Source organism: Lissotriton helveticus, chromosome 8, assembly GCF_964261635.1.
Source record: "Lissotriton helveticus chromosome 8, aLisHel1.1, whole genome shotgun sequence".
NCBI lineage: Eukaryota > Metazoa > Chordata > Amphibia > Caudata > Salamandridae > Lissotriton > Lissotriton helveticus.
In genome coordinates this window covers 1348622285-1348694373 of record NC_136069.1, presented here as the reverse complement: position 1 = coordinate 1348694373, position 72089 = coordinate 1348622285, and positions in this window count along the sequence as shown.

Genomic DNA, 72089 nt, shown 5'->3' with positions numbered 1-72089 from the left:
GCCAGTTTCCAGTCCTCGTGAAAACAACGAATATTAGGCCTATGTAAACCTACGTTGCCACATTTTACGGTGTGCACGTTAACTCATTGAATTGTCCCCGTTTCTAGGCCTCAAAAGGGCCCGGACACCAGATTCAGCTCCTGTCTCCTGAACCCTCTCCGAGGAGCGATACAGCCCCCACCTGCATCCCTGACCCTTCGCTTACTTTCTGCCTCGCAGTGCCCGGCCCAGCCTGGCTCTGCCTCCCAGTCTGCCAAGAGTATGTTATGATTCTAGTTATCAGTCCAGCCCTCCTTCTCTGCATTCCTAAGATATTGAATCGCATCAATAGTTTCCGTCATGGTCTAGCCTTTATGTCTCCATGTAAGAGAAATACTGTATTAATATTCATAGAATATTCCTCGCACACGCAATACATGTAGAATTATGCATGCATCAGTCCTAATGTCTAGTAGCCTTTGCCCTGATAACTTTTGGATTCTATCAACATGTACTCCAAACATCAGATACTAGATATGATATAGGTACAAGTCGTTCTGACACTGCAGACTTTAGTCTCCTCTTCTAGCGCAGAAGTCATAGCCCCAGTTCTCCCTGGTAACACGTCATTGCCCGTTTGCGCGCACCACTAGGTTAGAGGTCCCAGCTGCTCAGGTAGCCCCCTCCATGTTTCCGCCCCGTTTATGACACTTCTGTTACGTTTTACATCACATGTCTATGTATACGCCCTGTACACGCCTTCTTGTTACATCATTTTGCCCTTATCTTTCGCGACTGCTACGAGTCACGCCTACTGCTACGCCCACTGTATTGAATGTAATGCAATTGTTTTGATATATATACTATGAACTGTTACAAAAAGTTGCCCAGATTCCCTTGTCCCTTCCCCGGCAGCTGCCATCCCGTACTATTGCAGGCTGTCCTGTTCCTGTCCTTTATGCCTGATTAAAGCCTGTAGACTCAAGATACCTCGAATCCTGACTCTTATTTATTGAGCTATCTGTTTCATTCATTGTATTAAAAAATAGAACCGGTAATTAATTATTTATTTACCACACCTTGCTCACTTTGCCACTGGAGTCAAGCAAGCCCAGCTGAAGACGGCTGTAATGCCAGAAACCGGTCCTGGGAAGCTTGATTCCGGTCCAGGGAAGACATGGCTTGGCAGTTCGGGCTGGACTGTTCCCATGAGGCACAGGGTCAGACTGATTTGCATATGGCCATGTCTGAGCTGGGGTGGCGGAGTGAGCTAAAGAACGGTGCTGGATTAAACCCAGCTCAGTTGACTGGGGGTGAGTGTTTGTATTGTCAACGCTCCGTCCATCACCACCTTTGGTTTTTCTTTGTTCGCCCTAAGTTAGCAGGGTATGCTCAGACGTGAGTCCCTTGCTCACTTTGCCACTGGAGTCAAGCAAGCCCAGCTGAAGACGGTTGTAATGCCAGAAACCGGTCCTGGGAAGCTTGATTCCGGTCCAGGGAAGACATGGCTTGGCAGTTCGGGCTGGACTGTTCCCATGAGGCACAGGGTCAGACTGATTTGCATATGGCCATGTCTGAGCTGGGGTGGCGGAGTGAGCTAAAGAACGGTGCTGGATTAAACCCAGATCAGTTGACTGGGGGTGAGTGTTTGTATTGTCAATGCTCCGTCCATCACAACCTTTGGTTTTTCTTTGTTCGCCCTAAGTTGGCAGGGTATGCTCAGACATGAGTCCCTTGCTCACTTTGCCACTGGAGTCAAGCAAGCCCGGCTGAAGACGGCTGTAAGGCCAGAAACCGGTCCTGGCAAGCTTGATTCTGGTCCAGGGAAGACATGGCTTGTCAGTTCGGGCTGGACTGTTCCCATGAGGCACAGGGTCAGACTGATTTGCATATGGCCATGTCTGAACTGGGGTGGCGGAGTGAGCTAAAGAAAGGTGATGGATTAAACCCAGATCAGTTGACTGGGGGTTAGTGTTTGTATTGTCAACGCTCTGTCCATCACCACCTTTGTTTTTTCTTTGTTCGCCCTAAGTTGGCAGGGTATGCTCAGACGTGAGTCCCTTGCTCACTTTGCCACTGGAGTCAAGCAAGCCCCGCTGAAGACGGCTGTAATGCCAGAAACCGGTCCTGGGAAGCTTGATTCCGGTCCAGGGAAGACATGGCTTGGCAGTTCGGGCTGGACTGTTCCCATGAGGCACAGGGTCAGACTGATTTGCATATGGCCATGTCTGAACTGGGGTGGCGGCGTGAGCTAAAGAACGGTGATGGATTAAACCCAGATCAGTTGACTGGGGGTGAGTGTTTGTATTGTCAACGCTCCGTCCATCACCACCTTTGGTTTTTCTTTGTTCGCTCTAAGTTGGCAGGGTATGCTCAGATGTGAGTCCCTTGCTCACTTTGCCACTGGAGTCAAGCAAGCCCGGCTGAAGACGGCTGTAATGCCAGAATCCGGTCCTGGGAAGCTTGATTCCAGTCCAGGGAAGACATGGCTTGGCAGTTCGGGCTGGACTGTTCCCATGAGGCACAGGGTCAGACTGATTTGCATATGGCCATGTCTTAACTGGTGTGGCGGAGTGAGCTAAAGAACGGTGATGGATTAAACCCAGATCAGTTGACTGGGGGTGAGTGTTTGTATTGTCAACGCTCCGTCCATCACCACCTTTGGTTTTTCTTTGTTCGCCCTAAGTTAGCAGGGTATGCTCAGACGTGAGTCCCTTGCTCACTTTGCCACTGGAGTCAAGAAAGCCCAGCTGAAGACGGTTGTAATGCCAGAAACCGGTCCTGGGAAGCTTGATTCCGGTCCAGGGAAGACATGGCTTGGTAGTTCGGGCTGGACTGTTCCCATGAGGCACAGGGTTAGACTGATTTGCATATGGCCATGTCTGAGCTGGGGTGGCGGAGTGAGCTAAAGAACGGTGATGGATTAAACCCAGATCAGTTGACTGGGGGTGAGTGTTTGTATTGTCAACGCTCCGTCCATCACCACCTTTGGTTTTTCTTTGTTCGCCCTAAGTTGGCAGGGTATGCTCAGACGTGAGTCCCTTGCTCACTTTGCCACTGGAGTCAAGCAAGCCCGGCTGAAGACGGCTGTAATGCCAGAAACCGGTCCTGGGAAGCTTGATTCCGGTCCAGGGAAGACATGGCTTGGTAGTTCGGGCTGGACTGTTCCCATGAGGCACAGGGTCAGACTGATTTGCATATGGCCATGTCTTAACTGGGGTGGCGGAGTGAGCTAAAGAACGGTGATGGATTAAACCCAGATCAGTTGACTGGGGGTGAGTGTTTGTATTGTCAACGCTCCGTCCATCACCACCTTTGGTTTTTCTTTGTTCGCCCTAAGTTAGCAGGGTATGCTCAGACGTGAGTCCCTTGCTCACTTTGCCACTGGAGTCAAGAAAGCCCAGCTGAAGACGGTTGTAATGCCAGAAACCGGTCCTGGGAAGCTTGATTCCGGTCCAGGGAAGACATGGCTTGGTAGTTCGGGCTGGACTGTTCCCATGAGGCACAGGGTTAGACTGATTTGCATATGGCCATGTCTGAGCTGGGGTGGCGGAGTGAGCTAAAGAACGGTGATGGATTAAACCCAGATCAGTTGACTGGGGGTGAGTGTTTGTATTGTCAACGCTCCGTCCATCACCACCTTTGGGTTTTCTTTGTTCGCCCTAAGTTGGCAGGGTATGCTCAGACGTGAGTCCCTTGCTCACTTTGCCACTGGAGTCAAGCAAGCCCGGCTGAAGACGGCTGTAAGGCCAGAAACCGGTCCTGGCAAGCTTGATTCTGGTCCAGGGAAGACATGGCTTGGCAGTTCGGGCTGGACTGTTCCCATGAGGCACAGGGTCAGACTGATTTGCATATGGCCATGTCTGAAGTGGGGTGGCGGAGTGAGCTAAAGAAAGGTGATGGATTAAACCCAGATCAGTTGACTGGGGGTTAGTGTTTGTATTGTCAACGCTCTGTCCATCACCACCTTTGTTTTTTCTTTGTTCGCCCTAAGTTGGCAGGGTATGCTCAGACGTGAGTCCCTTGCTCACTTTGCCACTGGAGTCAAGCAAGCCCGGCTGAAGACGCTGTAATGCCAGAAACCGGTCCTGGGAAGCTTGATTCCGGTCCAGGGAAGACATGGCTTGGCAGTTCGGGCTGGACTGTTCCCATGAGGCACAGGGTCAGACTGATTTGCATATGGCCATGTCTGAACTTGGATGGCGGAGTGAGCTAAAGAATGGTGATGGATTAAACCCAGATCAGTTGACTGGGGATGAGTGTTTGTATTGTCAACGCTCCGTCCATCACCACCTTTGGTTTTTCTTTGTTTGCCCTGAGTTGGCAGGGTATGCTCAGACGTGAGTCCCTTGCTGACTTTGCCACTGGAGTCAAGCAAGCCCGGCTGAAGACGGCTGTAATGCCAGAAACCGGTCCTGGGAAGCTCGATTCCGGTCCAGGGAAGACATGGCTTGGCAGTTCGGGCTGGACTGTTCCCATGAGGCACAGGGTCAGACTGATTTACATATGGCCATGTCTGAACTGGGGTGGCGGAGTGAGCTAAAGAACGGTGATGGATTAAACCCAGATCAGTTGACTGGGGGTGAGTGTTTGTATTGTCAACGCTCCGTCCATCACCACCTTTGGTTTTTCTTTGTTCGCCCTAAGTTGGCAGGGTATGCTCAGACGTGAGTCCCTTGCTCACTTTGCCACTGGAGTCAAGCAAGCCCGGCTGAAGACGGCTGTAATGCCAGAAACCGGTCCTGGGAAGCTTGATTCCGGTCCAGGGAAGACATGGCTTGGCAGTTCGGGCTGGACTGTTCCCATGAGGCACAGGGTCAGACTGATTTGCATATGGCCATGTCTGAACTGGGGTGGCGGCGTGAGCTAAAGAACGGTGATGGATTAAACCCAGATCAGTTGACTGGGGGTGAGTGTTTGTATTGTCAACGCTCCGTCCATCACCACCTTTGGTTTTTCTTTGTTCGCTCTAAGTTGGCAGGGTATGCTCAGATGTGAGTCCCTTGCTCACTTTGCCACTGGAGTCAAGCAAGCCCGGCTGAAGACGGCTGTAATGCCAGAATCCGGTCCTGGGAAGCTTGATTCCAGTCCAGGGAAGACATGGCTTGGCAGTTCGGGCTGGACTGTTCCCATGAGGCACAGGGTCAGACTGATTTGCATATGGCCATGTCTTAACTGGGGTGGCGGAGTGAGCTAAAGAACGGTGCTGGATTAAACCCAGATCAGTTGACTGGGGGTGAGTGTTTGTATTGTCAACGCTCCGTCCATCACAACCTTTGGTTTTTCTTTGTTCGCCCTAAGTTGGCAGGGTATGCTCAGACGTGAGTCCCTTGCTCACTTTGCCACTGGAGTCAAGCAAGCCCGGCTGAAGACGGCTGTAAGGCCAGAAACCGGTCCGGGGAAGCTTGATTCCGGTCCAGGGAAGACATTGCTTGGCAGTTCGGGCTGGACTGTTCCCATGAGGCACAGGGTCAGACTGATTTGCATATGGCCATGTCTGAACTGGGGTGGCGGAGTGAGCTAAAGAACGGTGATGGATTAAACCCAGATCAGTTGACTGGGGGTGAGTGTTTGTATTGTCAACGCTCCGTCCATCACCACCTTTGGTTTTTCTTTGTTCGCCCTAAGTTGGCAGGGTATGCTCAGACGTGAGTCCCTTGCTCACTTTGCCACTGGAGTCAAGCAAGCCCGGCTGAAGACGGCTGTAATGCCAGAAACCGGTCCTGGGAAGCTTGATTCCGGTCCAGGGAAGACATGGCTTGGTAGTTCGGGCTGGGCTGTTCCCATGAGGCACAGGGTCAGACTGATTTGCATATGGCCATGTCTGAACTGGGATGGCGGAGTGAGCTAGAGAATGGTGATGGATTAAACCCAGATCAGTTGACTGGGGGTGAGTGTTTGTATTGTCAACGCTCCGTCCATCACCACCTTTGGTTTTTCTTTGTTCGCCCTAAGTTAGCAGGGTATGCTCAGACGTGAGTCCCTTGCTCACTTTGCCACTGGAGTCAAGCAAGCCCAGCTGAAGACGGTTGTAATGCCAGAAACCGGTCCTGGGAAACTTGATTCCGGTCCAGGGAAGACATGGCTTGGCAGTTCGGGCTGGACTGTTCCCATGAGGCACAGGGTCAGACTGATTTGCATATGGCCATGTCTGAGCTGGGGTGGCGGAGTGAGCTAAAGAACGGTGCTGGATTAAACCCAGATCAGTTGACTGGGGGTGAGTGTTTGTATTGTCAATGCTCCGTCCATCACAACCTTTGGTTTTTCTTTGTTCGCCCTAAGTTGGCAGGGTATGCTCAGACATGAGTCCCTTGCTCACTTTGCCACTGGAGTCAAGCAAGCCCGGCTGAAGACGGCTGTAAGGCCAGAAACCGGTCCTGGCAAGCTTGATTCTGGTCCAGGGAAGACATGGCTTGTCAGTTCGGGCTGGACTGTTCCCATGAGGCACAGGGTCAGACTGATTTGCATATGGCCATGTCTGAACTGGGGTGGCGGAGTGAGCTAAAGAAAGGTGATGGATTAAACCCAGATCAGTTGACTGGGGGTTAGTGTTTGTATTGTCAACGCTCTGTCCATCACCACCTTTGTTTTTTCTTTGTTCGCCCTAAGTTGGCAGGGTATGCTCAGACGTGAGTCCCTTGCTCACTTTGCCACTGGAGTCAAGCAAGCCCCGCTGAAGACGGCTGTAATGCCAGAAACCGGTCCTGGGAAGCTTGATTCCGGTCCAGGGAAGACATGGCTTGGCAGTTCGGGCTGGACTGTTCCCATGAGGCACAGGGTCAGACTGATTTGCATATGGCCATGTCTGAACTGGGGTGGCGGCGTGAGCTAAAGAACGGTGATGGATTAAACCCAGATCAGTTGACTGGGGGTGAGTGTTTGTATTGTCAACGCTCCGTCCATCACCACCTTTGGTTTTTCTTTGTTCGCTCTAAGTTGGCAGGGTATGCTCAGATGTGAGTCCCTTGCTCACTTTGCCACTGGAGTCAAGCAAGCCCGGCTGAAGACGGCTGTAATGCCAGAATCCGGTCCTGGGAAGCTTGATTCCAGTCCAGGGAAGACATGGCTTGGCAGTTCGGGCTGGACTGTTCCCATGAGGCACAGGGTCAGACTGATTTGCATATGGCCATGTCTTAACTGGGGTGGCGGAGTGAGCTAAAGAACGGTGATGGATTAAACCCAGATCAGTTGACTGGGGGTGAGTGTTTGTATTGTCAACGCTCCGTCCATCACCACCTTTGGTTTTTCTTTGTTCGCCCTAAGTTAGCAGGGTATGCTCAGACGTGAGTCCCTTGCTCACTTTGCCACTGGAGTCAAGAAAGCCCAGCTGAAGACGGTTGTAATGCCAGAAACCGGTCCTGGGAAGCTTGATTCCGGTCCAGGGAAGAAATGGCTTGGTAGTTCGGGCTGGACTGTTCCCATGAGGCACAGGGTTAGACTGATTTGCATATGGCCATGTCTGAACTTGGATGGCGGAGTGAGCTAAAGAATGGTGATGGATTAAACCCAGATCAGTTGACTGGGGATGAGTGTTTGTATTGTCAACGCTCCGTCCATCACCACCTTTGGTTTTTCTTTGTTTGCCCTGAGTTGGCAGGGTATGCTCAGACGTGAGTCCCTTGCTGACTTTGCCACTGGAGTCAAGCAAGCCCGGCTGAAGACGGCTGTAATGCCAGAAACCGGTCCTGGGAAGCTTGATTCCGGTCCAGGGAAGACATGGCTTGGCAGTTCGGGCTGGACTGTTCCCATGAGGCACAGGGTCAGACTGATTTGCATATGGCCATGTCTGAACTGGGGTGGCGGCGTGAGCTAAAGAACGGTGATGGATTAAACCCAGATCAGTTGACTGGGGGTGAGTGTTTGTATTGTCAACGCTCCGTCCATCACCACCTTTGGTTTTTCTTTGTTCGCTCTAAGTTGGCAGGGTATGCTCAGATGTGAGTCCCTTGCTCACTTTGCCACTGGAGTCAAGCAAGCCCGGCTGAAGACGGCTGTAATGCCAGAATCCGGTCCTGGGAAGCTTGATTCCAGTCCAGGGAAGACATGGCTTGGCAGTTCGGGCTGGACTGTTCCCATGAGGCACAGGGTCAGACTGATTTGCATATGGCCATGTCTTAACTGGGGTGGCGGAGTGAGCTAAAGAACGGTGCTGGATTAAACCCAGATCAGTTGACTGGGGGTGAGTGTTTGTATTGTCAACGCTCCGTCCATCACAATCTTTGGTTTTTCTTTGTTCGCCCTAAGTTGGCAGGGTATGCTCAGACTTGAGTCCCTTGCTCACTTTGCCACTGGAGTCAAGCAAGCCCGGCCGAAGACGGCTGTAAGGCCAGAAACCGGTCAGGGGAAGCTTGATTCCGGTCCAGGGAAGACATTGCTTGGCAGTTCGGGCTGGACTGTTCCCATGAGGCACAGGGTCAGACTGATTTGCATATGGCCATGTCTGAACTGGGGTGGCGGAGTGAGCTAAAGAACGGTGATGGATTAAACCCAGATCAGTTGACTGGGGGTGAGTGTTTGTATTGTCAACGCTCCGTCCATCACCACCTTTGGTTTTTCTTTGTTCGCCCTAAGTTGGCAGGGTATGCTCAGACGTGAGTCCCTTGCTCACTTTGCCACTGGAGTCAAGCAAGCCCAGCTGAAGACGGCTGTAATGCCAGAAACCGGTCCTGGGAAGCTTGATTCCGGTCCAGGGAAGACATGGCTTGGTAGTTCGGGCTGGACTGTTCCCATGAGGCACAGGGTCAGACTGATTTGCATATGGCCATGTCTGAACTGGGATGGCGGAGTGAGCTAGAGAATGGTGATGGATTAAACCCAGATCAGTTGACTGGGGGTGAGTGTTTGTATTGTCAACGCTCCGTCCATCACCACCTTTGGTTTTTCTTTGTTCGCCCTAAGTTAGGAGGGTATGCTCAGACGTGAGTCCCTTGCTCACTTTGCCACTGGAGTCAAGCAAGCCCAGCTGAAGACGGCTGTAATGCCAGAAACCGGTCCTGGGAAGCTTGATTCCGGTCCAGGGAAGACATGGCTTGGCAGTTCGGGCTGGACTGTTCCCATGAGGCACAGGGTCAGACTGATTTGCATATGGCCATGTCTGAGCTGGGGTGGCGGAGTGAGCTAAAGAACGGTGCTGGATTAAACCCAGATCAGTTGACTGGGGGTGAGTGTTTGTATTGTCAACGCTCCGTCCATCACCACTTTTGGTTTTTCTTTGTTCGCCCTAAATTGGCAGGGTATGCTCAGACGTGAGTCCCTTGCTCACTTTGTCACTGGAGTCAAGCAAGCCCGGCTGAAGACGGCTGTAATGCCAGAAACCGGTCCTGGGAAGCTTGATTCCGGTCCAGGGAAGACATTGCTTGGCAGTTCGGGCTGGACTGTTCCCATGAGGCACAGGGTCAGACTGATTTGCATATGGCCATGTCTGAACTGGGGTGGCAGAGTGAGCTAAAGAACGGTGATGGATTAAACCCAGATCAGTTGACTGGGGGTGAGTGTTTGTATTGTCAACGCTCCGTCCATCACCACCTTTGGTTTTTCTTTGTTCGCCCTAAGTTGGCAGGGTATGCTCAGACATGAGTCCCTTGCTCACTTTGCAACTGGAGTCAAGCAAGCTCGGCTGAAGACGGCTGTAGTGCCAGAAACCGGTCCTGGCAAGCTTGATTCTGGTCCAGGGAAGACATGGCTTGGCAGTTCGGGCTGGACTCTTTCCCATGAGGCACAGGGTCAGACTGATTTGCATATGGCCATGTCTGAACTGGGGTGGCGGAGTGAGCTAAAGAAAGGTGATGGATTAAACCCAGATCAGTTGACTGGGGGTTAGTGTTTGTATTGTCAACGCTCTGTCCATCACCACCTTTGTTTTTTCTTTGTTCGCCCTAAGTTGGCAGGGTATGCTCAGACGTGAGTCCCTTGCTCACTTTGCCACTGGAGTCAAGCAAGCCCGGCTGAAGACGGCTGTAATGCCAGAAACCGGTCCTGGGAAGCTTGATTCCAGTCCAGGGAAGACATGGCTTGGCAGTTAGGGGTGGACTGTTCCCATGAGGCACAGGGTCAGACTGATTTGCATATGGCCATGTCTGAACTGGGGTGGCAGAGTGCGATAAAGAACGGTGATGGATTAAACCCAGATCAGTTGACTGGGGGTGAGTGTTTGTATTGTCAACGCTCCGTCCATCACCACCTTTGGTTTTTCTTTGTTCGCCCTAAGTTAGCAGGGTATGCTCAGACGTGAGTCCCTTGCTTACTTTGCCACTGGAGTCAAGCAAGCCCGGCTGAAGACGGCTGTAATGCCAGAAACTGGTACTGGGAAGCTTGATTCCGGTCCAGGGAAGAAATGTCTTGGCAGTTCGGGCTGGACTGTTCCCATGAGGCACAGGGTCAGACTGATTTGCATATGGCCATGTCTGAACTGGGGTGGCGGAGTGAGCTAAAGAACGGTGATGGATTAAACCCAGATCAGTTGACTGGGGGTGAGTGTTTGTATTGTCAACGCTCCGTCCATCACCACCATTGGTTTTTCGTTGTTTTTTTATCTAACACGTATTTCACCTATAGCTGCCAAGTTTCCTATGTTCATGTGATGTGCTACGTCAGTCCAGGTTTTCCTATCAGAATTCTGGGTCAAGTAGTCCCATTTATTAATATAAGACCACAAGTCCCAGAATTCAAAGAAAAAACCTGGACGTGGACCTGGGAAACTTAGCAGGGCTGCTTTAAAGTTTATCATGCCAGTGCGGTCGCTTCTCCAGTTAGTTGATACTGATCTGGGTGCTCAAAGGTTGTAGGAAATTAGTAGTAGTAAAGTCATCAAATAGGCTAATTAGTCCACAGTCTTAAGATTTTTAAAAACTTGAGAAATCTGCTTCATGCTGGTGATCCCAGTGCATCATAAGTTTGACGTGCTTACTTGTCCCTGCAGAGGGTATGACTTAACGGCAAGAGCGGGCGACTTTGAACGTATTCTGTGCACTTTATGATCTGCATGGTACTTGTTCTTTGCAGCTGGCACATTAACCCTCTGTGCTACCTTTCCATGAGTCAAAACCTCCTCTAGACTCTGATCTAACACTCTGTCTAGGAAGAACATTAATCACCAGAGTAATCATGACATTTTTATTGTTTCCGAAAATTGCTGGAGGCCAGGAAGGAGGCAGCAAGTGCTTTGAAAACCATAATATACTTGCAAACACAACGGCCCCACCCAAAGTCAGCACCTGGTGTGGTCACACCGGTCGCACCCCCCTAGAGCCGGCTCTTCTCAAGGGTCTTGTGACCTCAGTGACAGAGACACTGGTGCTCTAGGGTGTGCTGCTTCATAGGACTGCCCGCAAGACTGGAGGTGAGCTTCAATATGGATTGTGGTGGACAGGTGATGGAGCAAGGTTTCGTACGTAAGAAACTTGCTTGAACTCAACCCTATCGAATAACATGTAATTTATCAACCAACATGTTTGTATTTACTAATGACTGCCTTACACAACATATTTTTCATCTAGGGGAAGCTTACCTATTTGCTTTACTAACAAGTAATTTGAGTGACTTAAAGACACTGGAATCTTATGCGCATGCGTCTACTGCATCTACGTAGTATGATGTCCTTTGCTTTTGGTGGGAATTCTTTGCAGCTGCTCAGTAGTATTAAAATGGCCGCTTTGAACCTCCCATGCTCATGCATATGGCTTTGCTTAAGCTAAACCTTGCATGTCCTGCTAAACTACTGATGCAATAGTTCAAATAAATTAATGGCATTAGAGTAGGAATAAGTGGTATACAGTGCATTCATTTATTTTCGTATTTCAACATGTTCTTCTTGGACTTTATTATTAGTTCTTATTTGGGCCTGGAGGGTGATTGAAATCTCCATCTTGAAAATATGTATGCATGCGTCGATGACACTGAAAGACCTCGAGCGATGACATTGAAGTGCTGCCAAATCCCATCTTACCAGCGATGCGCCTGAGAACTTCACCTCTTGACCCACAGAGAGGAAGAAGAATGGAACATATTTGATATACATTGTACATGAAGTAATAATAAATATTGCTGGGAGGAATAAAGCATGGGAGAGTGAAATCAAGGGTGGGAAGATAGAATAATTAAATGACTTCACATTAGTATGGTGTGATGACCTCTCCCCATCCCATTGACCAATCGAATGAAGGGAATACATGAATATTGAAACATTGGAGGGCAGTACATACACTGAGAAAAGTATAACTAAGGTAGGCTTAGTCAGTTAGATTATCCGACTTGTCAAAGACCTGTCACTGACCCAACACTGTGGAAGAAGACGGCGAATGCCACGGGAGTTCAGAGGGCTAGTCGAGCACTCTGAAAGAAGAATCGAGAAGGGAGAGAGAAGAGTCGGGAGACTGCTGAAGGAGAAGAATCTGTCCATCCAGAAAGGAACGAGAGTAGCACCAGAGAGGGGTGTAACGCTGGTGTTACACTTAGAAGAGGTTACCTGTCCTGTCTTGCCTCTGTCCTGATCCGTTGGCTCCTGATTAGTCGGGAGCCCTTCTTTCCAGCCCTTGGCCAGGGGTTAGTCCTTACACCATTCTAGGTAAATATAAATCTGTGTGGTATGTCCTTGAACCATTTTCCCTTTCCACCCTTCCCAGGTACCCATGTCATGAGATTTTTCTGAGTCTTTTATAAAATGTCTTTAATCTTAAAGTTCTTCTTGAGAAGTTGGTGTTTACATGTATTGGTATCTGACTCACAAACATATTGCATAGATAAAGGTTTTAAAACTCTCCCGAGTCTGTGGTCATTGAAGAAATAAATGTTGTTTATGCCTATTAAGCTAACAACCTGATCTATTGACCTGAGGAAATTAAGAACTACGGTGACAAGGTATTGGTAAGAAATGGTATACAAGTATAAGTCATTATAAGGTACATTTTAATCTCTGATTGGCAGCGAACGGGTATCAGCTTATTGTATGTTTTTTATGGGCCCAGGTGTGGATGGTGTTTTAGAAAGAACCCAAGCTGGTAATCCCGCCCATCAGTATTTCATGGTAGCAGAGCTATGGTTAGGTTTTAGTTAAGATAGGTAGTTGGTTGTATATTGGAATATTGATTTACGTATTAACCAAAGTCCATTTGTATTGTTATTCGCTGTCCAGAATTCTCCGGGGATTTTGAATAGTGGGTGGTAAAATGGAAGCCACACTGTAGTGAGGTTATTTGCCTTGATGAAGAAAGTGTGGAAAGTTAAGTAGAACTTGAAGCACTAGCTAGGGATTAATTTCTTGTATAAAAGTGATAGAGATTGGTAGCAAAGGAGTTCGCTGGTGAAACGTTGGTCTTATATCACCTAGAAAGGGTAATACTGAAGGAGTAGCAAGTTCTTTGATGCTTGAGTGAAGAGTAAGCGGAAGAGGTTTTACTCGTAGTAAGTGAGGGATAAACGGAAAAAGTTTTACTCGAAGTGCAAGAATTTGGCTTTTCTTTGAAATTAGTAAATTAGGCAGGGTAGCAAATGTTTTTATGTTGTTAATTAATGAAATATTGAAAAGAAATTGAGTTTTCGCATTACCTTGCAAAGGAGGGGTCAGTCGTGGGTGCTGCACTGACATCACTAGGAGCCGCGCTGGGATTGGTTGCGACAACGGGGGTGTAACTGAGGTAATTGTGAAGGAGGGGTGAGTACTGAGGAGTGAAACTAACGTCACTGGAAAGCCGCGTAAGCGTTGGTTAAAGAGAATAAGCAACTCAAAAGTTGATTGGTAACTAGAATAAGAGACGCGCTGGTATTGGAGAAATATTTAAGTAGAAGTAAACAATTGATTTATTGACAAAAAGAATGTACAGTGTTAATAGACAGTGGAGATTGTATGTGGAGATTAGATCCAACAATTATAGGGACTCGTCCAGATAGAAGATTTATAGGTTTTGCCCACAAGCAATTTATTAGAGTGAATACTCATAAAATATATAGGGAGAAAAGAGAAATTTCATTGATGCAGAAAATCTAAAATTATTTTAAAAAGGATAAACCCATTAAAATCAGAGAAGGAATTATTATCCCTTGCCCGAAAACACCTGCATCATGCATGATGATAGAAAGAGGCTACCAAACTTGTGTATGGTTGAAAACTGGATAGAATACACAAAAGATGATAGAGTATTAGCATTTCCTGAGCACAGAGCATTTAATGGGAGAATTTTACACAATTTACAAACTCGCATGAATGAATTAGAACCAAGGCCTAGATTAACTCAGTATGAAGCTCTAGAAGAATGGGAGACTGAGGCCTTTGAGCAGGACAGATCCAGATGTGACAGGAATTTGAGTAAATTCTATCCTAGATTTCCCCGAGAAACCCGAGATAATCAGTTGAAACAATGGAGCCAGGCTATGTTAGTGGAAGGATTCTATCCTGTATTAACCACAGAAGAGGCGACAGGAAGTAAATGTACAGAGAAAACAAAACATTTAGTGACTGGTAGTGGAGATTCAGAAGATGATTATTTTGAAGACCTTTTAATGAAAAATCCTACACCTTACCAGGAAGAATTAAATAGAGTTACCCCAAGTGCACCGGTTTTGAAAACACCTTTGGTTCAGCAAGTTCTACATGAGAATACACTGGAAAGAGTCCTTCAAGAAAAAGAAAGAGAGGCAATAAATACAAATAGAAGTTGATTAATTCAGAAAATAACCCAGCTAAATACAAGTCCTGAAGCTCTAACGATACCAGTGACTATAGGTCCTGTGGTTCGCTTATAATGGGATAAGCAAAATTGTCCTAAAAATCCCGTTTTGACTACACCGATCACACAACCTAGAAAAGAAAAAATAATAGTTGATGATCAGGCAAGTGAGTGTGAGTCAATAATTTCTCTAATGGATTTACCTATAAGAGAGCCAATAAATGATTCATTCAGAAAAATCACACCTGGGTGCTTAAAAGAGGTGCAAATTGAAACATCTACAGGAACAAGAAGTGCCACTGTAGTAACCCCAGAAGAAATAAAAAGGTGGACACGAGAAATAGAAAGGCCAAAAGTACAGCCAAAAGTATTGGATATATTCAAATTGTGAGTAGAGTTAGAAGAAATGATAGCCGGAAATGTTGGGGTAGAATGATAAAATTCTTTCAGTGAAGAAGAGTTGTTATTCATATGCCGAAGTATCACTAGAAGTATTGCAGAAACCATATAGAGCAGAATTTTCTGACAAAGATTTAGACAACATGAATGTGTCCGGAAGAAAATTGCAAATAAAAGAATTGTTAACTTTGTTGCAAAAGTGGCGAGGTTTGGATAGGTGGAAAACTAGATGGACAAAGAAAAAGGAAGAAGCACAGGCAAATTGAACTACATCTGAGTATTTAATTAAAGAGACAGAAAATGTTGAAAGTTGTACCCAATGAGGGAAGTTCCAGGTGGAGGTTATGTACATGTCCCATGGACTCAACAGAATATTTTATCCTTTACAAATGATTTCCCAAAGCTTAGAGAAAACCCAGTAGGATGCTACAGGCAAGTTGAAAGGTTTATGAAAGTTTTGAAAGTTTTGTTGAAAGATTTAGATGGTTTATTTGACATTGTTGTTCCTGCTGATTTATGGCCAGAATGTAAAATTACGATAGATTGGCCAAATGATGAGTACCCTAGAGATGCAAAGACAGGAGCCACGTCAGCTGAGGTAATGAAGAAATATAATCAGGTAATTACATTTTTTGAAAGGGAAAATTCCACCAAAAGAAACGAATTGGATAAAAATAGACCGGACTACCCAAGAAAAGGATGAGTCAGTACATGCATATTATGAGCATCTTTTGCAGGTTTTTAAGCAGTACAGTGGGTTTGAAAACATAGAAAATGAGGACATGACACATTTTGTGTATAGTTTTGTGTCTGGATTTAAGGTCGGACATATCACAAATGATTAAAGAGCACAAGTTGTGCTGGCAAGCGAAGCCTATAGATGAAATCCTCAAGTATGCAAAATATTGTGGGGATGAGATTGATAATAAATTAAAGAAATTAGAAGAAAAAGTAATGTATGCTCAAGTAAAATTAGCAGAGCAGCAAGAACCTCAGCTAAGTAATCAGGCAGAAAACCAAAGAAAGGGGCAAGGTCAAAGTGAAGGTAGTGGGGGCAAACCAAGAGGCTGAATGAGCAAAGAAGAGGCAAAGAAAAAGTTTCCCTGTCACAGGTGTGGAAAATTGGGGCATTGGAAAAACGAGTGTAAACTTATACAGAATAATAATGTACAAAATCAAAATTTAAATCCACAGACACAGAATGAGGTGTTAATGAGGAAACCGCAACAGGTAGTACAGAGTCAATTGCCACCTGCCCCTATGCCAAATTTTGTGAGTAAAGACAAGCACAGTGTGGACACCGGATTCCAGGAGGGAAGTGGTAAGAAAAATTACGTTACACCACAGTTTCTTTTACAGGATTTATTCTTTGAAGGTAATATGCAATGACGGTGCCTGAGATGGGAGGAAGAGGATAGCGTACTTGGCGCATTCTTGCCGGTAGATCAGTCAGTTCCATATGTAGAAGGTAAGGTTGAGGGAAATGACATCACCTTCTAATTAGATACTGGCGCTACCCATTCTACTGTAAGAACAGCAGACATCCCAAACCTACCACTCTCGGGAGAAGCGATCCAAGTAGTGGGCATTTACAAATAAACAAATTAGGACTCCAATTACCGAACCAATGGAGGTACGTATTGGCAACTTTAAAGAGATGCACAAATTTGTTGTGTGCGACTCAAGTCCTGTGAACCTCCTAGGTAGGGATTTATTGTACAAAATGAATTTACAATATTTGACACGGATGTATGACGTTACTCCGCATACCGTTACAACTACCTACCATTACAACGCGACCATTACAACGCATACCATTACAACGCATAGCGCTTTGGGGTGCTGGATAGTGGTAAGTATAATTTACTATTCTAACTCCAGTCCCCGTGGACCCTAGGGAAGGTGTTGGATAGTAAATTATACCATTCCCTATCCTATAGCGCCCCCCAGCGCAATGCGTTGTAATGGTATGCGTTATAAAAGTCGCGTTGTAATGGTAGTGCGGAGTAACGAATGCGTTGTAACAGGTGCATACCATTTGACACACCGGATGGTGTTGCAATTCAGACACCTGATGAAGACGGAATATATAAGATCATATTAGCTAAACAGGGAACGGAAGTGAATGGCTTGATTTCCATGATGACACCAGATGAGTTACCAAAAGAGGTCCAAACCACAGTAAATCCTGAAGTGTGGGATTTTACAGGGAAAGAAGTAGGATTAATGGCAAACGTAGATCCAGTAAAAGTAACTGTAAAAGATGGTGCAGCTTATCCGAATACCCGACAATTCAAAAAGAGCCCAGAAATAAAAGTTGGAGTTGCAGCAGAAGTAAATCGATTAGTTGAACAAGGCATTTTGAAAGAAATAATGAGTAGTCCTTGTAATTCACCTATAATTGGTATAAAGAAACCTAACGGAAAATATAGGGTGGTTCAGGATTTGAGGAAAATTAATAAAATTGCCATACCATGTTGTCCAATAGTGCCAAATCCAGCAGTGATTTTGTATGAAATACCGTGGGATGCAGGATGGTTTACTGTAATTGATTTATGCCATGCTATGTTCTCCATTCCATTGCATCCTGGTAGCCAATTTTTATTTTTGTTCAAATTTGATGAGCATGTTTACGTTTGGAATCGTGTTCCACAAGGGTACACTGAAAGTCCTTCATTTTCAACCAGAATTTGAAAAAATTTCTTGACTCTCTGGTGTTGCCCAGACAATCAGTTTTGGTACAGTACATTGACGACTTATTAGTCGAGTCAAAAACTCGAAATGATTGTGTCATTGACTCAATCGCATTACTGAATCACCTAGCTGAAAGTGCACATAAAGTGTTGCCAGAAAAATTAAAATTTTGCACCACTTCAGTTAAATATCTGGGACACCAAAAGAGGAGTCAGGAGAGTGACCACAGAAAGAATATAAATAATAAAACATATGCAGTTACCACAGACCCAGAAAGAAATCAGGATGTTTTTTGGAGTAGTGGGATATTGCAGGCAGTCGATTATGGGATTTGCAGTACTGGCAAAACCTTTGATACAAATGACCAGAAACTAGCAAAAGATGGAATGATGACAGCATGACAGATTTTGTAAAATTATGAAACTGTCTATGTGAAGCACCTGCTCTGGGCACGCCAGATTATTCAAAATATTTTGCATTATTTTGTGATGATAGAGATAATTGCGCACTTTCAGTTCTAACACAAAGACATGGCCTAATGCGACATCCTGTGGAATATTTTTCTGCTACATTAGATCCAGTGGCATCTGCATTGCCAAGATATCTAAAAGCTGTAGCTGCAACTTGCATGAGTCTTGAACAAAGCGAATCCATAGTTATGGGACACCCTGTAACGGTGTATGTCCCACATGCAGTTGTGATTTTGTTGACAAAGACACAAACTCAGTAGCTTACTTTTAGTTGGCTGACTAAATATGAGAGAATTATATTAGAGGCTGAAAATGTAACAATAGTCAGATGTACAGTTCTGTTGCCAGATTCATACTTTGAGGAAGTAAAAGAGGAAGTCGAACATGATTGTGTCGACGTCCCTGAATACAGTACTAAACCACGTCCAGACATACAGGAAGAACGTTTAAAGAATGCAGAACATGAGCTGTTTGTAGATGGCTCATGTATGCGGCATGAGGAAGGAGGATCGAGTGCTGCTTATGCTGTGTGCACATTGGCTGGAATAGTCAAAGCATCCTATTTACCAGGAGTCAAGTCTGCACAAGTAGCCAAATTGATCGCTTAATTAAAGCTTGCACAACTGGGAAAAATTGGGGAGTAACCATATACACTGACAGTCAGTATGGTTACGGGGTTGTGCACGACTTTGGCCAGCTTTGGATGCAAAGGGATTTCAGAATTTCTTCAGGAACCCCTATTAAAAATGGACATTTCGTAAAAGAATTCCTTGAAGCAAATCAATTGCCAAAAGAAGTGTCCGTGGTCAAATGCACTGCTGACCAATCAGGAAATGACAAAATGACAGCTGGTAATCGTTATGCTGACCAAGTTGCCCAACATTGCGCTAAATAAAAAATAGCAGTAAACAAGAAAATTGATGCATGTGGAATCAGCTACCAACTTATGCTACTTGGGGGTGTAGAAACATGGGAGGAAATGAGAAATTTAAGAGAGGAAGCAGAGACAAAGCAAAAGGAAGAGTGGTAGAAAATAGGTTGTCAGAAAAGAGCTGATGATGGTGTGTGGATTTACCTAGATGATAGACGTGTGTTACCTGACTGTATGCTTGCACCAATGGCTAGGATGTATCATGGAGTTACTCACATAGGCAGAGATGCTATGATTAGACTTTTTTTGACAAGATTGGTTCAATGTAAGGTTCAAGAATGTAGCAGAGAGTCTTTGCCAGAGATGCTTAATTTGTCAACAAATGAACCCAGGCCAGAAAACTGTAGTCTACACAGGAAAGATTGGGAAAGCTGAGGGTCCATTTATAAGGCTTCAGATTGATTTCATACAGTTACCTGCTTGTCAAGGATTAAAGCATGTACTTTTCATTGTTTATTTTCCAAATGGGTGGAAGCATACTCAACCAGGAGAAATGACAGCTTGACAGTAGGCAAACACCTCTTGAGGGAACTCATACCTCGTTTGGTTTCCTGGTAACTATTGAATCAGACCGCGGGTCTCATTTTAATAATGAAATAATTCAATTAATTTGTGAAGAATTCAAAATTGAACGAAAATTGCACTGTGCATACCACCCAGAGGCTTCTGGAGTGGTGGAACAATTGAATGGCACAATCAAGTCAAGACTGGGAAAGGTGTGTGCATACACCCCACTGGAATGGCCTGATGCTTTACCTCTTGTCCTGATGGGACTCAGAAGTATCCCAGACAAAAATACAGGCTTGAGTTCCCATGAAATACTCATGGGAAGGGCAGTGAGGCAAGCATGTATACCAGGACACAATCTGTTGAATATATCTGATGATTTGGTTCTGGAGTATTGCAAAGAGTTGGCTGACCAAGTCCGTTCTATCTCTCACCAGGTTGGGGAAGACGCTGTTGCCAGGCAGCCAAACCAAGCGCATGATCTGAATCCCGGTGACTGGGTAGTAGTGAAAGATCACACTCGAGAAACGTGCCTAGCACCAAGGTGGGGAAAGCCACATCAGGTTATATTGGTTACCACAACAGCTGTAAAGTGTGCAGGCTTGCCTAATTGGATACATGCAAGCCATACAAAAGGATTACCAGTACCTGACGAAGTAGATCCACAACAAACTCAAAAAGTTGAGGAGGCCGAAGGTTGCACAGCTGAAAGATCTCAGGAAACAGATCCTGAAATAGCTGATCAAGAGCAGCCTAGCACTAGTCAGGATGACTGAATTCCAGTTATGGACATACGTGAAGTCATTGTGAGAACAATAAGTCAAACTCGATTAGAAAGTGATAGTGATAGTGAGGATGAGACAGGATTAGAAGAAGGCACTCAGATTACAGAAAATAAAGCTAACTGCAAATCTGAGGAGGACCAGATAAGGAGAGAGAAAAATACTCAGACAGAAGAAAATAACAGCAACATCCATGAGTCTGAGGAGGGACAGATAAGCTTTTGAGAAAATGCCCAGGCAGAAGAAAATCAAGACATTATAAGACCTGGGCTGGACCAGTTAGGTGAAGTAAAACAAGTTCAGGAAGAAGAAAAAGAAAAACAAAGCCAAAACAGGCAAAATCCTGAACAGCGTCCGTCCAGAAAAGAAGAATACATCCAGGCAGAAACGGCTAAGGTAATAAGCCCTGTATAAGGTCAGATAGAGAGGAATAAAGAAGACGAAAATAATCAAGTTGTGCCACGAATCAAGAAAAATAAAAGAGCTTTTGAAGAAAATGAAAGCACAGAGCCAGCCAAAAGACTAAGGAAAGGTGATACTTTGCCCATTATTATCAAAAGACTGAGATATCGCCTTAAGACAATACCTGAAGAGCCTGATAAAGTACGCGAATTAACAAGTCAATCTGGAACTTCAACAGAAAACACAAGAAGGAGAAGTCCACGATTGAAAAGACTGAATAATACATTCAAGGGTCCTGAATGGACATATGTGATTCTTGAAGATTTTGAGAATCTTGAAATTAGCAGAGACAGTGATGAAGAATTGAATGCTAATCGAATTGACGAGGAAGTGAGACCAACTTGAAACAAGCATTGCATAGCCAATAGGTCTCGCTTTTGGGACCTTATAAGTATTTAGTTATGCAGCACAATATTCTTGGTGCAACAACATCAAGTGTTGCATGGCTAAACACTTATAAGGTCCCAAAGGCGAGACCTATTAGCTATGCCAATGCTTGTTTACTCAAGTAGTTAGTTCAAGGGTTGAATTGGTTATCGTGAAAAAGGCATTCGCTTGTGAAGAATGTCTCTCTGTTTACCAATTGAACTCTTCAGGTTTCACTGCACCTCAGGACCAAAAAGTCGTTCCATGAAAAAGCAGATTAGGGTGACCTAGCCTACAAGGAAAGGGTTAGATACTTGTAGTGACAGGATAATTTGTTCTATTTGGACTGGTGGTGACTATGATCCACTACCATCTCAGTGTATTGTTATGAATCCCTTATTTTAGTCTTATTTGCGCTTGTTTGTAGGGTTTTACTTATGTACTTTGACAGGGTTTTGTGCCTTCTTTACCTTTTTCGGGCCTAGAGGCCTAAAGCTAGAGAGTAGCCATCTTTGTTCTTGCCTCGGCTGTCTGAGGCGTTTGTGGGTTAGAGGTAATGTTTAGATTTAAGCCTGTTATTTGCTAGTGAGGAGCTGGTGAAGACTGGTTCTTATAGAAGGAATGTGTTTGTCTCCCGGGCTTTAGACGCAATACGCAGCTGGCCACTGTTGGTGCGCAGGGAACCCGGGGACTGGTACAGGAATTCGGTGGGAGTCAGGCTGCTAACTGGAAATTTCCATATGGAGAGACTGTTCTATATTATCGAAGAGCAAGAGAGCAGAGGGGTCAGTTTTTTTAGAAGAGGAGTTCAGAAGGATCGTTCAGAAGATCCAGTGCAGAAGGATTTGGCAGAAGGAGCGATCAGAAAGCTTGGTCCTTCAGTTAATCGAGTTGGATCAATTGGTGTTGTCAGCTAGTTGGAGTCCAGAGATGGAAGCAAAAAGTGATTGAAGAACCTATGATGACATCGTACAGGGATGGTGTAGATGAGGGCTAGAGAAGGGTTCGAGCGTCTTGGAACAGTGGCAGTCCAGATGAGGCATAGCGGTGCAGACGTGCATTCCTGAGTGCAGAGCAGAGTCCTGAGAGAACCGAAGCCAGAATAAGAGGCAGAGGGACCGGCTCGACTGCAACAATAGAAATGCGCACGCCAAAGGTGAGGCGTTTTAAGCTAGTGTAGTGTATCTGTTCATTCATTTTCTTTCCTTTATTCTTTAGGTGATGACTATGCTTAAAAATGTCTAATCATATTCTTTTTCCCCTTTTTGTTAATAAAGAATGTTGAATGAATATATTTGGATGTTGTTTCTATGATAGGGTTAACCTTTCTTTTTAGCCAGGTGCTGATGTACAGAGGGACGAGCAATTCCCCTCTCGGAAGGTAACTGATGACAGAGGAGAGTGTGGACCATATTAAGGAATAGCATTGAAGTGTGGACAAACATCATTTCTGTGTGGTGTGATTAGGCTTCCATTCCAGTGTATAGTCTAGGCAAGATCGTCAGAAGACTATAAGAAGAGGCGCTAACAGGTTGTCAGACGTAAACGAGTCAGAAGACATTTATGAGTTTAGTCCAGACAAGATTGTCGTAAGACTGTAGAGTGAGCCGTCGGGAGACGTAAACAAGTCGGAAGACATGTATGAGTATAGTCTAGACAAGATCGTCGTAAGACTATAAAATGAGCCGTTGGGAGATATAAATGGGTATAGTCCAGACAAGATCGTCGTAAGACTATAAAAGTGAGCCGTCGGGAGACGTAAAAGAGACATTCGTACGACTATAAACGTGATTTATCATAGGATATAATGTGGAATTCCCTAGATATTAGTAGTATCTTTGACTATATAACCTTGTAAATAGTCATCTCCCCATTCTCAGGTAGGTATTTTGGGTGTTATGTCCTATAGGGCCTGAGAAGGGTGTGGGTACGTGATGGCTGGGTATGCTATAGATGGTGAGCTGTAGAATTGGTCTGAGAATCCAGTCATTACATTTGGCGTCACAAACAATTTTCGATTGTTTTACAGCGGGTGTGTTTTCGTGCTTTGTCGTCATGATACGTTGACTTTTGGCGCGGTGAAGGTGGTTTTGTATATATATATATATATATCTTTGTACAGTTTCGTCTTTTACTTTTTTTGGGGCGCTTGTTTGTTTGAGTTGTGTCAATATGTATTCGAAAAAAACAAAACAGTGTTTTAAGTTACCTTTGGAGATTCCAGGGTGGGAATCGACCGCTTATGAAGCGTTGGCTCATGAGTGGGCTGATTCTACGGGTTTGAGTGAAAACTGGAATTCATGTCTGGAGGATGCGGAACCGGCTCAGGTGGTTACATGCTTGTTGAAAGTGCCGGTGATAAAAGGTGATGAGCTTCCTATATTAGGACTAAGGGGTTGGATTTTGTTGAATGCGTACAGGCTTGTACATGAGAAATGTGTCTGATTGCAGCTTAGCTGCAAGGAATTTGAAAAACAGTTTGTTGATGTGCAGAATGATAATACGCTTTTGAGATGTCAAAACAAATTGCTGGCTGATAAACTGGAAACGTACCAGACTATTGCAGAAAGAGCTGCGGTACGATTTGCTAAATACAAATACAGACACAGACGAGGGAGAGTTAACAAGAATAAAGTGCGCATGGTTGTTGCGAAAGCAAGGCTCGATTGGAACCCTGATGAGTGGGACGGTGACATCTGGAATTCGTCTGATTCATTTTCTTCGGCTGAAGAGAATATTAAACGTGAATCTTCCCGAACTAGACATGACTGTAGATCTGAGGATTGCAATGAGGTGCGCGCTCAACCTATATATCGTCGGAAATTACAGGGTAAACCTAATAATCCCCAAGGGATTCCGCTTGACAGTTTAGAGGACTTTACGCAACAGGAAATCAATGACATTTTGGACAGATTCGGGCAGAAGTCGGGTGATTCTTTACTCACGTGGATGGTTCGTATTTTTGACTTGGGTGCTGCAGGGATCATGTTGGACCAGGGTGATGTTGTGAAATTTTGCACACTAAGCTCTGATCCTACAGCACAGGAGCATTTTCGGAATTACGTTAATGTTGCTCAGGTCAGTTTTCTACAGTTGGCGGTTGACGGCTGTAATCATAAATACCCTACTGAATCTGATTGGCCTCTTAATGAAAAGCCTTGGTATACCTTGAGAGATGCTTCACAGAGATTGAAAGAAGAAGTGATGAAAACTGCTATCTTTTTGGGTACGGCGGATAGGTTGATGGATGGTTTGCTTAATGCCTCTGTGAGGAATAGAATCATTCGTACTTCCCCTGCTGCTTACAAGCAAGTGATGATGACTTTGCTGATTAATCAAACTGGGAATGCTTTGTCTGAAGTGATTGAAGCTGTGCGTGAACTTGGTGAGCTGGGTGAATGGATTCGACCAGAAAGACAATCTAGACCCTAGGGTCGTACTAATGATTACAAATTCACTAGACGTGACATGTTTTTTGCCCTTATCAATGATGGTGTGAATCGAGATGAGATTGATGGTGCATCGAATGCGAAACTATGGGCTTTGTTCCGCAAACGAGGGTTGGACAGGAAGGAAGGGGCTAGGAAAGTCCATAAACAAGACCATGACCGTAGGCTCTCTGATGGCAGCGAGGATGAACATGTGTCACAGAGAGGGAAAGAGAGAGAGAGAAAGAGAGAGGGGGAGAGAGAGAGTGGGATAGACTACGAGAGGAATCTTCTCATTTTAGGAGAGGGAGAGAGAGAGAGAGAGGGAGGAGAATACAGTGAATACAGAGATAGAAATGAGAGAAATCGATCTCCTGAGGTGAGGTTGAGAGACAGACGACAACAATCTTCTGATCGGAAATCACAATATTTTTCAGTTGACAAAAATCCTTTTCATGAAGGAAGAAGGGATGAACAAAAGGTGACATTACCTAAAAGATATGAAAGTCTTTATCCTGATTTGTCTTGGGCATCAGAACGCAGTAAAATTGACTAGGAAATAGGTCAAGCTCCAGCACACAATTGGGCTCGTAAAGATTATAGACCCTATGTAGATATTGAAATTTGTTGGAGACATCGTAATGTGCAGAGGGCCCGAGCATTAGTTGATACAGGAGCGGAGGCCACGTTAATATATGGAAATCCTAAAAAGTTTAGAGGACAATATTTTACCATTACAGGTTTAGGTGGTAAAGAAACCCCCGCAGTGCAAACTAAACTTGAATTAAAAATAGATAGATCCCCCGAAAAGAATATTCTGTATTAGTGGTACCTCTTGATGAATACATAATTGGCATTGACATTTTAAAAGGCATGACACTGCATTTAGATGACGGATGTTACAAATTTGGAGACAGAAATTATATATAATCAAACTCTGTGAGAGTTGGACGTTTAAAGATACCTCCGATTAAAATTCCCCAAGCTACCAAAGTGATTTCAATGAAGCAGTCTCGCATTCTAAGTGGACATGATGAAATTAGTGCCACCATTCAGGATTTGATGGATGCTGGAGTTGTAATTCCAGTTACCTCAGCTTGGAACAATCCTGTGTGGCCGGTGCGTAAGAGTGATAACTCTTGGCGCATGACAGTTGATTAATGAGAATTAAACAAATATACACCCTCCTTGACTGTTGCAGTACCTGACATTATTACCTTGATCGAAAGAATTCAGAATCATTCAGGAACATGGTACGCGTCCATTGATATTGCTAATGCTTTCTTTTCCATTCCAATTGCCCCTGAGTGTCAGGAACAATTTAGTTTTACATGGAATGGCCGTCAAATGACGTTCAGAAGTCTTCCCCAGGGCTATGTACATAGTCCGACAATCTGTCATCGGCGGGTGGCAGAGCATTTAGATGAGGAAACGGTAGATCCAAAGATTCAGGTATGTCATTACATTGATGACATATTGATACAAGGTGAAACACAGGATCAGGTTCAAACTCAGTTAGATCCAATTGTTACGCATTTACAAAGTAAAGGCTGGGAGATTAATGCAGATAAGTTACAGGGTCCAGCACAAAGTGTAAACTTTTTAGGTATTCATTGGCATGAAGGAAATCGAGAAGTGATCCCACAAGTGAAACAGAAAATTGCAGAGTTTGCAGTTCCTAGAAATAGAAAAGAAGCCCAAAGATTTATTGGTTTGTTTGGCTTTTGGCGCCAACACATTCCACCTTTAAGTCAGATTTTGGCCCCATTATACAAAGTAAGCGCAAAAAGAATGCATTTGAATGTAATAAACAACAGCAAGATGCGTTTGATTTGGCAAAAGAAGCGATTCAACATGCTTTAGATTTGTGGCCCGTGCGTGATGGTGATGTGGATTTGAATGTGTCTGTGCAAGGTTTGTTTGCAAATTGGAGCTTATGGCAAAAGCAGGGCAAATCTAAAGTACCTTTGGAATTTTGGACCAAAAAGTTACCTGATGCTGGTGTACGTTATACACCTTTTGAGAAACAGTTGCTTGCATGTTATTGGGCTCTGGTTGATACCGAGCAGTTAACATTAGAACATGACGTGATTTTGAGACCTGAGATTCCTATCATGCAGTGGGTTTTGAGTTCGCCAAAAACTCATAGAATTGGCCATGCTCAGGAAGTGAGCATTATTAAGTGGAAGTGGTATCTACAAGACCGGGCTTGCGTGGGCCCGAAGGGGGTTGCGATGTTACATGAGCAAGTGGCGCTGGCGCCAGTGAATGAGGAAGAGAAAGAGTTCTCCGTACCTATAGTACAGGAATCCCCTGTTGAGTGGGGTAGGCTGTTCGATGATCTGTCCGCTGAGGATAGAAAACATGTATAGTTTACGGATGGTTCTGCGAGGTACATAGGAGAGAAGAGACACTGGAAAGTGGTTTCGTATAATCCCATTACACAGAAATTGTTGAGTACCACTGGAGAAGGAAAAAGTAGTCAATTTGCAGAATTGTACGCTGTGTACCAAGTTTTAAAACAAGAACTTCCAGGAACATGTCATATATTCACTGATTCATGGTCAGCTGCTAATGGTTTGGCAGTTTGGCTGCCTACATGGCATTCCCATAATTGGAAAGTTCACACAAAAGAGATTTGGGGTAAGGAGTTAGGGCAAAACATTTGGGAATTTCTTCCTCCAAGTAAAGTGACAGTTTTCCATGTCAACCAGGGTAGACCAATCGATGCCTTGATGAACTTCCCTGCTTGGGGCGAAAAAAGGTGGACGCAGGCCCGCCACTGCAGGGGCATCTGCAGGTTCTTCGCCATTCTGGAACCCGATGGTTCACTCTCTCAACCCTCCCTTTACCAACCAAACCACCCCACTGGTGTTCTCTAGTGGGATATGGCCAGGACTGGCCTCTAGGCCATCCAGAAGTCTCTGGCCCTTGCTCTCTCACAGAGTGGGAGACTTTGGCCTCAGGCCCGTAGTACCCTTTGACCACTCTCCTCCTACCAAACTGCCACTGGTCCTCCCACCTGGGATCCGAACCCTCAGGCTGACCAGCACTCAGGGGCGAGGCTCTCCTCCCCCTACCTCTCCTTCTGGGATTCCGCCCTCTCTTCCTACGCGGGACACCCTCAGAACACCACTCTCTCCCCAACCTGGAGTCGAAACCCTCAGGTTGAACCGGTGACAGGGACGAGTCTTCCCTCCCCCTACACCCCCTCCCAGAGTTCCGCACCCTCCTAACCAGAGTAGTACCCCTGGGAGTCAAATCCGGGGCGACACTGTTTACAGTCGCCCCACTCGCCAGGGCAGGCAACCCCTGTCCCTGGCCACCCAACCCGGCACTGCGCACTGTGGCTGAGCCGGTGACAGAGGAGAGACCTTCCTCCCTCTGCACCCCCTCCCAGAGTTCCGCACCCTCCTAGCTGGAGAAGTACCCCTGGAAGTCAAACCTGGGGGGACTCTAATTACAGATGTCCCTCCCGCCAGGTCAGGCAACCCCTGAACCTGGCACCCAAGTCCAGGATCTACGCCCTGTGGCTGGGCAAGTTCCAGAGGAGAGTCCTTCCTCCCACCGCACCCCTTCCCAGAGTTCCGCACCCTCCTACCTGGAGAAGTACCCCTGGAAGCCAAACCGGTAGGGACCTTAATTACAGGTACCCCACCCTCCAGGTCAGGCAACCCCTGAACCTGGCACCCCAGTCCAGCATCTACGCCCTGTGGCTGGGCAGACCCCCGAGCCTCTGCAGCTCCGATTACAGATATTCCGGGTTCTCCTGACACGAGTGGATCTCCTTCACTGGATGGCACATCAGGACAGCCTAGGCTCCCAACCTGGGTTTCCCTTATAGAACTCTCCAGGCCCTGTGACTGCAGTTGGGGCACCTCGGGACACCTCCCCGTCTCACTCCTTCCTGTAGATAGGATGTGAGGCCCTACAACCCTCTCACTATCCTGGGACCTAGCTGGGCTATTGCTCACCTCTCCCGCCTCGCTGGGTTGGAAGATCCCTGCACCACTCCCTTCAGGATCACTCCTCATTGCCCTCTCAGACTCTCTGGCACTTACCCAAAGGTCTGCCTCCCGTGAAAGTTCCCTGGGGTCTGAGAACCTACACTGCAACAGGTGGTGATGCAACTGGGGAAAACAACTGCGTAGCAGGCGCTCCTTGATGACTACCTGGAACAACCCTTCCCCATCATCCACTGTGCGATCCACCAACCACTCCTCCAATGCAGTCCAACATTCCTCCGCAAACTCTTTCCAGGACTGATGGGACAGCTTTCCCCTGCCCCTGAACACTAACCCGTCCCCCTCTTCCTGGGAATCAGGCACCGTTTCCTGGGCTCTGGGAGTGGGACTCCATGTACTGGAACTACTCTCGCTGCCACCATTGGATCCCACCCTCACCGGTGAATCCAGACCACAGAAACCACTCTCAGGGGACAACCTACCCACCTGAGCTAGTCTCTCCGCCATCCCCTCTTGTGCTAGGACCATCTCCGTCTCTAGCCTCTGCTCTTCCACCCTCAGCTGCGCTAACTCCTGGGCATGCCTGAGCTTTGCCAGTGCCAGCCGATGCTCCCTTTCTTCCCTTCTGTCCACCCATTCTACTGGGGACCGGGAAAGGGATGGGGCAGTTCCCCCGGGACTGAACCCAGTGCGAGACTCCCTATCTATGGTGTCCTCCTCAGCTACTGGCGTCTTGCCCTATGACCTTCTTCCTCCTCATCATCAGAGTAACCACCCTCCTGGGTTATGGACTGGGAGCCCTCCCTCTGGTCTCTACCAAATCCACCCTTCAAATAGGTGGAGGGATAATCAGACAGGTCCCCACCCACCTCTAAGGGTTCTTCCCTCTTGAGGGCTTCGTGAAGGAAAAACTTCCTTCTAATGTTGCCTACTGGGGGTATCCCTCTCTACTTGCAGAAATCTATCACTTCCTGCTCGGTGTACTCCATGAGTTCGTCCTCATCATAAACCAACCCCATCCTGACAAGGTACACCCGGGACACACCACCCACAGTACAACAAGGGGACAGAATTCCAAAAACACTTTTCAGGAGGAAGCAATAATAATAAAGAAAGCACAATATTCAGCCAAACAATAATCTCTACAAAAAGACTTTGATTACTCTCAAAGCTCTATTTGCAATGTAACCTTTGGCCGCTGTGGTACTGCGCAAACACAAGTCCTACCCCACCGCTCGCCAACAAATGTCAGAAATTGGGTTGCCAATTCTACAGGGGGTAGCATGGAGCAGAGCGGGCAGGCCAAACTCCTGAGGACATGAGTGAAGCATCCACGCAGTACCCACACACCAGGCACACCATAAAAGAGTCACGACACCGCTTCTGGTTGGAAAAAGAATACGTTTTGTATTATCTCCAAACTGCAAAGGTAAAACACAACAATAGCAGTAATCACAAGGGGGCGCCAACTGGCGCCAGAGCAAAGTATACCAGGGGAATTATTTACAAGGAAAAATGGGAGAAATAAGAAAAAGGGTTAAGGAAGTCCATTAGTGTCCAGCTGAAATAAAAATGTTATCATTGGCATGAAACCTTAGCAGAATACGTGAGGGAAAGAAATACTAATGCTGAAACCCAAGGTCAATACCGCAGGGCAAACTCAGGCATTAATCCTTGGCCTCACCTGGAAGTAAGCTGTAAGCGTAAACTCAAGCATTAGACATAAAATACACATTAGGAGGGACGGCATAGCATAACTTGCATCAGCATAATATCCATCAATAGGCGTAAAATATTAACCTCAGTGGTAACATCAGTATGCATATAACAGCCAGCCCTCTGCATAAAGATAAACAATAGGCATAACACATTTAACCTGGGGCATCAACCACGTTTCCTGCTCAAGGACAGGCTGCAAAGAACACTCCCCTAGCCAGTCGTTAACTTTAGCTCCCAAAGAAAACAGTATCAAGGACACCGGCCACTGCAGGGGGCTAAACAGAGCTTTGTAGACGCAGCGCTGTAAGAGACAGCAGTCCTGGCATAAGACAGTTCTTCCCAATAAAACAGTTCTTTTAGGCCAAGCCTCGCTTCTGCCGCACAGCGCTTGGGGGCACAGTCCTCCTAATACATCGCTTAGGAACCAGCAGTTCAGGCAGTAACGCTTCCAGCAGTGCAGCACTTCGCAGGGCAACAGCGTCTTCACGGCACAGCGCTTTAGGGTTCTAGAGCTTAGAGTACACAGCAGTGCTCACAGCGCTTGGGGCCAGCAGCAGTTCCCAGGGCAATACAGCGCTTAAAACACTCACAACAGGGCAGTCTTGGTCACGGCGCTTTGGGGACACGAGGCAGTCTCCTGCAGGCCAGCGCTTTCAAGGGCACAGCAGGCTGCAACAGTCCTGGGCAAGGTTAGCGCTTTGCAGGCACTCCCCGCTTCTTCTAGGCACAGCGCTTTAGGATTGTGGTGCTTAGGCAGGTACACATCAGGCAGCACTCATCCAGGCCCAGGCAATCAGTTCCTTAACAGCACAGCGCTTCCCAGATCATAGCGCTTTAGCACACAGCGCTTCCTCTAGGCCCAACACTTCCAGGTGCACAGCGAAAGGGGGGCGGACAGTCCCAGCAGCAAGCCCCAGGCTAACTCTTCTCACCTCCTGGGGGGTCCAAGGTGCTCCTTCCCTTCCAGGCACTTCTGGGCGCATCGCTTGCGTGGCGCAAGTTCCCGGCAGCTTCAGGGACCTAGGAGGGCCCTCCTTCTTCAGGGGCCCGGGGGACAGAGCAGCAGGCAGTACTGACTGGGCCAGGTCAGCAGGTAGTGGGGGCATCATCAAAACAGGGTGGTAGGCTTTCACCATCCCCACTGCAGCGTGGCCCTCCTCCTACACAGCAGCCAGAACTCCTGAAGTGGGGCTTCACTAGCCCTGGGGACAGTAGGGGGGTCCTAGATAGGTGCAGGGTTCAGCACACAGGCCCATGTGGCGGTATCCCCTGGCAGCAGGTCCCCTCACATTCCTCTCCCAACTCTGTCTCTGTCCATGACAACTCTACTGCTCTACCTATACCAGAAAGGCTGGAAGCCTCTAGAATTCTCAGGCGAACTAGTTCTAACTGGCTCAGGGGGAGGAGTAGAGCACCTTGTGTGCCAGGCTTCCCTCCAAAAGCTAGGGGTGGCTGGGTACCTAACAACTAGACTGCTAACCTCCTGCAGTCAGGTGGCACAACGCACAGCCATGGCAGCCATTTCAAATGCAAAACACAAATGCAGCATTTCACCAGGGTACATGTTTACAATGGGGAAAAATAAGTGTACACACCATTGCATTGCATTTAACATTAACATGGCGTCTCACACCACACATGGCCTATACAACTTTATTTACTATGGGGGAGACACCCTAAAACAGGGGGGTGAAAAGCGAACATTTTTGGGAAGAGGGGCCAAGTCCAACAGAGACTCACGCCAAGGTGCCAGGTCTAACAATAACAATGCTGAACGGGGATACAGTCTAAAACTTCAAGTGAAAATTAATCTAAAAAATAATACAGTAGAGTTTTCAGATGTTTACTCCACAAGAGTTCTTTGTCGTAATTTATGGAAGCCTTCAGGCCCCACTGCGCCCCCGCATGCCCCTTGTTCTGAGCCCTAGATTATCCCTAGTGCCAGCCAAATGGCTTTAAGTGAGAGGTGTGCGCCCTCGAAAGGAACTTGTTCATTTCTCCTGCTCCGAAGCTGTTGCAGGCCCTGCTCTCACCTGGTGTGCAAGCCTCTGCCCTCGACCTAAGTAGCCTGCCATTGTTTGGACATGGGTTGGTTAACTTCTCATTGTCACTAGGAGGAAGGGATGTGCTAAAACGCCCTGTTTGTCCAGCACAAAAACGAGCAAATATGCCATCGACCTTTAGAATTGCTTCCCTGTGGGGTTTGGCACAACCTTTATCACAGACTGGCCTTGCCACATGTCCCTCACCTGAGTGACTAGGATCCTCCCTCTCAATTTTGTAAATATGCATTCTGTACTTGTATAACCCTAATCGTTCCACTTTTTCTTATTATGTAGTTTTGAGTGAATTTGTAATGTGTTAATCTGTAACTCTCACAACGAGTAACTGTTGTACTTATAAGTAGTTTTACCTACTTCCATGCTAATCTTATTCCTTATGTAATTTACTCTACTGTAAAGCGCTTTGATACCTCTGATTAAAGTTCACGTTATATAAAAACGCATACATAAATAAATAAATAAGCTGCCCATAGTGTGAGTGTGTATTGAGTCTTTGGAATAGTCTGTCTGCCCCATGGGGGACTTGAGTGGTTTCTGGACAGGCTGCTGCTTATTGTAGGTGGAAGTGGCTCTGCTGTGAACTCTGTGCATAGCAGTGTTTGCATGCATGGCTGCTAGGGGTGAACTGCCTGCAGGAAAGACTCGGCAATATCAAAGACAAGTCGATGACTCGGGAGGCTTGTGGCGCTGTGTAAAGTGGGCAGTGCCCTTTGGAGGGAGATAGTGACGCCTCTCAAGGGAAACCGGTCTGTTAGGTTATACTGAAGAGAGTCCAGTGCCGGGGTGTGAGCTGTGACGGACCTCCCATACCCCCTAGGCAGACCCACACATACAAACACGAACAATGTGAAACAGCGCGTTTTTGGAGACTGGAGGGAGGCAATGTTTTAAACACTTTTCCGAACGAGATGGACAGATGCACCTATTACCTTAGTAAGGTAATAGCGGGGAAGAGCAACAGTATAGGACGAGCGAAACCAGCAGTGAAAGAGACGCAAGGTGAGAGGGAGAAGCAGTAGGTGAAGAGAAGTACGGGGAATGGTAGGAAAGAGAAAACAAGAGCTGACGCAGAATCCGGAATTAAAGGAAGAACAGTGAGGGAAGAAACGGAAGAGAAGTCCGGGAGTTGTGTGCGAAAGTGAAAGTGATCGCGATGCACTTAATGAGGCCAGCAGAGTAACGAGATCTGTGGTGGGAGAGGGGGAGGGAATTGAAGAGCAGAGAGAGGCACACAAAGCGCGCGCCCGCGCACATTCACTCAAGCTCTAGGCCGGCCAAGGCAGCATCTGGTAGCACTTTTTTGACCCCTTTACTAAAAATCGAGCTGCTCTAGGCTCGACCTAAAAACTACTCCTCAGGTTGTATTCTGTACAAAAGTTACAAAGAGGGGAGAGAAATCTTCCTAGTCTAAAATGGCTAATAATAAAGCTGCTGGAAAACCAAAACAAAACTGCATAAAAAGATGCTGTAAATTATGTATATGTAGCATATTTCTAGTACTTATAGTATGGTTAGTACTGACGATAGCCATTCCCTATCTAATGACAGCAAATAAACAGAATAACACTAGTACACATAGAAAGGTAGCTAACATTAAGCAATACAAAGTAGACTCAGAAGCACCAGATGAGACAGATTTACATCACAATGCGTATAAAAATTATACTGATTTAAATGTTTTTGCTAACTTGTTATTGCATTATGTAGAAACCATGGAAGTTAGTGATTGCTATGTGTGTATGAAATTGCCAACATCTGTAGCAGAACGAGTAACATATTATCATCTACCATTGACATATGGTATTTCATGTAGTGTTTTAGCTAGTTTATTTAACAGAACTTGAAAGTTGCAATATTATTATTCTAACTTAGATGTGATTTCCTCTGAAATTCAGTTGGGAAAGAAAATGAACCCTGTCCTTCGCAGTAGAGATGCCCAATTCATCGGTGAATATTATCTAACAATATCAAAACAAAAGGGGGGGAGGTAGAGGTATAAGCTAGGTCCACCCTCCAAAAAACAGTAATAGACCTGAAAAACCCAAAGTGTCAGGTAAAAGAACCTGGCCAAAAGAGAGATTTTTTCACTTCGAAAATCAGCAGGAAAGAAAACTTTCTTTCTTGAGTCCCCTCACTCGCCAGGGTTTCCCCACTGTGACATGCTTCATCATAGGAGCCATCTCAGTCCTCTACGACTGAGGCATGCTACGACTTGCGGAATTAGGTAGCAGCACTAATGTGAAGACTATGAATGGTGCAGGATGTGTGGTGGAGTGGACAAGTGTGAGTTTAAAAATACCTAGCTAGTGGGCAAAATACTTTTATTCTTGCTCCTAGTTGGTACAGTCTAAAAACGGGGTAGAATACTGGAAGACCTAGCTATTATGGGTTAGGTGTCCCTAGTATTTTGTCAACATGTTTCGAGCATTCCCGAGAGTTCTTCGCCAGGACAACACTGGAGCCAGCCCTGTGTAGGCCACTCCTACTTTACCTAAATGCGGTGAAAAAACATTGAATGATGCTGCAACTAATAAGCATGCGTTAGTATATACATACAAATGAACATTGTCACGTAGTATCTGTGGAATACAAAGAACAAACATTGTTAAGGGAACAAAAGCCCCTAGTCCCTTTTGGGATCAACTGTAGTAATCACTGCACACACAAAAATCATCTATGGTGCGTGAATAGCCTTTCTCTGTGCCTGTATATGGATCAGAAAAACATGCTGCCTTATCAAGCTGAATAAACATGCTGCTTTTTCACTTGTTGCTCGTAAGTGATTTAAAAAAGGTCATGAACACCACGTGAAAGTGACACACAACACAATACACACACATATATATTACATACATTTTTGGTAGCAAAATTGTGCCCCATGGACTTGGAGGGGCTGTGGGTATCTCAAATACCTAAATGAGCAGAAGGAAGAAACGGGGAAGAGAGCCGCGTTAGTGGCTTTCTCTTTGTGTGAAGAAAAAGAAAAAAAGTTGATGTCTCTAGGGAGACTCCGGTGGTCGGTACTTCCATTGGTGATGCCGCCTGAAAAAAAGAGAGAGACTTACTTGGTGAGAGATATCCTCACGGTATGTCACCTAACTGGCACCCCTCCAGACCGCTTCTTAGCGTGTCTTGCTTCGGGCGAGTTTAAATGTTTCCGCTTCCGCGTCGTCATTGTGGGGAAAGACTGGTGCGGGCGAAGTTCTTCCCAAAATGGCCGCCATGTGGTGGCTAATTGTGTTGGCCATATTGAGTTTGTACGATACTAATGAAAGGACTGCATCTGAGCAGAGAAGCCATATAATGTGGCGCTTAGTAATTACTCTGGTGGTTAGATATTTTTTTGTATTTACACTGTTGTGTAAGTTGTATTTTATTAAAAAGCGGTATTTAGTAAAAACGGAGTGGCGTATTTACGTTGGAATAATGATATTAGCAATATGCCTTAGGGAAGTGGTTTTTAAAGGTGGGGGTATCTTTTTTGTTATTTCAAGGTAGCACCATGCAATTTATGAAACTAGAGCGGTGTATTTTCAAAAAATGACCGCCATGTAGTGGCTAAATGTGTCGGCCCTGCTTGGTGTGAATACACACCTGCATCCACTTCTATTGTGTTGCGTAGTATTGCCCAGAGAGTTTCCTCAATGACGTTTTAGATGAGAGCTGAGTTTTAAAAATAGGTTAAGTTGTTGCATTTCAAGAAAAACAGAGACAATGCCTCAGGGTGAGGTTCCTTCTAAAAAGGGGCTATTGTGAGATCTTGCCCTTTTCATGTGTTTATGAAGATTGAGCTAAAAACCCAAAAGAGGGTGGAAGTTGTGGTCAATAGTGACATAATTGTTCAGTAACAGTTGAAAAAATTGTGCTTCTGATTTACTTATGAAAACTGTCCCCATGGGATTTCATCATTGAGGCCCTGGCTGTCAGAACGTAATTTGAACACCCAGCGTTGTTCTTTCTCATGGAGTTTTTTCTATATGTTTGTGCGGCTTTTTATATGTTCCAGTATTACCCACTTCATATCATTGGGAGTGTGTTGTTTCTCCAGGAAATGGATTGTCATTCTTGTGGTAGTGCGCTTACATCGTATATTACTGCGGTGTTCCACTATTCTGGTGCTCACTTTCCTTGTGGTCATCCCTACGTAGTGGAGATTACAGATGCAGGTGATCAGATACACTACACCTGCTGTGTTGCAGTTAGTGAAACTTTGCAGGCCCCATGTCATGCCGTTATTACATTCCACTTTTTTAGTAGCTGTGGTTAGATGACATACGCTACAATTACTGCACGGGTAGTGGACCTCTGGCAGTGGATGAGCAGGCGTAATGGCCCTTCAGTTTCAGCTGTGTTTTTGGGACGTATGTGCACCAGGTAGTTTCTGAGATTTTTTCCTTTTCTGTGACTGAACATAGGTTGTTGTTGTTCAGGCCATCACTATTCAGGGTCCGCCAATGTTTCTTCACTATCTTTGTAACCCTGTCAGATGCGATGTTAAATGTGGTTATGCAGATAGGTCTCTTGTTTTTTTTCGTTTCTTTCTTTTTGTTTGGGTTCCAGAAGTGCTTCCCTGTATTTGTGGGAAAGCTCTTTTCCTTGCTTTTGACACAATATGTTGTGGGTAGTGTCTCAGTATGAATTTCCTGGACAGATCTTTTGCATGGGTATTGTAGTCGTCCTTTTCAGTGCAGTTACATCTTAATTGCAAGAATTGTCCGAAAGGGTGATTGTCTTTGAGTTGTCTAGGATGAAAGCTGTCATACACCAGGAGGCAATTCCTTGCTGTTGGTTTGAAATGGGTGGTTGTATTTAAGGCTACATTCTGTGCGATGATATTCCGGTCCAGGAAGACCAGGTGGGATCAGCTCATAGTAAATGTAAATTTGAGGTATGGGTCTTGTAAGTTCAGCCAATCTACAAAGGAGATTGCTTCTGATTCACTCCCTTCCCAAATCAGCAATACATTGTCTATGTATCTTTTCCAAAGTTGGACATGGTTGATGTGTGGGCTGCTGTTATTGAGTATTTTTTGTTTTTCAATGTAATGTACATAAATAGCTGCCACTGATGGGATATAAATACAATAAATACATGTTGTTGGCCTAGTATATACAATATAACTCTATAACCGCACGTTAGCATTGCATTATTCACATTGTATTATTATAGTTAGGAACGATTCACTCCCTGCTCGCTCAAACCTATTGGTGTGACCGGAGCCATGTTCTTTCATTTCTCAGTCTCTAGTATTGTTTCCCTGAAATCACGTGATTGGGCTTTCTGCACGAAACTATGATGGCAGACTTAGCTGTCTGCTCCACTCGCTAGTTTGTAGCTCCAGGAAACTCAAGGTCACACCTGCCCTTTTAGTGGGATGCGCACATTCTAGTAGAGCCTGTTCTTGTCCTCCCCGAGCTTCAGATAGAAAGGGAGGCACCTTACTGATCTGCCCCGGAATAGCTTAGGCCGAGCTACTAGAAATCAATTGTGCCTTATATGGGTCTTCCTGTTGGCCCCTTGACATGCTGTATCTTTCCTTCTAAGGTGACATTGTGCTATGTATGAAACGTATATATGCTTGTACTGCTTGTGTGAAGTCAGTCTCCTCTGCGCACCTCTGAGGGTCGTGCAGACTGAGGCTCCCCTGTCAGGGTTTGTATTTGTGGAATAAATGATTGAATCTTCTCCCTTGCCGACTGACTTATTATTCCTCAGTATAAGATATATGGGCTATTGGTGAGTATAGTCCATTAGTATAATATTTGGTTCCTTCAGTTGGCGACTCCGCCGGGACTCTGCGATAGGGTCGTCCCCTCCTTTAAACTGGAGTAAGAGGGACAGGGAGGAGTTCTGGCCGAGTGCGTGGACAGAAAGAGGATCCTGATTTGAGACACCCGTTTGTGGTACGAAAACAAGTATTTCCACTCTCGAGCCCAGTATCCCTCCCGGCTGCTGAAGACCCTACGCCGGAGTCCTACGGGCTTAACCCAAGAGAAAAGAAACAGACTGCCGGTCTGTTTAGGAGTCGGCAGTGGAGAACTCGCAATCGACCTGAGTGCACCAGGTGAGTGAATTTTTGATTGTATTGGATAAGAAATACTTGGAAGAAGTGTTTCCTTGGTAGCGGTTAACTGCTTTTGAAGGTGGCCGGGGAAGCCGGACCACAAGGGAATCTGGGGGTCTGACGTTGCGGCGAAGTGGCTGCGCGGGTGGATACCTCACAGACTTGTTTGGTGAAAACCTGAGACAACACTTGGGGCCAGATGTAGGTAGGGTTTTACCGGTCGGTAACGGCCGAATTCGGCCGTTACCGACCGGTAAAAGGAATTTGAGATGTAGGGGGCAGAATCGGTAATTTTACCGTTCTGTAATTTACCGATCTGTAATTTTACAGAATCTGTAAATATACCGGTCGGTAAATTTACAGAACGGTAAAATTACAGATTCTGTAAAATCGATATGTAGGTGGGACTCTGATGAGTCCCACAAGGCCTAAGAAATCGGTATTTTACCATCAAATTCAATTTGATGGTGAAATACCGATTCAGGTGAGCATGCAAATGTGTGCATGCACACCTGTGCCATATGACAGGCAGACCTGCCCTTAGGGCAGGTATGCCTGCCATATGGCCCCCGAACCTTTTTTGGGGGTGCTAGAGGGTGTCAAAGTGACACCCCCTGCACCCTTGCCAAAAATCTGTATTTACCGATCGGTAAATACCGACCTGTAATGCCCCATTCATTCCTATGGGCTTCAAAGCCCATAGGAATGAATGGAGCATTACAGGTCGGTATTTACCGAATCGGTAAATACCGACTTTTAAAGAATCGGTAAATCCACATCTGGATTTACCTACATCTCGGTACATCTATTTTACCGACTCTTAAATACCGAATCGGTAAAATTCGGTATTTAAGTGTCGGTAAAATAGATTTACCTACATCTGGCCCTTGGTGCCTTAGTGGAGTACGGAGTTACTCACTCGGCCGAATCCTCTTCGGAAAAGCCCTGGGAGCAACTGGGTAAGATAGGGTTCTGGAGCTACGAGCCCAGATTCCCAGCCCAACCAGAACAGGACCATGGGATGGCCTGTAAGAGGATTCGTGGTTCGCCTATCAGGTGATCTCAGAACAGTCTGGTGACTGTTCCTTTTTTTGGTTGAATTTTGTTGGTCTGGAATTCTTTTGAATCGATTCCCCGAACAGGAGTCGACAGGCTCTGTTCGTATTTTGAAGACGTCATTTGCATAGAACTAGTAACGGCCTTGCGACACTTTACAGCACTTTATTGTGGAAGAATACGAGAGTGTGAGTGGTAAGAAGGACGCGTCCGATTGTGAATGGTTTTTGGAGTATGTGAGTAGAATTGAGTAAATATCATTGAAATGTCTTGTTTTAGTAAAATATGTTTTGGGTGCTGCTGTCGGCGAAGTGCAAGGTTGGAAGAAAGACAGCCTGCCCCTTCCGAAGGCAGCCCCAGTTTCGATATGTATGTAAAACACGGTCTCCCATCGATTTTATTTAACACGATCTGGCATAAATATACCAAAGACAAATCTGGTTTGCAATGGCCTCTAACTGGGTCGTTTGATGAGAAAAAGATCAAATACATCCAGAATAAGCTTTTTATGAAGAAAAGCCGCCACTCGATGTTTGACTCTTTGAACCTATGGTTGAAGGAGGCAAAACGACGACGGATGAGGGAAGAGAAATTAGGAAAGCTTAAATCAGGACAGACAGTTACGCAGAAAGCTGTAGCTTATGATAAAGCAAAGGTGGAGGAAAACATTGTACAAATGGATAGGCAGTTCCGTTTAGAAACGGACAAAAGTTATGTAGCCCGCCCCGATACCGGAGACGAATTAGAAGATTTATTAGAAGCCAGGCCACCTCCTCCCTATGCCCCTCAGGGGTTATACCCCGCCGTACCTTTGGTACGGGCGGACCAACCAGGAGCAGCATCGGCGGTTGGAGCACCGGCGGGAACGGTTGCCACTGCCCCCGCTGATGGGTCAGTACGGAGTGCGTTACTCCCCCCTCCCACTCTCCGACAGACTACCTCACCCTTGATATCCTTACAGCCGGACGCGGCCGGTCCTTCCCCTTCGCACCCTGTATTTCTCTCCCCTCCAATTCAGACTGCTATAGATCCCCGATATACGGCTTGCCTGGATACCACGCCCAAGCGCCTCAGGTCTGATTTAAGCGATCAGCGAGTATATACGAGGTCGCTGTTGGGTGCGGAAGAAAGAAAGGCTATAGTAATTCAGGCATCCCAGTGGATGCGAAACGCCATCTACACCTTGGAAGACATTTGGAGTACCATGAAAGATTTTGAACCGGTTGCACAGCAACTGGCTTTGGAGAACATGGCGATTCGATTGATTTCACTATGGGAACAGTGTTTCGAGGAAGGATTTCCTCCTCAGATACTGCGTGATATAAGAGATCGAGCTCATAAATTCCAATTACTAGCTGATGAGGTGTATCAAAATGTGGAAACTCTAGTACATTATCGTGAACGAATGCACCGGAAGTGTGCTGATTGGGGAGCACAGCACCCCATGAGAGAGGTGCACCCCCTCTTTTATCCTGAACTACCAGAACTAAAGGATGCCAATAATGTGGTGACTAGGGCTCGTGTGGATGCTAGGCTTCAGGAACAATGGGTTTTTACCACTTGGAAATGAAGCGAGGTCCTCAATTTAAAAGCTCAGCTCCCTGATCCTCGTAAAAACCCCACGGCCTACTATAAGGAATTAACAGAGGCCGCCAATTCCGCTATCATGACAATACCTGATATTGAGTTATTTTTCGATCTCCTGATCCCGGTGGACATCTGGAGACAAATACATGATACTGACCATGCCCCCGAATTAGGAGGGACATGGGACCAACTGAAAGCATGGGACAAGGAGCGTAAACCTGGGGAATAACCTAGAGATGAGGTATTGGCAGTACCAGCTAAAATTGTTACCTATATGCAAACCTTCCTTCCTCCCGGAAAGTTGATTGGGACAAATTAACGGCTTGCAAACAGAAGAAGGATGAAGGCGTATCGGATTTCTTTACTAGGTTTGAGAAAGTCTTTATAGATTTTAGTGGGCAAGATCTATCTACGGAGGGTGGAATACGGTTGTTTGTCAATAGGTTTGTTACAAATTTGCTCCCCGAAGTGATGACCCGCCTTCAAGCAGCTGAGAGTACGTGGACTACGGCTGCTCCGTCTGTGATTCTCAGTATGGCCCAATATTATGAACATCGCGAAAATGAAAGTAAGGAAAAGTCAGAGAGAAAGACTAAGGACTTAAAAACTAGAGTCTTGTTGCAACAAGTTAGTAGAGGACAGAATGCTGGACGGGAAGTACGTAGTTAATTTCAGAGGGGTGCAATGACGGGAAGAGGTAGGGGAGGTCCCCCGAACATTGGCATAAATCAATGTTCATATTGTAAACAGGAAGGACACTGGAGGGCAGATTGCCCTCTGTTGCTAGCCAGGGATGGTCCTATTAGAGGACGAGGAAGAGGTCGAGGATATATAGATCGAAATAGTATGCGACGGGAAGAAATGCAACATGAGGACTCTCTGAAGAATTATTTTGATAATCCCCAGAATCAACAGTATTACAATGAGACTTACAGGGATGATGGGGATGACGGATAGGAATGTGCATGAGATAGCCTAGGACAGAGCGGGGGCCACATTACAGTACCAGTCGACCAAGAGAGTTGTATGTTAAAGGAGAACTGTTGGGAGCATCAGGAACATTTCTATTGGATATTGGGGCAATGAATAGTTCGGTTGCCCATACGTTGGTCCCAGGGGCTGCTCTGTCTGGCCAAAATAATGTCTCAGTGGGATTCTCTGGAATACCTGTGGTAAGCCCCATCTCTAAGCCTCTGCCTTTCACTGTGGGTCCCATTTCTATACAATCACCTTTTCTTTTGACCTCCAATTGTGGAGAAAATCTTTTGGGATTGGACATCCTGAAAAGGTTAAATGCGCGAATTTATTGTTCCCCTGATGGTGTGTACTCGACAATGCAAAAAAAAACCTTTAAATACAACTCAGTTAAGAATAGCTCCCGTGTCAATAACCTTGAAACCTAATGCCCAGCTGCCTCGCATTCCTCAGTATAAAATTTCACCAGAAGGTGAACAGGCCTTGCTGCTCATTATTCGTGACCTCATTAAAAGGGGGGTGGTAGAAGAGACAGCTGCCAATGTCTGTAACAGTCCGATTTTGCAGATCTTGAAGAAAACCCCAATTGATGGTGCCCCGGATTATAAAGATACATATCGTTTTGTGATTGACCTTAGAGAGGTGAACAAAATTGTAGTCCCGCAATATCCGGTGGTGCCTGACATTACTGCGATTTTAACAATGATTCCCCCTACGGCTCAGTATTTTTCAGTAATAGATTTGAAGAACGCGTTTTTTTGCATTCCAATTCACTCTGATAGCAGACATATCTTGGAATTCTCATTGGCTGGCCGAAGTTTTAGATTTACACGCGCACCTCAAGGCTATACAGAGAGTCCTAGCATTTATAGCCAAGCCTTGAAGACTGTTCTTGATGAATCAATTTTGCCTGCAGGAAACTCGATCATCCAGTATGTGCATGACATTCTAGTGGCCTCCGATACGGGAGAAGGGTGTAAGGAGGCCACAGTTAAATTGCTGAAACATTTGGCTCACAAAGGGAATAAGGTATCCCTTTCTAAATTCCAGTATTGTCGACAGGAAGTGATCTACCTTGGCCACTTACTGTCGAAAGCGGGGAGGCGATTGACCCCAGAGCAAATATCTGTAATTACTAACATGTCTGTTCCTCGTACTCAACGTGATGTTCTTGCTTTTCTTGGCATAACCTCTTACTGTCGCCAGTGGATTCCTAACTATTCACTCCTCTCTAAACCCTTGTTGTATCTTACAACCAAAGATGTGCATGAACCCCTACCCTGGACGGATGAATGTCAAGAAGCCTTTGATTCTTTAAAGTCTGCTCTTTGTTCTGCACCTGTCTTAGGTACTCCAGATTACCGGAAGCCTTTTTCACTTTATGTGCACAAGGTGGACGGTTGCTCACTTTCAGTGTTAACACAGTGTTTTGGCGGAAAGCAGAGACCCTGTGCTTTCTTCTCATCAGTCTTGGATATAGTTGCTCGAGCCCTCCCGAGTTGCCTGAGGGCCACTGCTGCAGTAGCGATGGCCATCCGGCAATCAGAGGGAATAGTCCTGAATATGGATCTCACAGTCATGGTACCGCATGCTGTGGATATTCTTTTGAATAGAACCAAGACCCAGCACCTTACGAGTGCCAGATTAACAGGATATGAGCTGACTCTGTTTACACCCCATATCACGATCAAAAGATGTGCCACTTTGAACCTAGCCAAATTGCTGCCCCTTCCTTCGAATAATGTAAAGGACGATGTCCATGACTGTATATTCAGAACAGAAGAGGAAACAAAGGGGCGCGTAGATCTCTCTGATACCCCTTTATCTGACCCCCACGGGGAGTTGTACGTGGATGGCTCGTGTTTTAAGTTACCAGATGGCACTGCGACAGCTGCCTATGCAATTACGACACTAATGACTGTGGTGGAAACAGCAAGGATTTCTCATCACTCGGCTCAAGCAGCTGAACTAATAGCCTTGTTAAGAGCATGCGAGTGGAGTGAAGGATTGAGGGTGAACATTTTTACGGATGGCCAGTACGCCTTTGGCTGGGCCCATAGCTTTGGGAGGCTGTGGAGGGAGAGGGGTTTCTTTACTACACATGGTCAGAAAATTCAGCATGGTCCTTTGATTGATCGATTGTTATTTGCCTTAACGTTACCAGAGAAAGTGGCCATCATTAAGTGTAGTGCCCACAAGAAAGTTGTTGATTCTACTGGAAAGGGAAATGCTTTTGCTGATTCAGTAGCGAAAGAAACAGCCCAGACTAGAACGAATCCTATGTTCCCTAGTACATCGGCCCGATGGGTAGCAGAAACATCCTTGCTTGATAATACCATTGAAAGTGTGAAAGAATTACAGAAAAAAGCCACACTAGATGAAGTACGGAGATGGGAACAGAAAGTAGGAAAACTAGATAAGAATGATTGTTGGATAGATCTCTCTGAGAAACAGCGATGGTTACTGCCCAATGCACTGGTATATGCTGTAGTGACAATGGCCCATGGTCCGGCCCACATAGGCGCGAAAGGTATTTGCGCTGTGTTAGACCCAGTATGGAACAACCCAAATATTTCTAAAACTGCAGCACACATAGTGAAATACTGCCCGGTATGTTTGCGCTATAATCCAGGAGGTAGAGAATCTGTTTTGAGTGGAAGTTTTGCCCCGCCATCCTTGCCCTTTGAGGTTGTACAAATTGATTATATACAGATGGAAAGAGTGAATAACATGAAGTACGTATTGGTGGTGGTATGTGCTTTTAGTAAATGGGTTGAAGCCTACCCCACCAAGGAAGCCACTGCAGTTGCCACTGCAAAAGCCCTGGTTAAAGAATATCTGCCTCGGTATTGTTTGCCCCGCGTTATCTGGTCCGATAACGGGCCTCATTTTAATGCTCTGCTAGTCCAGAGTGTGTGTGAAGGGTTGCAGATCAAGCAAAAGTTCCACGCCACTAGGCATCCTCAGTAGGCTGGATTGGTTGAAAAATATAACGGAACATTGAAATTGAAAATGGCAAAGATCTGTGAGAGTACTGGATTAAAGTGGCCTGATGCCCTCCCATTGGCCTTACTATCCCTAAGAACAACCCCCATACTAGAACTGGATTGTCTCCTTATGAGGTGATCTTGGTCGGCCCACCAACGTGTGGGGAGTCCCCAGACCCCGATCCTTTAGGGATATTGATTACCCATTGATGACAGATTATCTGTATGCTTTGACTAAAGATTTGCGTTCTATTCATCAACAGGTATCGGACACATTGCAGCCACTACCGGAGGGTTCTGGACATCGCTTGGAGCCCGGCCAGTGGGTGATGGTGAGTGGAAGTTTTGCCCCGCCATCCTTGCCCTTTGAGGTTGTACAAATTGATTATATACAGATGGAAAGAATGAATAACATGAAGTACGTATTGGTGGTGGTATGTGCTTTTAGTAAATGGGTTGAAGCCTACCCCACCAAGGAAGCCACTGCAGTTGCCACTGCAAAAGCCCTGGTTAAAGAATATCTGCCTCGGTATTGTTTGCCCCGCGTTATCTGGTCCGATAACGGGCCTCATTTTAATGCTCTGCTAGTCCAGAGTGTGTGTGAAGGGTTGCAGATCAAGCAAAAGTTCCACGCCACTAGGCATCCTCAGTAGGCTGGATTGGTTGAAAAATATAACGGAACATTGAAATTGAAAATGGCAAAGATTTGTGAGAGTACTGGATTAAAGTGGCCTGATGCCCTCCCATTGGCCTTACTATCCCTAAGAACAACCCCCATACTAGAACTGGATTGTCTCCTTATGAGGTGATCTTGGTCGGCCCGCCAACGTGTGGGGAGTCCCCAGACCCCGATCCTTTAGGGATATTGATTACCCATTGATGACAGATTATCTGTATGCTTTGACTAAAGATTTGCGTTCTATTCATCAACAGGTATCGGACACATTGCAGCCACTACCGGAGGGTTCTGGACATCGCTTGGAGCCCGGCCAGTGGGTGATGGTGAGAAATTTTCAACGGAAATCGAGTCTGGAGCCGAGGTGGTCAGAGCCTTATCAAATCATCTTGGTGACCAGGACGGCGGTGAAAGTGCATGGAAGAAAGCACTGGATTCACGTTAGTCATTTGAAACGTCTCCCGCTGCCCCTGCCATTTGATCTCAGGAATCGAGAAGGAATTCCGAGTCAGGAAGGAGAGCTGAATCAAAGCTTTGTGCCCTTTTCGGATGCCCAAGAAATAGGACAACCAAGTGACCAGCGGAGTCTGTTATTCCTAGGGCACCACAGGTTTTAAATGCATCAGATACCCTTGCAGCAGAATTGTTTTCTGACCAGGAGCAACCTGGCCGTTGTAAATACGACCTGCGGCCCCGAAAACAGAGCGGTACCCCAGCTCCCAATGGTAGGAGCTAGACAGAAACCTGAGTTGAGGAATATCGGATAGAGTTGCTGGGGTACTGAGCGAGACACTGGACTGAACCCGCTGAGAGCTAGGAACATTTTGTTAAATAGCTCTGTTCAGAAAGTAAGACTGAGTTAAGGGCCGCTGTTGTACTACTGGGATATACAAGTTGGTTCTTTCAATGAACGATAGGAGTCTACCTGTGAGACTCTAACGGACACAGGGAGAAGATCCCTTTGTGGGAAGAAGAACCCTCTGGTGGTGTGCGTGCTTTGTGGATATAAAGATTAGATTTGGACTTATAGAGAGGGACCGAGTTAGATTTTGGACTTATAGAGAGCATGCTTCCTTTTGCTCGATTTGCAATGGAGGATGAACGACCACTTGCCCCTCGACGATATGTTGATAACATGCATTTGTTTTCCGGATGGTCCACCAGAGTGAAGGTGGCATTCGTTGCTTTTATTGTTATAATCACAGTGATTTTGATGTGTGTATTTGCGTATTTAGAATTCCAGCACCCTGTACAGAAACTGTTAGGAACTACCGCTGCCCCGGAGGAACACCTCTTTTATTCCCTACCTCCTCATAAGGCTCGACATAGAGAAACCAATGTGAAGAATGCTTTTATTGAAATGTTACATCAGACCCATAGTACTACGAACAAAACGAATTGTTGGGTTTGTGGGTTACTTCCATCAGTAATGCACCAGCATGAATTGTTCATTTCCCTACCGTTATCTTACTTAGCTAGCTGTGAAGCATAGTTCCAATTACTGTCGTTGATGTATTCTCACTATGTAGCTGAACCTAAGATATATACTGAAAGGGATTATGAGGCCATTTTGAAGTATATAGAACAGCATCAAGGATTTGATGCCGAGGGAAATGGAGGAGAGGGATCCCTGGATCCAAATGTTTGCATGAATGTATTTACTGATTATAAAAATGTGACCTGGGTACAAGAGGAAATGCAGGATTTTGAACTTTTCAACTACACCATGTATTTTCAGCATTTTAAAGAACGAAATGTCACTAATGACAAAGCCTTGCCGATCCCTATTATTAATACTACCTCCCCCTTTTGCATACAGGGACGAGGTCATGTTAAGGTAGGGAAGAGTAGATGTAATTACACTTACACCTTGCAGACATACAGTACTCCTCCCATGATTACTCCTCCCGATGTGTATTTTGTGTGTGGTGAGAACGTGATACTTGGCTCCCAAGGGGATGGGCAGGGCATTGCTACCTCTCATTCCTCTACCCTCCAGTTTATATTGCCCCACCTGATTATCACAAGACACATCAATTGGTTCGGAGAGAGGTAGCAACTAATCGAATCATTAGGAGTTTTGATACTGAGGGTACTGATCAGACAGACACCTCCTTGCAACAATTCGAGGATTTTGCCAAAGGTCTTACCCCTTTTTGGGGACCTATTTTCAATAGCCATAGTATAAGACGTCTGTCAAGAATAGTGGAAAATGTGGTCCAGACCACAACTGGGATCCTGACCAACATTACTGTTGAGCTTCAGGCGACGAGGCTTGTTTCGCTTCAGAACCGAATGGTTCTTGACGTCATCCTCGCAGATAGGGGCGGAACTTTCCGCGTGATCGGCAGCTCTTGTTGTGTTTTCATTCCCGATTCGGCCCCCACCATTCATCTTGCAATACAGAAACTACATCGATTAGCCAGCGAAGCACATGTGGAAAATGGTACCTGGTCCCTTAGTAGTTGGTTTTGGGGTCTCTTGGCTACTTGGGGTTGGAAGATATTTATGATTCTGGCTGGAGCCTTTGGAGTCACATTTACTTGCTGCCTATGTCTCCATTGTGGCCCGGCTTGCTGTTCTTTTTGTGCAGCTAGAATAACGTCTTCCTTGAACGTCTCACGACAAGCCAAAGCGGACAAACAAATGATTCAGAAGGAGGTTTCCGATCTGATGCAGATTGATGAGGGAGTGTTTGTAGAATAAATCCAGTTATATTGGCTATAGTAGGCCAAAAGGGCCGTCTGATGGGATATAAATACAATAAATACATGTTGTTGGCCTAGTATATACAATATAACTCTATAACCGCACGTTAGCATTGCATTATTCACATTGTATTATTATAGTTAGGAACGATTCACTCCCTGCTCGCTCAAACCTATTGGTGTGACCGGAGCCATGTTCTTTCGTTTCTCGATCTCTAGTATTGTTTCCCTGAAATCACGTGATTAAGCTTTCTGCACGAAACTATGATGGCAGACTTAGCTGTCTGCTCCACTCGCTAGTTTGTAGCTCCGGGAAACTCAAGGTCACTCCTGCCCTTTTAGTGGGATGCACACATTCTAGTAGAGCCTGTTCTTGTCCTCCCCGAGCTTCAGATAGAAAGGGAGGCACCTTACTGATCTGCCCCCGGAATAGCTTAGGCCGAGCTACTAGCAATCAATTGTGCCTTATGTGGGTCTTCCTGTTGGCCCCTTGACAAGCTGTATCTTTCCTTCTAAGGTGACATTGTGCTATGTATGAAACGTATATATGCTTGTACTGCTTGTATGAAGTCAATCTCCTCTGCGCACCTCTGAGGGTCGTGCAGACTGAGGCTCCCCTGTCAGGGTTTGTATTTGTGGAATAAACGATTGAATCTTCTCCATTGCCGACTGACTTATTATTCCTCAGGATAAGATATATGGGCTATTGGTGAGTATAGTCCATTAGTATAATATTTGGTTCCTTCACCACGCTCGGCGCAAAAGTACTTCCCATACTAGTGCCATGCTGTTGGCAGTATCGGGTTTCCCCGAATTGGAAGAAATTCTCTGTCAGTGCAAGCCGACACCATTCAAGGACTACATGTCTCGGTGTGTGGTACCGCCATTGGTCTTGAAAGAGAACTTCCTCCAAAATGTCCAGTGTTTCTTTGTGTGGCAGACTGGTGTACAGGCTTTCCATGTCCAAGCCTATTGGGATGTTGGTCAATGGGTCGAAACGGAGGTCTTGTAGGAGGCAGAGGACAGATTTTGTGTCCTGAAGGTAGGTATCAGTGGTTTGGATGAGGGGGCGTAAGAATGCATCAGCAAACTTAGCAGGAGGTTCGAGAATAGAACCAAAGCCCAACACAATCTGTCTCCCTGGTGGATTATCCTTTGCTATGTGGATTTTTGGGATGGTATAGAAGTAAGGCGCTGTGGGGTTGCTGTTTTCCCAAAAAATCCGCTTCCTTTTTAGTTATCCAATCATTTGTCAAGGACTCTTCTCCCAACCGGCGATTTCAATGCGCAGGCGTTCTGTAGGGTCTTCTCATATTATGGCATAGTTTTCTCTCGTCCGCCAATAGTCATAGGCATCCATCTAGGAATGCTGTGGTGTTTTGTAGTACGATAGCGCCGCCTTTGTCAGCTGGTTTTATCGTTACATTTTTCTCGTTGGACAGCAGGTGGATAGCCTCTTGTTTGCTGGTGTTGTGGAATACTTTGATTGTTCTGCGATCAATTTCAGTTACTTCCTTCAGTACTGCCTTCTCGAAAGCTAGAGGTTCCACTGGGAGACTTGTCGGTGGCGGAGTGAAATTAGATTTTATGTGAAGTCCTGTGTCACTGCTACTGTTAGTGTTTGGTTCTTTATCTTTGAAAAATACTTCAAGTTCAATCCTACGGATAAACTCTTTGAGCTCACAACAGAGTTTGAACTTATCCAAACTCGGTATAGGTACGAAACCTAATCCTTTCTCTAGGACAGACTCCTGAATTGGTGTGAAGGTGGTATTTGAAAGGTTCACCACTAAACTGGTAGGTTGCTCGTTGACGGGTTGTTCGGTGGACCCATGCTCCGCGTGTGGCTCCTTGCGGTTTCCAGGGGTTGTGCCCATTGGACTTGTTGACCTCGTCTGTTTTTTCCTCCTTGCGGTCCCCTGCCTCTCCCTAAAAAAGACTGGTTTTGTTGTTCCAGAGATTGTGCTTTGTCCCAATAGGGGTATGGTTGTTGGTGGTAGGATTGGTGGAAAGTCTGTGGGCCATAGAAGAATTGTGGTGGGGGACCATATGGTAGGCACCCTGGTAAGGGGACCAGCCAAACCTTGGTCCTCCCTGTGGTATATAAATAAATAATACCTCTATTTTTCAATGAATAAATGAATAACAGATAGCTCAATAAATAAGAGTCAAGATTCGAGGTAGTAGGAGTTTTGCAGGTTTAATACAGCATAAGGACAGGAACAGGACAACCTGTACAGGAATAGGATGGCAGCGCTGCCGGGGGCAGAATCGGAATCGGCGTAACATTTAATAACAAGACATGATCATATATACTAAAACAGTTGCATTACAATACATACGATAGGCGGAGCAGTGGGTGTGGTCAATAGCAGTCGCGAAAGATAAGGGTGAAAGTAGGTGTAACAGGGCGTATACATAGACATGTGATGCAAACGTAACAGAATATGTCATGAATGGGGCGGAAACATGGAGGGGGCTACCTAAGGAGCCGGGACCTCTGACCTAATGGTGCGCGCAAACTGGCAATGACGTGTTACTAGGAGAAGCTGGGGGCTTCGAACTCTGTGCTAGGAGCAGAGACTGAAGTCTGGAGAGTCAGGGCGACATGTACCTAAGCACTATCTAGTATCTGATGTTTAGAGAACATGTTGATAGAATCCAAAAGTTATCGGGGTAAAGGCGAACAGACTCTAAGACTGGAGCATGCATTATTCTACATGTAGTGCGTGATGAAGAATATTAAATGATCATTAAATGCAGTATTTCTCTAACGTGGAGACGTGAAGGCTAGACAATGACGGAAACTATTGATGCAGTTCAGTAGCTTAGGAATGCAGAGAAGGAGGACTGAACTGATAACTGGAATCATAACATACTCTTGGCAGACTCAGAGGCAGAGCCAGGCTGAACCGGGCACTGCAAGGCAGGAAGTAAGTGAAGGGTCGAGGAACACAGGTGGGGGCTGTATCGCTCCTCAGCGAGGCTTGGAAGACAGGAGCTGAATCTGGTGTCCGGGCCCTTTTGAGGCCTAGAAACGGGGACTTTACAATGAAATAACGTGCACACTGAGAAACGTGGCAACGTAGCTTTACATAGGCCTGATATTCGTAGTATTCACGAGAACTGGAAACTGACATACTAGAGGTGGACACAACTGTAATTGCGTCTTTAATCGAACATGGGAAATACATATGCATATTAATCATGCACAGATAACATACGATGGAGGACGCGTAGGGACACAGAACATGGCAAAATTTACTTTTCCACATTCCCTCCTTGTCACTACGTTTCCATCAGGAAACATCAATATTCATGATACCATCTATCACTTCATACAGTATCATTTGCTCGTCTCGAATTTTCTTGGAACGGGTTTTAGAACAGGGCTTGGGACTAGGAATACAAGAGGTAGCACAAATGCCGCAAATCGCAGGGCCACATTGTATACAGAGGCAGCAGCTGAATATGATCGCTACTGCAATACCTAGAAAGGACAAGACTTTCCATCCCCAAGCGGAAATTATATTCCAGAACCAACCGGACCATGTCCAGGTGCCTGGATCTTGGTGTAACAGGTGGGCAATTTTATGGAGTCTGGTTATAGCTGAATAAACAGACGGCGCGTTATTTGGAATGAAAATGCAGCAACTAGATCCGATGACTCTACAGGCCCCACCCCTATCGGCCAATATGACGTCAAGGACGAGACCATTCTGGAGCACGACAATTCTCATAAAGGATTGTTCTTCGGTTAAATTACTTAGAGCAGAAGTAGTCTCAATCACTACTGCTTCGAGTGTTCTGGTTAATCTACGTATCAGTTTACTATTCACAACTGTACCTAAATAAGGGAAGACACCTTTATTGATATCTATATATTGTTCTAGAGCAGTTTCAGTATAATCGACAATCGGGAGGTTTCTCTTGTGTCTAGTATGTACTAGGTGGGAATTCCTATGGTAGTCGGGTGGGGCTAGAAAAACTGGTGGCAGTAGGAAGGCAATGTAACAGGTTCCCTCCCAATCGAGGGGCAGACGAACATATGCGGTCTGACCACAAACAAAATAAGAATGACGTGAAGCTTTGAAAATAGATTTCCCACTGTCACTATACTTGACAATAGTAGTACAATCGCTATGTCCTACATGTACGGAACCATTATTTCGGACACATAATTCACCTTTGACTGGTAGTACTGAAATAGCAGGTAAGTCTGGAGTAGTATCAGACTGAACATTCAGGACCATGAAATTCGAAGAATAATTACCTAAGTTGTAAACTTCGTTTTCTAGATCTAACCCTGTCCTGTGGGGAAGACCTTGCTTGTCTGGGAAACATGTACTGTTAAGAAAAGACATATCTGTTGAAGATGACGTTAACGTGGACCATGCTCCACACGAACCATTATGCGAAAATGGATAAGGAAAGAGTGGCAGAACTCCCTTCGGTGTCTGGAAAGGGGGGAGTCGACCACACACCCAACAATTTGTGGCATTGCTGGTCTGGTGTGAATAATGTAACATGCGGATAAAGGAATTGTTACACATAGCGAGGCGGTAAGAGAGTTCATGAGGAGGCAGATCACTAAACGTGTGCTCTACTGTAGCATTGGAGGACTTATTTACATGAGAAACTGGAAAATACAGGTAAAATGCATAACTGGTGCAGGAAATCATAATACTGAGAAATAATATGAAACATAGAAAAACGATACATCGGATTGAGTTTTGACTAACTCTCTCACTATGGGGGTCTATTTTATACATGTCAGAAACCAGTCTAACCGTTTCACCTAGGGGAGGACTTAGACAATCAAACTGGCTGACTTATTTTACTAGACCTTAACTTGAGCTTATACTCCTGTTGCGGAGTTTTCTCTAACAGGGAGGGTGCAGTATCATTGTCTTTTGCGGGACAGTCCTTAAGAATAGTACTTTGGCAGTCCTTTAAATCCGGGGAAATGTTCTTTGAGACTGGCTTCAATCTATAAAAATTTTTAATATGCGAAAGATGCACCCAGCCTTTGCGTCCCTCCAACTTCACGGCTGTACGGGTGGCCAGGAGGACCTGTCGGGGCTCCTTCCAGCAAGGCTCCAGTGGACTTGAGCGATCGAAATTTCGCACTAGGACCATGGATCCTGGAACGATTTCATGCGGTGCCACCTCGGTATTGTCTGGAAATGCGGCGGCAACCTGTGAACGACAAGAGTTGAGGGCAGACATCAAGGAAGCTAGGTAATCTGTCAGCATATTACTTGAAACATCGGTAATACTTGGAGGTCTAGGTGTACCCCACATGTTAGGGGGGCGGCCGAAAACGACCTCATACGGGGACAGACCTGATCTGGAATGTGCGACCATGCGCATATAGAACAGGGCAACTGGCAGAGCTATTAGCCAGTCCACACCTTTCTCTTGACAAACCTTTGCAATTCGGATTTTCAGGGTCTGATTATGTCTCTCTACGAGACCGGCTGCTTCAGGATGGCGTACACAATGGAACTTCCACTGGTACCCTAACAAAAGGGACACGTGTTTCATGAGTTCAGATGAGAATGGCTGGCCGTTGTCAGAATATACGACTCTAGGGAGTCCGTAACGGGGGAAGAACTCACGAACCAACTGCTTAGCAGTGGTCGCGGCTGTGTAATCTGGAACTGGATATGCTTCTGTCCACCTGGACAAAGCGCATACAACTACAAGGACATACTTGAAACCTCGACATCGCTCCATCTGAATGTAATCCATCTGGAGGACTTCAAAAGGGTGGTCAGGGGGCTGGAATCCACCTTGTTCCACCGGGACACTTTTACCTGGATTAAACTGGCAACATATCATACAGGTACGGACTTTCTGCTTGGCTGCAGCTCGTAAATGCTTGTTGAACCAAATGTTCTGGATACTGTCTAACATAGCTTTCTCTCCTAGATGTGCTGGACTATGTGCGGTATTAATAATGACTTGAACCATAGAGTCGGGGAGAAACCATGTGGCTCTACCCTTCGTTACCCATCCCTGATCTGTCTGTACCCCTCCTTGTTCGGACCATTTCTTGATTTCATCGGGAGTAGCGTGTAACTGGATGTCTATGACATCTTGAGTAGGGTCCTTAACTGTCATACATGTAGTCAGATCTGGAGTGTGCGTCTGTGTCTTATTAACTGGAATGTCTGGAGTCTGTGCTGTAAGCTTGGCTGTGCGATCTGCTAGATCATTACCTTGGGAAATAGTGTCAGTAACTTTCGTATGTGCTTTGCACTTCATGATAGCAATGGATGTCGGTAAATGTATGGCATCTAACAGAGCCTGAATAAGGAGACCATGCTGAATCTTGGTTCCATGAGAAGTCATGAAACCTCTCTCCTGCCAGAGCACTCCGAAGTCGTGTACGACTCCAAATGCATAACGTGAATCTGTGTAAACATTAACTTTCAGGTTCTTGGCGTGTATGCAGGCTTGCGTCAGCGCAACTAGCTCTGCTGCTTGAGCAGACAGGGTGTCAATACGGTGTGTTTCAATGACTTCAGTGTCAGTAGTCACTGCATACGCGGCTACTAGTTCTCCTGTACTTATTCTCATACATGAACCATCCACATAAAGTGTCAGGTCTGGATCTGGTAATGGAATATCTGTCAGATCTTGTCTTGGCTTTGTCATGATGTTAACTACTTCCACACAGTCGTGTGTGGCAGAATTCGAAGTAACTGATGGTAACAATGTAGCAGGATTTAAAACATTGCAGCGTCTGATTTCTATGTGTGGCTGAAACAGTGTCAATTCATAACCTGTTAAACGTGCAATTGTCAAGTGCTGAGTTTGTGTTTGGTTTAAAAGAACTTCCACGGAGTGTGGAACTTGTACTGTCAGGGAGTGTCCTAATACTATGGAATCACTTTGTCTGATAGCTAGGGCTGTGGCTGCAACTGACTTGAGGCACGCAGGCAGAGCCTGGGCTACAGGATCTAATGTGCTCGAAAAATAAGCACAAGGCTTGTATTGTCCTGCTTGATCTTGTGTGAGAACAGATAATGCTGTACCTTCGCGTTCAGTGACGAAAAGTGTAAAAGGCTTACTGTAGTTCGGTGTAGCTAGAACTGGAGCTTGACATAGGGCTTTCTTTAACTCATTAAAACTAAGTGTATGTTCAGATGTCCAAGGGAGGACAGTCGATACGGCTGCCTCCTGTGTCGTTAACTGTATCAGTGGCTTGGCTAGAAATGCATACTGAGGAATCCATTGTCTGCAGTAAGAAGTAAGGCCGATGAAAGCACGTACCTCCTTCTGGGTCTTGGGCTGAGGAAGACTCGCTATTAACTGAATACGGTCGGGTGTCAACTGCCTACCCCTCTTCGACAGTAAGTGTCCTAAGTAGACCACTTGCTGGACACAGAATTGAAGCTTAGAAGGGGACACCTTGTGCCCCATCTCGGCAAGGAAATACAATACTGTAAGTGATGCTCGCTCGCAAGCACGTTCAGAACGGGCTTTGATCAGTAGATCATCGACATACTGGAGCAGGGCAGTGTCAGTTGGCATGTGAATATTGTCTAGTTGTCTCTTAAGTGCTTGACTGTAAATACTAGGACTTTCTGTGAAACCTTGAGGAGCTCGTGTGAACATATAGCTCCTTCCATTTAAACAAAATCCGAAAAGAAACTGGCTGTCTGGATGAATGGGGACACTGAAAAACGCGTTCTTGAGGTCTATGACAGTAAAAAATGAAGCTTCGGAATCAATGGCTGTCAATAGGGAAGAGATATCTGGGACAACTGGGTACTGGGGAATAATACATTTATTAAGTTCTCGGAGATCAATCACTAATCGATATACTGGAGGTGCATTTGGATCAGTACGTTTCATGACTGGAATGATCGGAGAATTGCATACATTGGAGTCAGTTTCTACAACTACTCCCTGAGCCATAAGCTCGTCAATAATTTTGGATAAGGCTGCTACAGCCTCAGGTGGCAATCTGTACTGTCTGATTCGTGGTAACACTACACCTGGCTTGAGAGTCACACGATGGGGTGTGATTTGCATAAAACCAACATCAGTTGGACCTTGCGCCCATAGATGCTGCGGGACATTGGACAATCTGGGATCAAAATCTCGTAATACATAGTGACCCTTGAAGTCACGTAGGAACAATCGTATTCCCTCTGGGGAACAACATATAACTGCACCTAATTCTTTCAGTGTTTTAATGCCTAACAAATTTTCTGGACATGACTTAGTAAGTAACAGATCAGTAGTGCGGGACAATGGACCTACTTCTAGAGTAACTGGCTTTGAAATTTCATTTACAATAGGTTTTCCAGAAAATCCAAGGGAAACATTTCTAGAGCCTGAGAGCGGAGCCCCTGGAACTTCGGCGTGACTGATGGTGGTCCTACTTGCCCCTGTATCAATCAGAAACTTTCTGTCTTTCCCTAATACTTGACTATGAACATAGGGACCTTCTTGATCTACAGGTATCTCGATGAGAGGCAAGCCTACCTCCCTCTCTAGGCTGTTTCATGAATATGGCTGATACTCTGGATACTCAGACTGTGCATACTGGTACATCTGCTGTGTAACATGCTGTGTTGCAGCGATAGGCTGCGGTACAGTAACTGTCTGTTGTGCATTCGGTGGCTGAGAAGTCTGTGAAACTTGTTCTTGTCTAGGCGGACGTGGTCTTTCTTTAGTCTTACCGGTAGCTATGTTGTGTTTCAGAACTGCACACTCGTTTATAAAATGACCTGGCTGTTTACAATAATTGCAGTTTCCTTTAACGGGAGCTGCAGGATGACTGACTTGATTCGGACCCCTCTTCTGACTGTCTTGTGGAACAGATTGTGCAACTAGTACTTTCATTTTCGTGTCTTTCATACGTTTTCTCTCATGATCTTGCTCTTCTCTGATTCTATTCTGGTGATATTGAAGCATCTGTAACATCTGGGACGGGGTATTAGCTTGCCAGGTACTTTCGACTTTCAAAACTCGATTTTTAATTTGTGGACTTGAATTCTCGACTAATTTAGTAACAAAAAGATGAGGGTATGACTCGCTACTTGTCTTGAGGCCACTGTTTATGGTAAAACATTTCTCAAATCTGGAATAATAATCACTAATATCTTCGTCTTGTTTCTGTTTACAGGCTGAGATTGCATCCCAGTCTTCTTTTCTAGTTGTCAATAACCTAGGCAAAACTTGTATTAATAATTCTGGTAATTCTTTAAATTTATCTCCAAGACCGGTACCTGGTACTCGTGCCTTGTCTTCAGCTTCTAGGACTGCCCAATCGATCTTTTTCTCTCCCACCTCCCATTCTTTTTCTTTGAGTTTCTCATATACCCCTGCGGGCAACAGGACCTTTAACATTTTAATAATATCTGGATACGTGTATTCTCCCATACGGAGCATGTCTTTTAATTCTCGGTGGAACCCTGCTGGATCTTTATCATGACAGGGAATTAACTTTTTCATCTCTAAGAGTTCCATCTTTGTGATAGGGGTGTAAACAAACACTCGTTGCATTTCACCACCGTCTGTCTTAACTGGATGCACTTCTCGTAACGGATTCTGTCTGTCTATGTAAAAGGGTTTACTTTCTGGGGGTGAGACATGAACAAAATGCGGGTTCAAAAACATACTATATTTGTGGCGCTGTTCTAGAATGACACTAATTAAATCGGTACCTAAACCTTTCCATTTATACTGGAGTAACTCGTTCAGGACATCATGTAACGGACCTGGATCAGAATGTTGACCCTCATACAATGTAATGAGGTGCTGGATCATATACATACCCGCCAGTCGTTGCTCGGCTGGGGGCATTTTCAGAAACATTTGTGCCACTATTTCGTCTGGAAAAGTGGTAGAATCAGTAATCCATCGGACTGCTGATCGGACTAGTTCTTGTTCATGCATGGTACTTAACTCACTATAACCGATTCGTGATTTCAGAATGTGATCGGTAGCTTGAAATACTTGTTCCAGAGAACCTTGTTCTGGTGCTGGATGATGAAAAATTGACTTGTGTTCTAGGTGCAAATGGCGATCTGGAAATCTAGATTTTCCTACATACGCTATTCTGTCGGGATTCTCGTCCTCTACCTCTTCTGTAGAAGAGTCATTTTCTTTCTCGCTTACTTGTGCTTCTTTACGTTGTTCGTGTACCCTTATTATTTCTTTACGGATTTTCTTGTACATACTCTCTATACTACTGATAGTCTTGTGCTTACCCTCGGCTATATTATCACTCCACCTTGTCAGGACTTTCATTTCGGCTCGATCTTTGGTCGGATAATCTTGTTCTCGTATTAAACAATTAATCAGAAACTTTAATATCATGAGCTGGACTTCAACTTTTCTTTGGCACATGACGTCACTAATACTTTCTGGATCATTCCCTGTACGGATGAAACGATATATTCTGTCTAGATCTTCTTTCATATCTGGTAGGGTGACTAGATACTCGGTCACTTTTCTCACGCGTAATGAATATAATACCATATTATCCTCGCCTGGGACTGGATCATAGCCACATTCGTTAAGGGCTTTTCTTATTTCTGCAACAGACTGATACCTGGGCGTACGCTGTGACGCTTGTGCATGTAATTCGGCTAACGTTAAGCGCTTGTGTGGCGGCGGGGTTTGAGGAGGACCTCCCCCTGCGGCCCCTAAACTAGAGTCGTCTACTGATGCTCTTCGTCCTGGCAGAGTGGGAAATGGAAATGTAGGCTGGACTTGTATGGCGGGCTGGACCGGGGGTACCGTAACAGGTACTCCGGTGTCTGGAGGAGCGGGAAGTGCCTGATTTACAGGGACTGGCGGAGTAGTAACAGGATTTGCATATTCTGGGACTGTGTCGTCCAAATAGGACGAGATGAAAATATCAGCTGCGGTCGGTTTGTGACGTAGCTTGGTCGGAACTAGTGGTGGCGGGAAATTACTGGATGCCTCCGGGGTCGCTTTTGGCAAGCCCTCGGCAAGAAGAGGATACATACCCTTAATAAGGGCATGCCTCTGTCTGTCTGACTGTTCGGCTTTAACTCGTTCACCAATCTCGATTAATTCTTTTTCTTGTGCTCGTTCTAAAGATTCTCTACTTAGTTCAGACTTTCTGATTTCTTTTTCGGTTCTTTTATGAGATTCTTTGCGCCATAACTCAATGGCATCTTTCTGTGACTGTCTGGCTTTCTTTTTCCATAATGCTTCTTCTACTCGCATGATGCACTCGGCATCCCATGTGCCTGACACAGGCCATCTATACTTTTCCTCTAACTGTTTGGTATACTCGACCCATAAATCTAGATACAATATGGCGCTTATGCCATGCTTCTGATACATAAAATGACCTGGACTGTCCCTAGGCGGGACAGGAACTGCTGCTTCTAGCAGACCTTTTCTAGTTCTCAACTGACGCAGTTTTGAAAAGAGCGGCATGACTGAACTATAATCTGGACACAATACAATACACAATAAACACGATAACTACTTCACACTCATACCACGACATTAAAATACATAAAGAACATTCAGAATAACAGTTCGAACAGAATACTACCTGGAATACGGAAAACAGAATACATGAATTTTCTCGAGAGCAGAACTGACTAGAACAGGAACTAGATGCACTGCTGAAACAGTACGAAACTTACCGGTCTCATACAGAGACACGTCAGGACCCGCATCCACCGGAGTGGACACTTCGTTTGTGGGCTTGTGTACCACCAACCCACGGACCAGAGTCAATTAGATTGACCCTGTCTAGATACTACCCAAGTAATGGTACTCACCGGGCAGTAAGAACGGAAGGCCTCAGACTGGACGGGACTGCTTCGACGCCGGCCGGACGAACTTCGGACTTCTGTTACGGGTGGGCCTCCGGATACCTCGGACCTTGGACTCTCGGCTTGGGCTCTGGTCGGGACTCGCCGCGTTCCTCCACCGTCTCGTCTGGATGCTGGACCGCCTCCTCCGTCTCCTCCGTGGGCCTGAGGGATACTTAAAGCAGAAATATCTGCCGGTGCGCAGAAGAGTTCCGTCACGACTGCAGAGGGTCAGGGGGTCGGCGTGGCTTCACCGACGCGTGGGGAAAGGGCAAGTCCCTGTTCGGGCGCCATTATGTGGTATATAAATAAATAATACCTCTATTTTTCAATGAATAAATGAATAACAGATAGCTCAATAAATAAGAGTCAAGATTCGAGGTAGTAGGAGTTTTGCAGGTTTAATACAGCATAAGGACAGGAACAGGACAACCTGTACAGGAATAGGATGGCAGCGCTGCCGGGGGCAGAATCGGAATCGGCGTAACATTTAATAACAAGACATGATCATATATACTAAAACAGTTGCATTACAATACATACGATAGGCGGAGCAGTGGGTGTGGTCAATAGCAGTCGCGAAAGATAAGGGTGAAAGTAGGTGTAACAGGGCGTATACATAGACATGTGATGCAAACGTAACAGAATATGTCATGAATGGGGCGGAAACATGGAGGGGGCTACCTAAGGAGCCGGGACCTCTGACCTAATGGTGCGCGCAAACTGGCAATGACGTGTTACTAGGAGAAGCTGGGGGCTTCGAACTCTGTGCTAGGAGCAGAGACTGAAGTCTGGAGAGTCAGGGCGACATGTACCTAAGCACTATCTAGTATCTGATGTTTAGAGAACATGTTGATAGAATCCAAAAGTTATCGGGGTAAAGGCGAACAGACTCTAAGACTGGAGCATGCATTATTCTACATGTAGTGCGTGATGAAGAATATTAAATGATCATTAAATGCAGTATTTCTCTAACGTGGAGACGTGAAGGCTAGACAATGACGGAAACTATTGATGCAGTTCAGTAGCTTAGGAATGCAGAGAAGGAGGACTGAACTGATAACTGGAATCATAACATACTCTTGGCAGACTCAGAGGCAGAGCCAGGCTGAACCGGGCACTGCAAGGCAGGAAGTAAGTGAAGGGTCGAGGAACACAGGTGGGGGCTGTATCGCTCCTCAGCGAGGCTTGGAAGACAGGAGCTGAATCTGGTGTCCGGGCCCTTTTGAGGCCTAGAAACGGGGACTTTACAATGAAATAACGTGCACACTGAGAAACGTGGCAACGTAGCTTTACATAGGCCTGATATTCGTAGTATTCACGAGAACTGGAAACTGACATACTAGAGGTGGACACAACTGTAATTGCGTCTTTAATCGAACATGGGAAATACATATGCATATTAATCATGCACAGATAACATACGATGGAGGACGCGTAGGGACACAGAACATGGCAAAATTTACTGTTCCTCAGACGTCCTCCTCTTGATCGTCTGTTCCTATTGGCATTGTTGCGGTTGTAGCTGGAATCTGAGTGGTCTGAACCTGTATTGGATCCATCACTGTCTGTATTATATCCCAGATTTCTACCTGTTGGGGTATAGTCCTCCCTAGTTTAGGGGTACACTTTCTCATGCGAGAAGGTTTCCTGGTCTTTCTGTAGTTTTACATATTTTGTGTCCTTTAGACTTATCTCAAATTCAGTCATTGACTTATTTAGTTCTTCCAGTCGTTTTTTTAACTCAGTCGTACTTTGGTAAGTCTTTAGCCGGATTTCAAGGTCATGTATTCGAACCTCCATTTCATCTGATAGGCGTGCTGCTGTTTTTATAATCAACTCTAGCCAATCCCTGATGCAGTGGCAGTAAATGAGAGACCAGTCCTTCTTAAAGAGTTTTGTCTTGTTGGAAAATGAAGGGTTCATTTTTTATTATCAACCCTCGAGGGGCGATATTGGCTCTCAGATACTCAGTCATCATGATGCCATGGACCAGGGTTTTAATTTGGTTGTGTTTCAGTTCAGTCAATTCCTTCCACCATTGTCTGGCTTTGTTTGTGCCCCTGTTAGGCGAATCATGGAAGCTATGATCCTGTCTATCTCTTCTTCTGAGTAGGTGAGACCCGTGACTTCAGTCATGTTTGTTGAAGGGTAGTTTGTGTGTGTGTGAATTGTGTAAAAAAACAGTGGTGTGACGTAAGGGATGGGGGAATCCTCCCACAGCTGCGCGATGTATATAATAGTATCAAACAAAAGGGGGGGTGGTAGAGGTATAAGCTAGGTCCACCCTCCAAAAAACAGTAATAGACCTGAAAAACCTGAAGTGTCGGGTAAAAGAACCTAGCCAAAGGAGAGATTTTTTCACTCAATCTGAGTTCGAAAATCAGCAGGAAGGAAAACGTTCTTCCTTGAGTCCCCTCACTCACCAGGGTTTCCCCACAGTGACATGCTTCAATTCAATTTTCAAAGCTTTATTCGACATCAGTCATAAAAGCATTTCCACCCTAACACTATACAATAAATACTAGGTCTAAAATACACAGAATTTAAGATAAGTATTAAACAAAAATCCGTCGAATACAATAAGCTATTATAACATTATTAAGAACAACCTTGACACTTACTCACAAGTCAAAGCATTAAAATCATGGTAACCGAGATGCCTCGCAGCATTTTTCCTAGTAGAGTGCGTGTTCGAATCGCCCAGGCCCAGGCCAAAAACTTTGCAACAGCAATTACGAACAGTGGAGAACAATCAGTTTCCAAAATTCTGAGTGCTGTAGCTTGACTACGCGTCCCCAAGTTTAGGCAAACGGGTCTTATCCATTTGTGCCGTGGTTTGGCATATAAAGGGCAACAAAACAGTACATGGGAGACATGCTCAACTTGATCTTTACAATGGTGACAATGCTTGTCCCAGGATGTAGACCATTTCTTTTTAAACACATTTACTGGGAGTGATCCGACTCTAAATTGAAAGTACAGCTTCCTGTCGTGAGGCTTCTCAATCAAGTCCCAGTACGCTTCACACGAGGGAGACATTTTTAGGTCCAGGAAGCGTCTCGTCAGCGAAGAGTTAGTCCCATTCACAAAAGTTCTAAGGTTCACCATCTCCCAGTACATTTGTTTCAGCCTGATCTTTGAGGGGAAACAGGACACATCAGTATTACCCCATAGGTGATCTAGTTTTAACTGTGACAGTACCCCCCGTAATTCTTTCAACCAGGCAATTTTATGAAAGCGGTCAAGTAAAACAATGTCTGTCAATGCTGAAGCATAGTGGGCTAACTCTGGGGTCACCATTAGACGTCTCCAATACAACAGTGGATGCAACCTCGCTAAGTCCGCAATATTTTTCCTCCCAAGGTCTAATTTCAAAGGAACAGTAGGCGTACTTTGCGGCACCCCTACCAGCCCCCGAAAGTACTTGTTTTCTACTGTAGTCAGGTTTGCTAGGTTACAGAAACCCCATAGCTCTGAACAGTATAAACTAGCACTAATAACTTTCATGTGATAGATCTCAAGAACACAATTTACTGGTTTAGTAAGAGAAGCTCTATGTTTTAGTGATAATGCTCCTGCTAGTTGGCCAAACTTTAATACAGCAGTATCTATGTGCGTGTTCCATTTCAAGTTCCCCTGTAGTGTTATTCCAAGATAGGTGAAAGCATCTATCTGCTTGAGGGGGGTACCTTTAAAGGTGATAACACCTTTAAACAGCGAGCGGCGGTTCATACACATAAACTTTGTCTTGCTGGTGTTCAGTTCTAAACCTCGGGAATCACAGAACTCACCAAATGCGTTAACCGCCTTTTGGAGACCTCTTGGTGTACGCGATAATATAAGCGTATCGTCCGCAAACATTAGAACGGGAACATGTGAACCAGCTATTATGGGGGCATCAGAAGGGGACCTCTTCAGGAATTCTACTATACCATTTATTTATTTATTTATTTTTATTTTTTTGAAAAGACCTTTATTGTACGTTATCAGCAGAACACAGCCAGAGGCCTACAACCCAACTCAAGGGCCGGCCGCGACGCAGTGCAAATGCAAAAGATTAATCCGTTTGTCAATGTAAACAGCGATCCCAAATATGTAAGGCTATAACAAATCAGCAATTGGGTCTGGCGTCTGGCAGTTCATACATGTGTGTAACATTAGGTCTCATTTGTAATCATAACATCAAAACAATTTAGCACTTCAACAACCCTTCCCCCCCCAAACTACCCCAGAGATCAATCAGGTCATCAGTCGTAATGCAGCAATAACAATACAAAAGGACAGAAGTCGTATAAGGCCCAAAGATGTCCGCCCAGCACTACGTAAAGCAAGAGATAATCTATACATACTGAGGCCGCGGGCCCCCATGTGTGAAGACATATCAGAGATTTCGGAAGGTATCATAATGGTGCTTGCACATCATCCCCCAACAGACCCTCGAACGCAGGAGGACGAACCCTTAGATCAGATACACACACTACAGCAGTCATCCGAACTCTCCTGCCGCACAGCAATTCTATCAGCCTTCCAACCAGTATCTTGTGGTACACTTCAAGTATCATCCAGCCGAGATAACATGTAAGTAGTGTAAGGAGTCCATACATCCCGCGGGCGGGAAGCAGCAGGCAGTTCTTCATAATAACAAGTCAGCTGATCTCTACAATACGCCATGTCCTGCAACCATTCTTTAACAGTTGGTGCACGTCTCCCTCCCCAGCAAACAGCCACCCTTCGTTTAGCAATCTGCAACGCTAACACGACTAAGCGTCGCATTCCAACCGGGACACCGGTGGCCATCCCCAGCAAGCATAATTTCGGGTCAGCATTGATCACAACTGACGTCATATCCGATAGTGCCTTGATGACATCCACCCAGAACGTCTGCACACGCACACATCCCCATGCCATATGAAGAAAGTCTGCCCCCGCCAATCCACACCTCTTACATTCAGACGAATCTCGGAGACCGTACTTGACCAATTGAACAGGTGTGTAATACCACTGGTGTATGAACTTATAGTGAATGAGTCGAAAATTCCCATTTGCTGCAAAGTCACCAGTCGCCGAACAACACGCAGACCATTCATCATCTGTCAATGGTTCAGGTAAACATGCATCCCACCTCTCCTTAGCAGCCTCGCCACCTCCTCCCTCATCCTCTTGTGACACCCGGTACAAGCGCGAGATCAACTTTACCCGGTCAGTCGTTGTATATATCAACTGTAAGGCCCCCAATACAGGTGGTTCAGCCGGGAAAGTGGGGTACAAAGCACGTATCGCAGCCCGCAGTCCGACATAAATGAAGGTGGCCATTGTGGCATTATTGACTTTCTCCAACAGTTTCTGCAGCGGTAAAAACTGAGCATCTGGGAATACATCTCCCATAGTGTGTATCCCGGCTTCCTGCAGCAATTGTAACGGCCCCAGTTCGTTGGAGACCGAGACATCCGCATGATATAGCAATGGCATATCCGGAGCATATAACGGTAGCCTATCTGAACGTTTACCTAAGTTCCCCCAGGCCTTAGTCGTACACTTTACCGTATCCACTTCCCCCTTTTCGAACACCGAATGTGGATTAACTATCATCGCTTTCAAGGGTACTGGCAGGACAGCGCTCGCCTCCAGTGCCACGTGTGGGGTGAATGGCGGCGGCGAAATCCAGTAGGCAGCAAAATGAGCCTGAGCGCACAGATAATATAGTCGCATATCCGGAACAGCAAAGCCACCCAGTTCATAAGGCTTAGTCAGCACATCCCACTTCACACGTGATGTTTTCCCCGCCCATGCCAATGTAGTCAACAAAGACTGTAGTCGCGTAAAAAAATGAGATGTCAAAACAAGCGGCACATTTATAAATAAATATAAAAACCTGGGTAGCACTACCATTTTGATTAGTGACACCCTATCAGCAAACGTAAGTGGCAACCTAATCCAGCGGGCCACCTGATCCTCCAATTTCGAGATCGCCACGCCGTAATTAGCTCTTATTATCTCTTGGGAATCCCTGTGCACCCAAATGCCAAGGTAACGAACAGGCTCCGACGCCCATGCTAGGGGAAATTCCAAGGAAAAGGGCTGCGTGATGTCCGTAAGAGGCAACAAGATCGATTTGTCCCAATTAATGGACAGGCCCGAAAACCGTCCAAATCGAGTAAACTCTCTAAGTATACCCTCCAAATTTTGAGCCGGCTCCCGCACATATAACACCATATCGTCGGCGTACATTGATACAGCCAAGGATCTGAGAGGAAAGCGCAGTGCCGTGTCTGCATACCGTTGTCGCAAGATACATGCCAGTGGTTCCATCAAGAGAGCAAACAGTAAGGGCGACAGGGGGCAGCCCTGCCTAGTTCCCCTCCGCACAGCAAATGGCGCTGACACATGCCCATTGACCCGCACCCTCGCTACCGGGTTGGTAGACAGCAGAGATATCAAGTTTGTGTAAAAAAACGGGACCCCCATGCGATGCAATATGGCAATCATATAGCGCCAAGCTACAGAGTCAAACGCTTTTGCAGCGTCTAGAAGTACTGCCACTGCAGCGAGGTCCGGCTTAAGAAGATGTAAAACAGCAAATAGCGCCCTTAAATTATGCGCCGTGGAACGCATAGGTACAAAACCAGACTGGTCTGGTAGTATCATATTCGGCACTACAAGGCGCAGGCGTGTCGCTAGCACCTTGGCAATGATCTTGACGTCCGTGTTCATTAAGGACAACGGCCGATATGACTCACAGCAATTCAGGGGCTTACCCGGTTTAGGCAAGGCTACCATCAGTGCCTCCCTCATCATTGCTGGCAATTGTCCCTGTTGCACCGCTTCCTCTAGTACATGTGCCAACCGAGGAAGTAGCAAATCGACATACTCTTTATAAAATTCAGATGGTAAACCATCAGTCCCCGCAGCTTTACCGTTCGGCAAAGCAGCAATGGCATCCCTAAATTCTCCCTCCTCAATTGGCTGCGATAAGAAATCTTGTTGCCCCTTCGAAAGCCATACTAAGGCTATGTCATCCAGATAGTTCGCTATTTCCTCCTCCTCAGCTGTTTCTCTATAATCATACATCCGCTCATAATAGTTCACAAAGCACTCCAGTACGCCCTTCGCACTCGTCACCGTGGTCTCGCCATCCCTAATCTCCTGTATAGTGCATTGCTTAGCCCAGGGCTCCCTAATTCTGTTCGCTAAACCTCTGCCGGGCCTCCCTCCCTCACCATAGTATCGTGCGTTAGTGCATTTAGATAAGAATTTAACCTCCTGTTCCGCCAAATCATTGTACTCAGTAACTTTAGTGCGAATATCGGCCAGTAGAGAGTTAGATGGATGCTGTTCCTGTTGGCGCTCTAGGGATAGCAATTCCCGCTCTAATCCATCCATAGAGCCTCTTAACGATTTGAGCACCCCTGCCTGCATCCCCAAACATGCACCCCGTATGGTGACCTTAAAGGCCTCCCACACCGTACCCATAGTATCCACAGAGCCCACATTTCTGTCAAAATAGTCCTCAATAATCGTACGCAGTTCCTCACGCATCACCTGGTCTTGCAGGACCCCTATCGGAAGGCGCCACGAGAAGGGAGCAGGCGCATGCATCGGCATCCATACTTCCATATACACTGGTGCGTGATCCGATAATGTTCGAGGCAAATGGCTAACCTTCATCACCCATCCACTAACATCCCTAGTCACCATCCAATAATCCAACCGCGACCACGTGTCATGCGCAGACGTATAACAAGTACCTTCTCTTATTCCTGGATTCCCCAATCTCCACACATCCACCAAACCCAGCCCAATCATTCCATCTCGCACAGCATCCCCAGCTTTCCTATGCATGTAGGGTCGATCCTCCTTCCTGTCCAACGCCGCATCCAACGTCACATTGAAATCCCCACCGCACATGAGTGCCGAGGGTGGTAGAGCATACACCTTGTTCCACAAGTTAACATAAAAATCAGGGTCATCAATATTCGGACCATATACATTAATCATCGTGACCAGTGTACCACATAACTTCCCGTGTAAAATTGCATATCGCCCTTCTCTGTCAATGTCCTCGTGTATGGAGACAAACGGTACATTTTTTTAAATTAGAATCATTACCCCACGCGCATATGAGGAATATGTCGAGGCCAATTTAGTGCCTGCCCAGTGTCGAGCCACCGCCTCGGCTGCCCGCCCTCTAAGGTGCGTTTCCTGAAGGAAGGCCACCTGCACTCCATGCCTATTCAAAAAGGCCAGTACCTGCCTCGTTTTCTGTGGTCGATTCAATCCTCTCACATTCCACGTTATCCAAGTAATCTTGCCCCCCTCAGCCATAGCACTCATCCTTCATACGATCTTGCAGCCCATAAGGTAAGCGCTGCTCCATAATGTGACTATGATGTATATAACAGCAGGCCAAACCTACGCTAGTAGTCAACAGCCGAACAGTACAGTCATACCCCATGTAACCCAGTTCACGTACATCCCTCAGACCTCCCGACTCCCAGCTGCCGCCAATTGACCAACTGACCCAGTCCTGTGATCTCTGACCAGCCCCTGCCCACCCCCCACCCACTTCAGCTCCCCCAACCAGCCAAAGCATTCCCCGCCTCCCCAAACACCCTACCCTTAACCCAACATCCAAAACATAGCGGAGTTCTCCCATACGTGGGGGCGTAGAGGCACTTAGTTCCTGTTAGTGTAGTAAACGGGAATGGACTGCTTTGTTAGCTGAACAGCCCGCCTCTGCCCTGCAAGTAGCGGTACCATGATCAGCTCAGTCCGTGCTAGTTCCGACCAATAGGTCGCAGTGTCCACAGAACCTCAAAGTCAACCATTTCACTGTGAATGTGATAAAGAAACCCGGTGACCGGGGACAAAATACATCAAAGAGCTTGCCATCATACCATTCTCCTCCAGAGTGCACTTTTTGCGTCCTCAAGCGCAGAGGGAGGAAGCCAACCTCGCAGTCCCAAAACCGGACTGCGTTCAGTATTATTAGCACACAGCAATATCCAGCATATGCATAAGAACCACTGAAAGACTGGAAACCCCACATATCCATCCCTCAGCGAGGCAAAAATCAAATAATGCAAACCCTCCAAAGCCAGTATTAACACCTCGACAAGGAGCTACACCCCAGCCCAGATAATCAAGACATCCCTTGAGCCATGCAATGGACAGTTACTCATATAATCTCATCGTGCATCTCTTCCTCCCCTGCTTGCTGCCTGGCGGCTTCTCGTTTGCGTTTTTTTTGCTTTTTGGCATAGTCCATGGCCGCCGTCGGAGAAGTGAAGATTTTGTTATCAGCAGGTGCTCCGATCCGTAAACGCGCTGGATAAAGCATGGCATACGAGATGTCTTCCGCTCGGAGAAGTTGCTTCACCGCAGCAAATCCCTTCCGCGCCGTTTGCACTGCCACTGTGAAATCGGGAAAGAATTCAAGTTTGTTGCCCTGGTGTTCTATAGATCCTCTTTCCCGCGCAAGGCGCAAAATGACGTCCCTGTCCCTGTAATTGAGTATGCGGTCAATTATGGGGCGCGGCGGTGCTCCGGTCGGTGGTTTCTTTGCTAAGGAGCGATGTGCACGTTCCACTATAAACACCCGTGACAGATGCTCGGCCCCAAAGATTTCAATTAGTAATTTCTCCATGTAGTCCTCCAGTCTGCCCACATTGGTGGTCTCCGGCAAGCCCGTTACGCGTATATTATTGCGTCGGGACCTCCCCTCCAACTCCTCATTCTTAGCCTGAATGACCGCTAACACCTTCTCCATATTGAACACCTTGGTTGTGACTGTGGCGAGGCCATCCTCATTAGCAAAGACCCTCTGCTCGACCTCCCCCATCCGCTCATTCTGGCGATCAAATTGCGTGGCCATGTGATCCAGTCTGTGATTGACTGCCTCCATAGTGCCTTCAATAGATTGCAATGTCCGTTGCATTGCCACCAGCGTGGCCTCTAAGGTCGGCGCACCTCCCGACGCCCCTGGCGCGTCGGCGTCTGTGGACGACTGCATGGTAGACATTGTCATTTTTTTGGCCTCAAAGTTGATCTTGGGCTGATTTCTCTCCGTTCTACCCATGTCTGCACTCGCCGACAGACAGAGCACAAAGACGCAGGCCGTTATCCACAGGCACAAACAGAAGAGTCGCAATCCAGGCCTATGCAACCCACCAAGGCCACAACTCCAGTATAGTCAGCGTCCGAGAGCACAAGGCACTGCACCACGTGGGCCTCTCCACCAGCGTCAGACACAATCCAACACAGATGAGTCGCAACCCAACCCTTGCTCTCGAGGCAGGATCAGTCCTCAAAGTTACTTTTAAGCCGTCCAGCAATCAACACATATGGCCTCCTCAACTTAAATGGCGCCAAGTAGCCCTCCTAGCCAGCTCCCCGCCCCCACCGGCCGCAGGTCGCAAAGCACGGCCCAGGTCGGCCTAGTACCGCCTCCGCAGCCCCAGACTTTCCTGAGCCGCCGCTCCACTCACCGCTACCAGCGCAGACGGTCCCAGGCGTCGGAGTCCACCACCGCTCTCCGCTGCAGGGCGAAGCGCCGCCGCCGTCACCTCTCGTCTCTGTGCCGTCCAAGGATCGCTCCACACGTCGCGGCGTCTCCCTGCATCCACCAACGCTCAGGCAGATCAGACAGTCACCGGGTCCCGCAGGCCAGTGCCCGATGCCCGAGTCCGACGCTCGGCAGAAGCTCCGGTCGCGCTATGCGCAACCGGAACACACAGCAGCCTCCCAAGCAGCATTCAGGTATATCGTGTGAGTACCGACAGGCATCTACGCCAGGTGTATATGGAGCAGAGGCAGAACTGCAAGGATAAATTAAGGATTTTGCAGCAGCCCGGCGGAGCCTCACAGAAGTGCGGCCATCTTGCCCGGCGCCCTCTAGCGCCCCCCTACTATACCATTTATATATATCGAGAACAGTGTTGGCGCTAGAACGCAACCTTGCCTCACCCCACGCTCTACGGGGAAAGGCTCGGTTACTTCTCCCTGTGAGCCCCACCTAATTTTGGCATAATTATTTTCATGCAGTCGTACAAGGAGAGTGAAAAGTTCTTGGCTTATCCCTGCATCAGCTAGGACCCTCCAAAGCTTGTCCCTGGGGACCAAGTCAAAAGCTGACTTTAGGTCCACAAAGACAGCATATAGAGGGCCGTTATTTAAGGTGACGTTCCTCCAGTACAGGGCAATGAAGTAAAAGACCTGGTCGATGGAACTTGTCAGGGGACGGAACCCCGCTTGGTATGGTGACAGGATGTTATTTTCCTCTATCCATACTTGGAGCTTATTCTGCACCATTCGACCCATCAGTTTCTGAGCTGAATCTATGAGACTGATGAGTCTATAGTTGCTGGGGAGGGATTAGTCACCTTTTTTGAATACTGGGATGATTTCCGCTCCTTTCCAGGACAAAGGTACTTCACCACCCATCGCCACTGCGTTGGCAAGCCAAGCAAAATATGTACACCATATATTCCGATCACTTAGGTAGACGTCTGCTGGTATACCGTCCATGCCTGGCGCTCTTCCCCTCGTTACACAGTCAAGGGCAACACTTACATCTGTTTCATTAAACACATTATACTTGTAAAAAACAGTTGGTGGCAGAGTAACACAGGCTTGCGACTGATTGCGAGCATATTGAGGTTCGAAGAATTCTATCCAGTTATGAGGGGGGGCAGCCAACCCTCCCCTATCCCACTTTACCGTGGACCAGAATAACTTCGAATCTTTGGCCGCGCATGCAGTTTTAAGCTCACCCCATAGTTCCTCATCCC